This window comes from Raphanus sativus, chromosome 8, assembly GCF_000801105.2.
Source record: "Raphanus sativus cultivar WK10039 chromosome 8, ASM80110v3, whole genome shotgun sequence".
In the NCBI taxonomy this organism is placed as follows: domain Eukaryota; kingdom Viridiplantae; phylum Streptophyta; class Magnoliopsida; order Brassicales; family Brassicaceae; genus Raphanus; species Raphanus sativus.
In genome coordinates this window covers 6,109,096-6,170,043 of record NC_079518.1, presented here as the reverse complement: position 1 = coordinate 6,170,043, position 60,948 = coordinate 6,109,096, and the positions used below count along the sequence as shown (strand labels likewise).

Below are 60,948 nucleotides of genomic sequence, written 5' to 3'. Positions count from 1 at the left end.
AAGTTCAATTGAGTAAATTAGTTCGATTGAATCAATGTAAAGCTTCAAATCTAATTGACGTGATTGAACTTTGAAATGCAATTTTTCTGAGTTAAATTACAGTGAAACGTGTTTTGGAAGTGAGTGCTTATGCATAGGAATAATATGTGATTGGTTTGTGTTCAGATATTGAAGATTGACAAGGATGTGAGCTGTTTGAAGAAGCAAGAGGGACTGTGAACAAGAACGTGGTTTTGAGATTAAAGAATTACAGATTTACAAAGCTTTATAAAAGTTTCAGAGTTGGCTTCTTAACACCATCTTCTCTCTTATCTTCTTTAGACATCTCTGATACTAAAAAATTGTATATATCTCCTAATACTTGTTTATGTACCCTTATAAATGTTAAACCTTATAAATTGTTTTTTATAAATCGTTATAAATTATTTACATACCCTAATAAATTATTATACAAACCATTATAAATTGTTTTATTAACCTTTCTAAATGGTTATAGACTCTTTTAATTGATTTTAAACCTATATACGTCTTATAATACCCCTTATAAATTGATTATATACTTTCATAACGGTTTTATAAACAATTATAAATGGTTTATAAATTGAATGTTATTCTTTCTAGCCAGTTTTACTACACTTCCAAAGTGAGAATTCTCTATTTCACCAAATTTTTCATTCCTAAAATGCAAGCAACATTTTCAACATAATCCAGCTTTGAACATTGGATGATCAGTTTTGGCTTGTCTGATGGCTCTGTTAAAGTATCACGATACCTTGCCGGTAACTTCATGGTTGTGCAAAATTTGTTGCTTTGACTGCAGAACACGACAGAATAAATTTCTTAAGCTAACGAATTTATAATAATTTATAAAACACTTATTTGAACATAAAATTATTGACTAGTTAGAGAAATGACCTGTTGTAATGCAGTTAAGTAACCAATACTACTTTTTTTACTACATTTTGTTTCTTGTAATAGATTATGAACATGCATTGAGACTTTTACAAAATTTTCTCACATGGGATGATACAAAAGTATATGTTTTACAAAGCCTATTTGTGTTCATAGTCTTTTTGGGCGATTTTAGAAAAATCAGCTTATCAGCCATTATAAATCAATTTATAAACTTTTATAAATCACTTCATAAACACTTATCATTCAGTTAACAAAAAATCTCTAAAAATAATTTATAAACATTTACAAATGACTTCTTAAACTTATGAATCATTTACAAATCCTGATAAACGATTTAATAAGCCTTTATAAAAGGTTATAAGACTTCATAAAATAATTACCTTTTGATATTCTAAAAATATTTATAAATTATTTTATAAATCCTTATAAATAACTTTAAATATTCTTATAAATCTAAAGAACACGTGCAAGTTTTGAAAAGAGATGATGATATTTGGCAGATTCTGAGGCACATGCGGACAGCAAGTAAGGCTCCACCGCTTCAGAAATTTTACGTACCCTTATAAATTATTTAATAATCCTTTATAAGGGTGTATAAACTTTATAAATTATGTTTATAAATTATTATACAAAAAACCATTATAAATTGTTTTATAAGGCTTTCTAAATGGTTATAGACTCTTTTAGTTGATTTATAAATCTATAAAACTCTTAAAATACACCTTACAAATTGAATATAAGCTTTCATAAAGTTTTTATAAATCCCAACTAATAGTATACATACCCCTTATATATTATTTATAAATTTTCATAACTTTTTCATAAAAATTTATAAATGGTTTATATATTTTATAACTTGTTTTATATGCCTTTATTAATGGTTTATATACTCTTACATATAATTTTACATACCCTTATAAAGCTTTATAAAGAGATGATGATACGTGGCAGATTCTGAGGCACATGCGGACAGCAGGTAAGGCTCCACCGCTTTAGAAAATTTACATAGCCTTATAAATTGTTTAATAATATTTTATAATGGTGCATAAATTTTATAAATTATTTTTATAAATTATTAATAAATAATTATACAAACCATTATAAATTGTTTTATAAGGCTTTCTAAATGGTTATAGATTCTTTCAGTTGATTTATAAACCAAAATACCCCTTATAAATTTAATATAAGGTTTCATAAAGTTTTTATAAACCCCTATTAATAGTATACATACCCCTTATATATTATTTATAAACTTTCATAACGTTTTTATAAACATTTATAAATGGTTTATAGATTTTATAACTTGTTTTATATGCCTTTATTAAGTGTTTATATACTCTTAAAAATAATTTTACATACCCTTATAAGGTTTTGTAAAGAGATGATGATACATTGATGTGTTGGGGTCACAAAATTTTTATATTTATGAGGAAATCAAAACACTGAGTTAATCACAAGATGTAGCAAAGAATAAACAACGTTTTATAAGTTTCTACAAATCTCTAATTTATAAATTTATAAACCCTTATAAAACTACATTTATAATCTTTTATAAAACACATCAACCTGTCTTTCGAAATTTTAAAACTCAGATTTTCTCCCATAATTACCGCTTTTGTGATTGTTGCTATTACCAGAGATAATCTTTCTAGTGTTGGCATGCTTCTTGCTTTCTCTTGAAACATATCATACAATGTTCTCACCGTAAACTTATCACCATTACCCAACATCCAAAGGTATGGTTCTTCCTTATTTTGAATTACGGCTCTGTTATTGTTTGATCTTCCTCACAACGTAAGCCTGCTATCAGATAAAATTCCATTCGTACAAACCTCATAGGCTGGTCCGAGAAAGTAAACCAGAGATCCTCTCCTTTCGTCAATACTCTTCGCTGCATGAGTAAATAGAACAACTCTTCTCAAAATTGAACCCTACTCCTTCTAACCAGCTTCACAATGCTTCCAATGAGAGAGTTCTCTATCAAATAAAATTCTTATTTTCCTAATATATCTGATACCTTCTCGACATAAACCATCTTTGAATGATGGATTATCACTTTGGGATTATCTGGTGGTTCTCCAGCTTCATAAACCCTCAAAGACAATTTCAAAGTTCAGCAAAACCCGTTGCTATCTAACTACTATATAAGACAACACAGTTCACGCATTTTAAAATTACTCAAAACCCACATTCATAAAGGATTATAATTTTTCAAAACTTAATGTTCACTATCTATACTCTTTCTCTTAAATCTAACTGTAATACAAGAAAACACTTCTCGAGTTCACGCATCTTAAATATACTTGAAACCCACATTTATAAAGGTTTATAATTTTTCAAAAACTCATTGTTCACCATCGATACTCTTTCTCTTAGATTTAACTAGGGAATTGAAAATACTCAACCAATCTTCTTTGATTTTTTATAACAGAAATAACAAAATCAAAAATGACTTGAAACAAACAAAAAGGTATCCAAATTTAAAAACATACGTGAAGAAGAGAATTGTGAAGAGGAGACGGCATTATTGAGATGAGATTTGAGTAGTGTGATTGCTCTTGTCATCTGAGAGAAATTGTATCTTGAATTCGTCGTCATCGGATGCTCTTACCAGAGAGGCATCGTGACTCGTGGGAGAGAAGACCTTTTCTCGTTGTCGTCGTGAGAGTGGCCGTCGTGCGAATCCGTCGTGAGAGTCGTCGTCGTCGTGAGAATCGCCGTCGTGAGAGTCATCGTTCGCCGTCTCGATTTTGTCTTGGAAAAGAAAATTTTATCTCTTTCTAATCCCTTGAGATCTAGGGATATTTAGGTCATTTACTTATTAACTGAAGTGGTATTTATGAAAATGTTCATAGAGTGGTGGTATAGTTGAATAATGATATCATGAAAAGTGTATAAGTAAAATTTCCCCTAATTTTTTTCTCTGCCATATTTAACATATAAAAATAAAAAGAAACATGAAAATGAAAAAGAGAATATATATATACTCTCTATTTAATAGTAATATGATATTTTGTTTAGTGCATAAAGATCAAAACTATTACATCTTTAAGTATTTTGAATATATAATTTTAGAATTATTTAATCAATTATAAAACACTATACAATTTAGTTGTTTGAACAATTTATAATAAAGTTAAAATTAATATTAAAACTTTAATCATCTAACATTTTGAAATAATATAAACTTTTTAAAAATAATATAATGAGAAACTGAAGAAGTACTAAAGAATGGATTAGAAGGCTCATCCAAATAACTCGGATCTGACAAAGCTACAGTTCCCAATAAATATTCTGGATCCCCAAACGCTCTATACTACATTATTTTAATTGGATTTGGATTGATATTTTTCAATTCACTGGTTAACGTAACAGAGTTGTTGTATTTCGTCAAAAAAAAAAAAAACAGAGTTGTTGTAGAGCATCAGAATTCACAAGTTGACAACGTAACACAGTTGTTTTAGAGTAAATGGTACGAAAATCAATATGGATATGGTATAATACTTAAATGCAGGTTTGTTTTCTTAACTTGCAATAAGTCGAGCTACATCGTAGGCTTATCATCAAATACGGTTCATTTTTGTTACTAAGCCAAAGGCTAAACAAGTCCACCAATCCTACCATTCGATGAATGATTGTAAAGTCCAAACTCTGACAACCTGATAATCCCAAGTGTGTGTGTGTAATGATCATGACCAAGGCCAATTAGCATCTCGCCACGCAAAGCGACACCCTCCAAAACAACTGCTACAGCCATCAAATTTGATGGTTTCACCAGAGTTTGATCCATTTAAACCAACACAACGAAGTTCTTCATCGCGTTTGGCTGCATCCTCTTTATAGGATGGGTTTGAGTACCTGGGGTGTTGAATGAAAGGTACATTCTTCCACCAGAGTTTAAGTGCCTAAAACAAAAACAATTGTACGTTAATAATCGAGCCTACAAGTTGATGATACTTAAAAAAAAAGATTTTTGAGTAGATATGGCGTCACTTACATGCCAATAGATCCATATCGCAACCTTATGAGGCATCAACCAGAAGAAGACCGCGGGATCAGAAACCCGTGTTTGGTCTATTCTTTTCGCCTTCAGTGTCGCAGAGAAGTAGTTACCATGATGAGGATGCTGTGATTCAATGGAGACAGATAACTCATCTCCAGGTTCATTTGCTCTGATCTTCCAATTCCCAAGCATATCCTGAAAACAAAGTTAAAAGAATTTGATTGAATTCCACAAAAATCAATCGATAGATGAAGGAACATCATCAGAGAACATACCATGAAAGGACTGACTTGTAATGATTTAGCAACCACGTCAGATTCAGGGTCGAAAACAAATGTCACTCGTTCCCCCCAGGGCGTATTTGTAACCTGTGCAATGCATTTGCTTAAGCGCTTACTTGATCCTTCTAAGTTGTAGCAATAATACAAACTCAATGGGTTCTGTTCATATCCAACGCTTGGAGGTATCGTCAATAGAAAACTGCAACCAAAAAACCAACACCACATACAATGTCTAAAAAAGGATTCGATCTACACTGTCTCATACAACTTAAACAACACATAATCTTAACCCAATTTTGGGGGTTTAACTTAATCTATTTAATTACAGCATCACTGAGATTTGTCGTTTCTGCTAATCATTTTTTTTGTCTCTTTTTCATTAGGTTTTGTAAGAAAAACATGTAAACGTTACGTTTACGTTTCACGAAGTTTCATTTGAGAATCTCCGATCTCGGGCAAACGAGGGGAGAGAAGAGAAAAGCTTACATTGGCCCGGTGGTACGAGCAAGGAGGCGAGCTTCGCCGGCGGAGAGATGATCCGGCGGCGCGTGGAGAGCACTGTCGAGGTCGAAGAGAGCGTAACGGACGGAGTAACGGAAGGAGTGACGGACGGGACGGAGACGGTCGTGCCAGACGGTGCCTTCGTAGTAAGAGACGTTGGAATCGACGGCGGAGCGTCGTGAAGGGATGAGACGGTGGATAAGGAGGCGGAAGGGAAGGAGGAGAGAGAGGAAGAAGGTCGTGGCTGAAGTGTAGAAGATTGAGCAGAGGAGATAGAGCAGTTCCATTAATCTAAGAACCTTCTTCAATCAAGCTTCTCTTCTCTTCTCTTTCTGATCCTTTCAAGATAGGCATTGATGATGATGACGACCCTTCAAAATGCAGATGATTCTTATATTGCGCTTTGGTCCTTACGTATTTTTTATAATTTATTAACAACCACTAAGATATATATATTTATACTTTGACCCATTATTTAGGTTGTTTGTTTATTATTTGATAACCTATCATAGTGTATATAATCTTGATTGCTGCGTGGACGTTACTGAACCACCTATTATATTGCATCTTGATAATTTTATTTAGTTTGGGAAGGTATATCGCGGAAAGTTTTGGGCTCATAAAAATATTCAGAAATATCATAAAAATTACCCAACAACAAAAGCATAATTGTTGGGTAATATAAACTCAAATAGTTTAAAACTTAAAACCCACCAAAAAGTAAGGTTCGGAATAAAGAAATAAGGGATAGCCGACGTAAAGTTCGAATGAAGAAAATGATTGTCTAGCTATCTTAAAGAAATAAAGTCAGAAAGGAAAAATGCTCAACGAGAATAAAGTCCAAAAAAAACATGTCCAACTAGCGTAGCGAGATCCGAAAAGAAAAATATCCAATAGTTTAAGGCCTCAAATTGATTTAAAAAAAAATCAACTTACGTAAGGGTAATGTCTATCCAATAGAAGTTTACCGGAAGTTTCTCAACGACATGAAGAGCTCTCCACCCTTATCCAATAGAAATGTTTTGGCATAAGGTTGTGTGGTTTACTGGCAGGATTCCAAAACATGCCTTCACAGCATGGGTGGCTGCACGGGACAGAATGATCACGAGGAACAGGCTCATTGGTTGGGGATTGACGGTACCTTCCAACTGTATTCTTGGCGCTAAGGCCATGATAAGAGCCGTCAACACTTGTTTTTTGACTGTTCATATAGTAATCAGGTCTGGAATAGACCTTTGGTAGCTGGTCTGTTTTACATTTTTGCAAAACTCATTTATAATCAGGCTGTTTATAATGGGCTTAAATTAATAAAATGAGTACTTTCAAAAGAAAAGGGTAATGCCTAGGTTTCAATGCGAGCAGAGGAGGCTTCCTTTTTTGTTTGTTTGTTAGAGGAGGCTTCTTTGGCTATAAGTTAACTTGCACAGGTCCCTCCTATGCGGACACTAGAATAGATGTCAATGTCATATTGCTTGACCAAGTGAAGGTCTTGTTGATAGGAGGCTTCTTCGGCTATAATGAAACTATGTTATCACTGGGCCGATACATCTGAGGCCCATCCATCACCCAAAATCAAAGAAAGGTCACAAACTTAGTTAATTCATAAATAATGTAGTTCGGTTGGTCCGGGGGTGGTTAAGCGAACCCTTCCTAACTTGACTCCTCTACAAGCTTGTTCATGGAGTTAATATATACTCCACGATTTAGCTACCAGCACGTGTCACTACTTTCGTAAAATCACACGTGTCATCTTACAAATGGTTCCTTACAAAATAAGTGGGCCACAAGAATGTGAGAAGGGGTGCATGGCGAAGAAAACAATGTTACACAAAACATGTGGATTTGATTTGATAGCACAAACAAAATTTGTATTTATTTTTAAGTTTTAACAGAAGAAATCGATTTCACAGTCTCCCTTCGATTTCTCCGCTTCGCCACTCTCTCCGTCCCTGGAAAAAAAGAAGAAGAAATGGCAGCGAGAATCCATGTAGGAGCTGGAGCTGCTACGGCCTTGTCGACCTTTAATTCAAAGAAACTCGTTGCTCCTCCTTCTCGCACCAATCTCCCAGGTTCGATTTTCGAATTTTTGGAATCTGTATTTTCTCTCTTCCGTTCTGATTTGCGAGATCTTAGAGAGAAGTTTCGTTGGTTTTGATGATGCAAACACACAGCGAGGAGCAGCAAGAGATACATTGTGGCGGCTGCTGGATCTGATGGGAGTAAGAAGAGCCTCCTCAGAGTTCGTCACTCTCAGAAACTGATTGCGAATGCTGCTGTTGCGGTAATACTGTTTTGTTTTGTTTTTGTGTCTATGATTATTGTTCATATATGGCTCCTCCTTTGAATCTGCAATGATTTTTCACTGAGTATTTCGTTTTGTTTTGTAGACGAAGGCGGAGACATCCGCGACCACTGGCACTGGGTATGTGTTGATTGAACATATTCTCCGATTAGATCTATCATATTTTTGTTCTTATACTAATGAAAAATGCCTTTGTTTGCATTGCATGTCAATGGGATTCAAATTTAGCTTAGAAATTAGGTAGTCTTTTTTCACCCCCGTGCTATTGGTTTTGTGCAATAGGTTTTGACAAACTCTCTCTTGAAAACGGTACGGTAGGAGTTAAATCTCGTGAGACGCTTGTTTTTGAGATAAGATTATTGTTAGTGACACTACTGCAAAAAGCTTAATGTGTTTGCACTTACTTCTTTGCTTTTTATGTAATATATTTCTCGTTCATGTCTCTGTTTGTGGTTAATCATGCTAGAAGATGATTATGTTGATGGGATCTATCTATACATTAAACCATTTAGTTATACTTCCCACGGACACATCCTAAATTTGTCATAAATCCCCTGAACATTTCAGCTCTGCTTTACTGGAATATTAAATGAAGAAAACATCTCTGTTGACTTCTTACATATGCTGGAATTGATTAGGCTTGCGTTACAAATACAATTTATGCGGATTTCCATCTAATTTATTATTCATCGGTTATGTGCTCTTTTATGCTTATCCTTGCTGTTTCACCTATGTATTTTTCTTTGATATCTATTGTCACAAATAACACCTTCTCCTGCTCTTTATCTGAATATCAATGTTGCAATGCCCATATTATAAGCATCTAACGTTGATGCCTTTTCAGAGTATAACCACTTTTCTATCTTATGAACTTTTCAGACATGAACTTCTGCTTTTCGAGGCTCTTCAGGAAGGTTTGGAAGAAGAGATGGACAGAGATCCACATGTATGTGTTATGGGTGAAGACGTGGGCCATTACGGTGGCTCCTACAAAGTTACCAAAGGCCTTGCTGACAAATTCGGCGACCTCAGGGTTCTCGACACTCCTATTTGTGAAAATGCATTCACTGGTATGGGCATTGGAGCCGCCATGACTGGTCTAAGACCCGTCATCGAAGGTATGAACATGGGTTTCCTCCTCTTGGCCTTCAACCAAATCTCCAACAACTGTGGAATGCTTCACTACACATCTGGTGGCCAGTTCACTATCCCTGTTGTCATCCGTGGTCCCGGTGGAGTGGGACGCCAGCTTGGCGCTGAGCATTCGCAGCGGCTAGAGTCTTACTTCCAGTCCATTCCTGGGATCCAGATGGTTGCTTGCTCGACTCCTTACAACGCCAAAGGCTTGATGAAAGCTGCGATCAGGAGCGAGAACCCTGTGATTCTGTTTGAGCACGTTCTGCTTTACAATCTCAAGGAGAAAATCCCGGACGAAGAGTACATATGTAATCTTGAAGAAGCTGAGATGGTCAGACCTGGAGAGCACATCACCATCCTCACTTACTCGCGGATGAGGTACCATGTGATGCAGGCAGCTAAAACTCTGGTGAACAAAGGGTATGACCCTGAGGTTATCGACATCAGGTCGCTGAAACCGTTTGATCTTCACACGATTGGGAACTCGGTTAAGAAAACGCACCGGGTTTTGATCGTGGAGGAGTGTATGAGAACCGGTGGGATTGGAGCTAGTCTTACTGCTGCAATTAATGAGAACTTTCATGACTATTTAGATGCTCCGGTGATGTGTTTGTCTTCACAGGACGTTCCTACACCGTACGCTGGTACACTGGAGGAGTGGACCGTTGTTCAGCCGGCTCAGATCGTGACTGCCGTTGAGCAGCTTTGCCAGTGAAAATCGTATTTTATCCGGTGAGCCATTATTTACCATTTACCTCTCAATTTACTTTCTCTTTAGCTTAGTTCGCAAGAACTTGTCTGTTTGTTTTTCTTAACGTTTTGTTGTCTCTTTTCTTGTGTTTTGGAATATGGTTTTGAAACTCATACTGTTTCGTTTGTTAATCCAATCTCTCAAATTTTTATTTTTTATTCTATGAATCTTCATTACCTTTAGCTATAAGCACATACACAACTCATTCTGTGTTTTGTAATCTTCTCTTCACACGTCAGTTAATAAACACAACAAGTCTTCGCTTTTGAATCCAAACAACGACTTTTTTACAATATAACCAATCTCTTCCAGTACACCAGTAGCCAATTTACAAAAAGAAAAGAGTCAAACATTGATTGGATGTTTTCATATTACCACTTGGCTGATTTACATTTAGCAGCTCTTTCAGAATTATTCAAGTAAGAACCAAAAGACTTGATGACTTGTTCGTATGTAGGCCTTTTGTAATCAACTGCTTGCTCTATCACTTCTTCCGGGTTCGCCCATTTCCACTCTGCAAACTCTGAATCCGCTTCATTGTTCGCTAGATTGATCTCTCTTTCGTCCTCATCGTTCACCAGTCTCACTAGGAACCTGTGTGGTGTTATCAGAACAATGAGCCATTCATTCTCTCTTCTTTGCAAACACTTTGGCCGTAACTAACTAGATGGTATTGAAGAAGACTCACCATTTCTGCGCCTGACCATGCCATTCACCGCCCCAGAGACGGTTAACCTTTGCTTTTACTGCTGGTGGGAAAGCATATGTCAACCAATTTGGAACCTGTTTGAAGAAGACAGATAGAATCACTGGTAAATGGTTGGATTCATAATCATCTGCATTATGTTTAGTAGGAGAGTAGAGACCTCAGCGATGATTGCAGCTGAAACGACCCCAGTTTCTTCTTGTAACTCTCTCATGGCTGCTGACTTTGGATCCTCTCCATCCTCAATGCCTCCCTGTAACATCCCCCGGTTTAGTTAACTTTAAAAACTTGTAATCATCGAAGGTTTCAAGATCATCGTTAATACAAAGAGAAAACAGTTTGAAAGTGGTGTAAAGTTGATATAGAAACATCTTCTCGAGATTATTTATTCAACAATTTTTCTTGACCATCTATTTCCACTAGACTGATGTTAAACATCAGTAATATGCGTAAGCATACCTGTAGCATCTGCCATGCTCCAGGAACATTCAATCTTGAAGCCACAAATACCTGCGAATCAATAATCACTGCTCATAATAAGAGAATAACTGTGAAACCAGTTGACAATGAGTGCTTGCTTTTCTTTTTTTCTAATTATAGTTTAATTACATACTTAATTTGTAATATAATATTCATATTTTTTTTGTTTGAGAGCTCTTGTGATGGAGTATTATTTACCAGGGGGTAAAACAGTAATTCAACTAGAGAGCTGAATTAGATGGTTGAAATGTTACCAGATTATCAGAATTGATTAGACAAACACCAACATTGGGACGATAACCAGGAGGTAGATTCTCCATTTCTGCTGAAAGCAACAATTACCACTTAAACCGTTATTTAGCTTTAAATTATATGATAGTCTGCATCAATTTTTTCAGCTTTTATAATAGTTGGTTATTTTACTTTTTAGTCTTTATCTTTTCTAGTATTTTGCATATTCATAAACGTTTTTGTTTTACTACAAATAACGAAGGCGTGAAGTATTTTGTTTTTTCTATTAGCAAAATCATATAATTTCGACAGATGTTCCTAAAACAAAACCTAATTACTCTATTGCTCTAACATTCGGATCGAAGAAAAAAAACTTGAAGCAATCGTGTTTAATTTCTTTTAACGTATCAAAGGCCAAAAAAAAAGATGTTTGCACCTCCATACTTTTAATCGATTTTCAAATTCATTTTATTATAGAATATTATAATCCGAGTTAGTCAATTTTTAGGAATTAGAACACTTCTGACCACATAGAACAAATCTAAAACGTACAGACCTCGAAAACAAAAAGAGATATCAAGAATCGAAGTAAGGACTGAACCTGGGGGGTCTTTTTTGGAGCTTTGACTTCTTTAAAGCAGGAGAAAAGTTTTAACCCAAGGAAGCTACAACGAAGAACATGTGTTTGTGTTTATGTGCTTTTTCTTTCAAACAAAAGCCCACTTATATCTTTTTAGATTATATAGACAATTGGATTCGGTCTTAGACGATGGCGTTTTAGTATACCAGCTTCTTCCTTTTCTGTGTTCTTCTGACTATTGAGCCAGGCCCACCGACGACTTTTATGTTTTGACATAAATTCAGTTGCCATGTGTAATAAAACGTATTTTTGTTTTGGTCCTATAAATTGATAAATGTTTAATTGCTATTTTTTGTCAACGTTTCTTTCACGTTTTTGTTTTTGGTTTATGTATACAACCTGGTTGTAGTTTCTAAATTTAGTTGACAATATACTTCAAATATGTTAAATTCTAATGTAAAAATAGTTGACTTTGCTGGGAAAGGAACTCAAAATGTAATATGTGAAAAATGTAATATGTGTATTTGTTTCAGTCAAAAACTGTGATGCATTGACATTTTGTGATAGGGACAGCAAAAACATCAGCAAAAAGTTGGCATGAGAAATCAAATAATCTTTGAAATGATTTGGAAAATAATAAGGTACTGATAATAAAGGCGTAGGCTAACGAGATGATGTGGAAAGCAAGTTAGCACAAAGGAATGTGACAGATTAAGGCGTAAGATAGCAGAGAAAAAGGTTGAGATAGAGTCAATGAGTGGACAGCGAGACGAACGTGCAGTGGTGGGGAGTAGGGTTGGGCAAAAAATCCGAACCCTAAAAACTGAACCGAATCTGATCCGAAAAACTGAACCGAATCCATCCGAAAAAGTAGCACCGAACCCGAACCGAAATTGATTAAATATCCGAACGGGTTCAAAATTTCGGTATTTAAAGAACCAAAACCGAACCCGATCAGAACCGAAGTATTTTGGGTATCCGAATGTATCCGAAATAAATTTATATACTTAAATATATACATTATTTTTATATATAATGTATATTAAAAATATTTAAAATATTAAAATATTAAAAATATATAAGATACCTTTAAGTTTTCCAAAATACTCGAAAAATATATGCAAATAGTCAAAAGTAAATATTTAAAATAGCTAAAGTATACTGAAAACACTAAAAATAGTTAAATATCTATTGATTCTTTATCCAAATATTCAAAGAAAACCAATTTATATGTTAAATTAAGGTATTTTGACATATATGTTATGAAAATTTATATGTAATATATTATCTTTCTTATAGATTTTGAAAATTTAAAGTATATAATGAATTTTGAAAATTTAAAAACATTTTAAATGGGTTATCCGAACCCGAACCGAACCCGCAAAGATCCGAACCGAACCCGAACCAAAATTTAGAAATATCCGAATGGGGCTGAAATCTTTGACCCAGAAAACCCGAAACCCGAATGGACTGAACCGAAACCCGAATGGGTACCCGAACGCCCAGCCCTAGTGGGGAGGCTAGGGAGTTGATTTAATAGTGAATTCATGATTATTGTTAAGTTGTATTTTTGTCATTATTAATTACGACAAATAAGTATAAATTGTCTCTGCACTCAATCACGGATCATAAATAAAGTTTTTTTTTATTAAAAAAATGGTTAAACCCGAATCTATTAAAGACATACCTAATCTTCGGATAGAGGTACAGCCCACGGATAAACTTTTTTCTGGACATTCAAATGAACCGAAAGCAATAGTTCATATCCGTGTGGCCGGTGGAGTTTGAACCCGGGTTCGCCGTATTGGATTTTTAATTCCCTCGAACACCATTAGACCACCACCACCGGTTGATCATAAATAAAAAACCATTTAATTTTTTTGTCTAATTTTTTTTTTTGACAACTAAATTATACTCTTCTGTTTTATAATAAGTGTCATTCTAACATTTTTTTGTTATACAAAATATCATTTTACAATTCTAATGTAAATTATAATTACTTTAAGTTAAAAATTAATTGTAAACTACATTAATTTTATAAATAATTTTATTTATTTCAAATATATTGATCAAAGAATTATAATTAATAACAATATACATATATTTATGTCACTTTGTTAATATACGTGAAAATGTCAAAATAACGGAGGAAGTATACTGGTTGCCACCATTTAATTTTACAATCAAATATTTTTGTATGAGTAAATAAATATAATGATGGATAAACTTGGACAAAGCGTTCAAAAAAAAAATCTTCTATTTCTATGATGATTACGTAATACCAATTCGATTTTCCGAATCTAGGTTGAGTTCGAACTAGTATGGCTGTTATTGAGAAAACCGTACACAAATCACAAATGAGAATGATAGTAGTGACTTAGATGATTAGCAATGGAGAGATAAATAATTTTTTTTTTTTTTTTTGTCATCAAATACACAGACTCATATAGACTCTGCACACCAAACTGGTAGCTCAGCATCCATGTGAACGACGAAAGACGATTGTTGTCTTGCACTGCGTGCTAAACGATCCGCCCTTGAATTCTCCGTTCGTGGTACATGAATGAGCTGTGAGCTATGGAAACTACTTTGTAGACTCTTTATATCCTCCAGATAACTTGCGAACGCTGGCCACTCCTCTGGTTCCGAAACCATCTTCACCAACTGAGAACAATCCGTTGCAAACGTAACTTGAAACTGTCTTAGGTTTTTCATACACTCCATTGCCCAAATTAAAGCCTCCACCTCCGAGTGTAGGGGTGATATACTGGCTCGAACATTTCGCGCGCCCATTAATCCCTCAAAACCTTCTAAGGTGCTATACCAGCCTTGTCCCGAGAAAACGTCTTTGTCCTTCCACGATCCATCTGTAAAACACCATCGCCCTGGAATTGTGTTTTGTCGAATAGCTTGTGGCGGTAGAGTTCTGCTTACGTCGAGTTCTTGTGCCGCTGCCCACATACTAGATTCCGTTTCTGCCAATTTTAAAGTGTCCATTGGATCCACATCCAGATTACTAAACACTTTGTTGTTCCTTGCCTTCCAAATATACCATAAAATCCATGCAAAGTGATGATCATCCATCTTTGGCAGGACTCGCCAGAATAAATGATCCATATTAGTAAACAGTGCTTCTGAAGGGAAGACATGTGGATTTGTTGGTATCTTTGATAATGCCCATACCTGGCGGGCTGGGGGGCACTCAAAGAAAACATGATTTAGAGATTCCTCAGCATGTCCACATCTATCACATCCAATATCCCCTTTCATCCCTCTTGCTTGAAGATTCTTCCTGACCGACATACACCCTGTTACAATCTGCCAGAGAAAATGCTTCATTTTTGGGGGACACTTCACCTGCCAGCACCTAGCTTTCAAGTCATTTACCGTTGGGCCAAATATAATTGGTGGATATCCTTTATCTGGGTAGACTCTTTCCACCTCGTAACCTGATTTAACCGTATATCTTCCATTTTTAGTGAAATGCCAACCATCCTTGTCATCCATATTATTTCTGCTAAGTGGTATGCTTTCAATAATTTTCACATCCTGCGGGTCCACCAAAGCTCGAATGGCCTGGGAGTTCCAAGTCCTAGAACCGGGAATAATAAGAGAATCCACCGTAAGTTCCGGAAACAGATTATTTTGATTTTTATTTGCTGGTCTCGGGCGAGTGGTTGGGAGCCAGGGATCATTCCATACTGAAATAGATGACCCTGTTCCCACCCGTTTAATTAGTCCTTTGCTAACCAGAGATCTAGCTGATATTATACTCCGCCAACCATATGAAGGGGAATAAGAGCGGATCGGTTCCAGGGGTGAAGCGTTCCTGTAATACCGACCCTTAAAAACTCTTGAAAAAAGAGTATTCGGCTTATTTATTAGTCGCCAAAGTTGCTTACCAAGCATTGCCGTATTAAAATTCATAATATCTTTGAAACCCAACCCACCATCTTCTTTAGGAAGACACACTTTGTCCCATGATTTCCAATGTATACCTTTAGTACTTCCTCCAGAACTCCACCAAAATTTTGCTACCGCACTCGTTAGCTTTTTAATAGTTGTCTGTGGTAGTCTATAACAGGACATTACATGATTTGGTAGAGCTGTGACCACTGACTTAATAACAACTTCTTTGCCTCCTTTAGTGAAGTATCTAAAGGCCCACCCATTGATCCTAGTATTTATTCGGTCCTGTACAAAACTAAATACTTGAACCTTAGAGCCTCCTATGTTTTCCGGCAATCCCAAGTAAGTCCCCATACCTCCAATATTTTGTATTCCTAGTATGTCCCGCATTTCCTGTCTCCTTGGTTCCTCAATTTTATGTCCAAATTGAATTGATGATTTTTGAAAATTTATCAATTGACCCGATACTGCCTCATATTCCTTTAAAATCCTGAGAATAGTTTCACATTCATCCTTTTGTGCTTTACAAAAGAAAAGACTGTCGTCCGCAAATAGTAGATGAGATATTGATGGACAAGCTCTCGCTACTTTCATTCCTGTCAGTTGTTTCCCTTGTTCCGCTTTCTTAATATTTGCAATCAGCGCCTCCGTACACAAAATAAACAGATATGGAGATAGTGGATCCCCTTGCCTAAGTCCCCTGTGTGGTATTATAAGTCCCTTTGGTTGCCCATTGAGCAGTACTCGATACTGAACTGAGGATATACAACCCATCATTAGTTTCGTCCAATGTGGGTCAAATCCTAATTTGTTTAGTAATGCTTGGATAAAATCCCACTCCACCCTGTCGTATGCTTTACTCATATCCGTTTTTATCGCCATGTACTTGTTTTGACAAGACTTATTCGTCCTTAAACCATGAAACATCTCTTGTGCAATCAGAATATTATCTGAAATTAACCTCCCTGGGACGAAAGCCGATTGTGTTTCCGATATCAATTTCGGTAGACACACTTTCAACCTCTCACATAACACTTTTGATATAATCTTATAGCCCACATTGCAAAGACTAATAGGCCTCAATTCTGTCATTCTCGTAGGTCTCTCCGTTTTGGGAATCATACAAATGTTAGTAAGATTTAACCTTGGATCCAACTCCCCTGTAGCTAAGAAACTATTCACCAGATCCACTAGATCATCCTTAATGATGTGCCAAGATACTTGAAAAAATAAAGCAGTCATTCCATCAGGTCCTGGTGCCTTTTCTGGATGCATCATAAATAAAGCCTGTTTCACCTCCTCCTCCGTTGCCACCCGTAAGAGACGTTGATTCATCTGGGGAGAGATAGATGGTGTTACCTCCTCTAAGAAATTTTCAAAATCCGAAGGATCAGTTGAAGTAAACAGATTCCCAAAATAGTCCACGGCCACCTTCTCCACCCCATCTACATCCGTAATCCAACTTCCAGTTTCATCATAAAGACCCACAATTCGATTACGAATCCTTCTTTGCCTCGTTAAAGCATGGTAAAAATTGGTATTGAGATCCCCCGATGAATACCACATATTTCGACTCTTCTGATGCCAATACTCCTCTTCATCCTTATATGCATCCTGCAGTTTCTTAGAAATCTCAATAATCTCCTCTTGTGTTCTCAAGTCATCCATTTGTACCTCTTCTAACGCTTTCTGAAGATCAGCAATTTTTTCTTTCCCATATGGTGGATTATTTTTCCTCCAGGCCGCAATCTCATGTCTACAATTACTAATCTTTGATACAATATCCTCCGAAGATCCATTGCTTGAATCTTGCCATCCCGATGCAATTGATTCCAATAACCCTTCTTGTCCTATCCACCGTTTATCAAACCGAAATTGTCCTTTTCTTCTGCGGACTTTATCCTCAATAAAAGCAATTACTGGCCGATGATCCGACCCTACCATCTTTAGGTACTCCGTATAGGATACCGGGAAAAGAGTATGCCACTCCTCATTAGCTAAGGCCCGATCTAACCGGCATCTAATCATAACAGCCCCTTTACCTTTTCCTCGTCTCCCTTGCCACGACATTTTGTTTCCTCTTGCCGGAAACTCTAATAACCCACTGTTCCTTATCATATCATTAAATGGGATAAAAGAATTAGCACTTCGTAAACCCCCCCCCCCTCTTTTTCATGATTTCCAGTTATTTCATTCAAATCCCCAATTATAAACCATGGTTCCGTTCTCGCCAGTCCGTACCTTGTCAAACGCTCCCACACTTGTTCTCTCAATTTCTGTACCGGATCACCGTATACAAAAGTCAAATAAATCTTTTTACCCAGGGTAACACCCTCCACGTCTATCATCCTATTACTCGTATATAATACTTGAATTTGGAACTCATTATTATAAAAAAGCGCTAAGCCACCACTCCTCCCATTCGGATCCACTGTCACTAAATTATCATAGCCAAAATGGGCTTGCAATCCTTGAACAAAATCAGCATCCTTTTTTGTTTCCGAAAGAAATAAAAAATCTGGCTTATATTTATGCCATATTTCAGTAAGATAACTCATCGTCCACTTAGTCCCCACTCCTCGACAATTCCAACTTAATATCTTCATAAATTTTCTTAAAAAAACTCCGATGAGCTAAGAGGTACTGATTCAATGTTATCAAAGTATCTCATCCAACCTAGCAAACATGCTATCCAGTTACCCAAGATCCAATCAAAATTGTCCATTTGACTCCAATAAGTGTGTTTGTAATTCCAAAAGAAGTTATCATCCGTTAAAATAATATTACACCCATTCCACGAACCAAAAGAGAATTCCCAAATCTCCCACAACATATTATAATTTAAACTCAATAAAATCAAGTATACCAAAGCACCGTATACGTCCGATTTTGAACCCAAAAATTCATTTATATAAAGTAAATTATTGGTCTCTGTCTTTCCTTCCTCTGTTATTTCCACTCCATAATCCCATACCAACAAAATCAAAGCATAAACTCCCATCTTTTCCCCTCTCTGCCATAACCCATTATCACCATTAAAAATTGAATCCCATCGTATCCAGGGCCAATCAAACCAATAAGACCTCAACTTTTCAGCAGCCTTGGTGCAACCACAGTTATCAGATAATAAAATCAGTTCACATTCTAAACAGAGTACAATGACACCTGCGATACCAAGCCACAACCCATAACAACACCACAAAACAGCCATTTCATTCCACTGCTGAGATTGAACAAATAAATGGCCAACTAAACAAGGAAAGAAGACAGCAACAAAGACAATAACAGAAACCCCATAAAACCCAAAAGAAATAGAAATGCTCATAAAGCTTATTACTTTAAAACACCCGCAGACAAGATCCCATTCTTGTTGCATCAACTCAATAATAAAATGAATAACTTTATCCATAACACTATGGCTTTTTGTGAACTGCAATCAGGTTTGAAGCAACCTTGATCTCCTGCTGGTACCTTTCATCTCCCGCCTTAGTTCCGGTTCGAACTGGAGCCCTCTTACGAGGGGAAGCCAGTGCCTTGGCACTTCTCATCTTGGAGCTCGCTGCAGTGGTCAATGTAGCCTTGAAGAGCCTCTTCTTTGTCAAGTGTTTCATCTCCTCATCCCCTACTTGCTGTCCTTTTTCGTCCCCCTTCACCGGTGGTGCCTCAGTATCACCCAGCGCCTCATGTTCCTCTATCGCTGAGTTCAGAGCTGCCAGTTCTTCCGCCGTGGGATCTGGAAGATCATCCACGCCTTCTAAGTCATCCCAGTCCATTACTTCATCGTCACCTATCTTCAGATGGCCCTCGACAAGTCCCTGGAGCTGCTTTAATCCGTACTCAGTATCAACTGGATCTGAAACGACCTCAGTGCCCACCGCCTGCGTCTTGGCTAGTTGCTCTTGGAACCCTTGCGATGGAGGTAACTGAACCCCGGGCCCTTCATTCCTGATCTCCCCTTCTTCCTGCGCCTCTTCCTGTGACCAAACTTGCGTTTGTTGTGGAGTAATGTGTCCTGAATTTCCACTCGTTCGTCCTTCTTGATCAGTTGAGCGCATATCCTCACGGCGCACCGAACGTTGTTTGGACTCCTCCCCCTCTCCTCTATTGTTACCCTTAGCAGCAGAGGTTCTCCGGTTTCCTTTTTCGTTTTTTTGCACCCATTTTGAGTTATCCTCAGTCATCTTCCCCTTGCCCTTGCTATAGTAATCCCTTGTGTCCCTCTCTCGGTTTTGTTGAGCTCCGGGCCCATTAAGAACCACCCCCTTGAAACTTCTAGCTCGGTCATCGTACTTATGGCCTTCATGCCAACCCCCGTTACCCACTCCAGCTTCCATCTTCCTCTCGTTATGGTGCTTGAAACCTTTCATCGTTGGGCATATCCCCTCCTGATGACACAGACTCCCACACAACTCACAGTACCCAAACAACTTCTCGTACCTCAGGAGGATAGGCACTTCTTCCCCGTCGTAGAACTCCCCGCCCTTGAAGTCTACGGAGGTCTCAAAACAAAGCTCCTTGAACGCATCCACCACCACCAGTACTCGCATAAGCTCCAAGTCAACCTCAATCACCCTTCCTATCGCATCACCTATACTTTCGAATGCTTCAACCGTCCTAAACTCCTTTGAAACTCCCAAAACCCGAACCCAAAAAGGGATCTCAAATGGGAAATTAAGAGACCTCTTTGGTTGCCATTTTGCCACTGCAATCATCCAGTAGTCGAAATGATACGGCTGGAGCTTTAGCACACCCTCAATGTCTTCTTCCTTCTCGAATTCAAACTGAAACTTGCCATGTCCCAGATCTTTTCCAACCACACGGTCCTCAAGCTTCCAAATCATGGGAAGTTTGGAGAGCAAAGCCTTCATCTCCTGAGCCTGTGGATTCATACACCTCCCCATCAGTAACTTGGAACACGATTTGATCAAGTCGGAGTTATCGAAGTGAGCAACCGTGATTTTTAACCTCTTGCGAGTCCCCTCACCATTCCTTGTTTCACCCAAAGAACCCAGTAATTGACCCTGTGCCATTGAAACCAAAACCACAATCAACTCCTCTCCGCAAGTTTGTTTTGAGAGATAAAAGAATTTGAGACTTATGAATAGAGACCCCATTCCCGTAGTGATTATATAGGTAGCCCGAGTTTCCTTAACTCTCATCCGCAAATTATCTACACCGATAGCAGTATTATCAATGAGGATTCCCTTAAATCCCCAATTGCTGACAAACCGATACTGTCGAATCACCAAGTTTCCAAACCAAAAAGATCCCCTTTCCAACTTTGAGTAATCAAGAATCTCAGAGGAAATACCTTGATATCTCATCGATCTCCAACACGCCTTCGATATCTCCCTGATTTTTCCTTTACTTTGAATCCCTTCAATCCCGTTGAAATCCCTAATAACTCTCCCATTATCTCCTTCTTGATTGCTTTCCTCATCACAACCACCATTATCTCGAGAAACCCCGCCGATTCCTGGATCCCACCATCGCGATTTCATCAACCCTAAATCGCACCTAAATAATTTATTAATATAATCTCAGATGATCACAAAAATGGTCCATTTTCAACATTTAAAAAGTTTTAAAGACTTCTCTCCGATATGTTATCCAAACCATTGCTTCATCTTTTTTTTTTTTTGAAAAAAGGTTACCATTGCTTCATCTTCTGTCTTCATCTTTTAAAGCAACTCCAATAGTAGTATTTTACCATAAAATTCTTAAGTTATATATTTCTATATGTATATATATTAAATATTACTTCCTACGTTTTGAATTACTTGTCTCATTTTCGGTTTTCAATGCAAAAGTTATTGACAATATTTTCTATTATATTTTTCTATTGGTTGATATATGGTTAGGTATATTGGTAATAGTGTTTTTATTTTAAAAATATGTAAAATTAAATATTTTCGTATATAAATCTAGAACGACAAGTAATATGAAACAGAAGGAGTATTTAATTAGAAGTACGCTAAAATTTTACCATAAAATTCTGTCTTCATTCTCACGTTTTTATTTTTGGTTTATAATAACATTTAAATTATAGAAGTAGTTCTATAAATAATTTTTAAATACAAATTATATCAGTTATATAATATTTAGAATTATAACCATCTGCTTCGGCAAACTTCTATATTCTTAGCTGTTCCCATTATGTTAAAATGAATCAGGCATATATGTATACTACACTTTCTATTTATTATTTCCAGTGTTCCCAAAAAAATGATTTTATCTTTTTCTTGGTGAACCGTAAGAGGTTCCTGATTGATTTGTAAACTATAACTAGATCATGACCCGCGCTTCGGAAGCGCGGAATATTTTATGATTTAAAATTTTGTTAACAATGTTACAAATATTTAATATGTAAGAATTTTGTCTATTTAAAAAACTGCGTTTGAATCAACATTTTAAATCTAATTTAGATCGTCGAGCCAGTAAACCTGGTAATCCGATATATAATCATGTTTGAATTGGTTAAAAAGTAATGGGTTAATAAGTTTGATTTGAATCCACTTTGAATATATCATATAATACGACTATTATATAAAATTAATTGGTTAAGGAGTAATGTATTGCATGGTGATCATCGCATGGACTTATTGGATGGTGATTATGAAATCTCAAATTTAACATTACTGCATGTTGGTTATGAAATCAATTGGGAAAGAAAATATTTTTTTTGAATAGAAAGAAAATGGGCCAACTGATAAAATGAATGTATATAAGGTAGCATAGAATAAGGAGATAATTTACTAACATTAATTGTTAGTTAATAGGATCAGAAAATATATCATATCTAATAGTAGATCTATTTTAAAAATCTACCTAGAAAAAATTTTAATGTTTCTGTTTTAATAAGATAGATTGGAATTATAATGGTATTTATCTTCCGAAGAAAATGACTAATTTATCTAACTGGACTTCAAGAGTTTCTGAACCAGAAACTCTACACTAAAGATCTACCATTGTAAAACCAATCGTAACAAACCCATTAAATTGTATGGGCCTACAGGGCCATTTAGAAACCCGTTTCTTTGAATTGCACGCGCTTTAGTACCAACCGTATTAAGTATATGATCGTTCTTACTTTATTGGCTTTATTATTGGTGACTAATATCTAGAATACTAATCTCTCTGTTTCAAAATATTTGTCGTTGTAAAGCAAAATTTTTATTTTAAAATAAGTGTCGTTTTCGGTTTTCAATGCAAAATTTATTGATAATATTATCTATTTTATTTTCTATTAGTTGAAATATGGTTAGGTGTATTGGTAATAGTGTTTTTATTTTGAAAATATGTAAAATTAAATGTTTTCTTAATCCGTGTACATAAACCTAGAACGACAAGTAATATGAAACGGATGGAGCACTGTGCTACTCCTCAAGTGCCCTACATTCACTAATTAGACTTTTACAATATGTTCTAAAACTTGTCGGTATGATTTCCAGGACCAATAGCATCCTAGTTAATTTAACATATTACCAAAAAAAGTAGCATTCTAGTTGAGAACTACCAATTGTATTATGTGTATTTTCACATATTACTGTATACTAAAGGTTAAAACTACGTAAATCATTTTGATTTCTATATATTATATATGTGTGGTCAAGCTGGGCCAATCCTGTTCTTGAAACTGATAACAGCCTAAAAGAAACTTAAAATAAGTATAAAGTGTCGAATGTGGTAGACACTTTTTTATTTTCTTTATCATATGAAATCTTATCGAGCATCTAATCAAACCAATAAGCATTCTTGCTTTTCATTCCTCTCATTAGCTTATCTTATCATTTCACAGCCTCGATCACAATATAAGTAAAAATATTTTGGACCATTGATCCGAAAATCAAAGTCTCATACTCTATTAGATCTGATTTATATACTCGAACAGTTCTTAAAGTTTTATATCTGAAAACCAATATTAAACCAACTTACACCAAACAAATTTTTTGCAAAATGTTTAAAAAATAATTTTAATATATTCTGTTATATATACATATATATATATATATATATGTAAATAGGTTAGTATGGTATTCACTAACTTCAAGTAAAATCACATTTAATAAATATTTTTTAATCGAATAACCTATTTAAAACCTGTTAAACTAAATGAGTTTATACGAAAATGTATTTCTATTAAAAGTCCACTTAAATTCTATTTTAACATTATGTGGTTTGTTAATTGATAAACTTAATATTTGTGTAAAATATTTACAAATTGAATAAATTAATATTTGGTTGAAAAATCTCAATTTGCTGATCTAAGATATAAGTTATGTAGTCGTAGTGTGATAATAATTTTTTTAAAAAATATCACAGTTTATTATAATTAAATATTATATTATAATAGCCAATGAAAATATTATATACTTTCTTTCGTAATATCAGGGGTAAAAATAAAAGTGAAACTACTATAAGTGTTTTGTTTTGTATTTCTTAACAAATATACAATGTTTATAATACAATAATTACATTTTATACTTCTTACCCATATTATTAGGAATAATTAACATATCATTATAGAAAAATATCTCAATAATGTAACTGTATACATAAATATATAATGTGATTAATTTTAGATGTTGTAATATATATTTTAGTGGAACAGTCATGGTCGTATTTTTTCTTTGCTCATATATAATAAGTATGTAAATTTTATTTAGTTTAAATGAGAGTAATGGATCCCTAGAATATAGAAAGTGAGGAGAAATTAATAAACTGAAAATTACCTAATAGTAATAGGTATATTTATATGTGACTAATGGTGATCTGTTACTAAAACAAGAAAAAGATAATTGGACATAATATTTACTAATATTGGTTATGATCCTATTTCAATAGATTAGATATAACTAGTTAGCAATGTTTTGAAAATGAGATTAGACATTTACTCGCCTATGTTACATGGAATCATATGAAAGAGAAGCAAGAGTTTTTAAAAAATTAGAAAATAGATACCAGTTAGAAGAGTATATCTATATATGTATATAAGAAATTTTTATAAAATTAACTAAAGAATATATAATTCAAGTTAAAGAGCATTCATTCGTTTATAATAATTTTAAATGATTTCATATTATAATTGTGAAATAAATAAATTAAGTTTATAAAAATTAATATCCAATTAATTATTTTTAATATTTCATAAATTAGTGACAAAATATTTTTAAATATATATGTTATATCTCTAACAAAACAAATCAGTGCATAAAGATAATTTATAGGATTATAGTTTTAGTATTGACAAAAAAGGATTATAGTTTTAGTATATTTTCATATTCCCATTCTCTCTATTTTAGTATAATTAAATTTTAGATTTGAATAAAAAATGATTTTATATTTTATTTATTTATGATATTTTTAATAAATGAAAGTATGATTTCAAAATGGAGTCGTAAGCTTTCGTGCAACCTAAATTTGGCATAGTAACTAGATCAATGGTTGGATCATTCCAATCGATTCAACCATATTTTAAATTTGATTAAATATAAATTATAAATTAGATATAAAATATATAAATTATATACTTATTTTTTATAAAAATTTATATCATTGTTCGAATCCAAAATAATATAAAAAATAAAAACTTCAAAATAGTATAAATATAATAAAACTAATTTATTTAGATAGATATTAAATAAAATTTTGATTTTTAAAAAAATATTTAAAATTTGATATTAAAAATTGGGTTTTGATATTGAATTGAGTAAATTGTTTTCAGTGAATTTGACCAATTTTGTCGATTTGTCTCAAATCCGTTTTTTTACATGACCTAGAACCAATTAAGATATTGTATTATTATAAAGCTAAAGATGTTTTCTATATGGTACCTCTAAAACATATAAAATAATGAGACTAGAAACACATACAGCTCCATCAATGGTATCTGATGGAGTACCTGGAGAGGACTTTAATAATATAAAAATAAAAAAGTAATGAAAACAAAAGAGAGAACTAAATTTAATGCTTAATAAAGATATTTTCACTGATAATTTAGAAACTCTTTACCCACTTAACTTTTTCACTGGATAACTATTTTTACTAAATAAAAATATTTACTTTTGTTGACAAAAAAAATATTTACTTTTAAATTTCCAAGAACCTTTAGGTTCTACCGATGTGTATGCTCTGCTTGTAGTTAAAGCCGGCTCTGTATATAGATAACCTAGCCGATATGACCTTTATCGTTAACACAAGTAGAAATTATTTCAATACCCACCACCACTGTAAATGTATATGTATTGTAATACGTAAGGTATATACTTCAAACGTCAAATGTTTAGCACACTGTAATGTAACTTAATTGTTTCACTTTCTTGTGTTAAGTTTAAAGTTGCTAAAGAAGCGAATGAGATTAAAGAAGGAAATAAAGAGCCAAACAAAAAAAGAAACATGTCTTTACGAAACACTACACACACATGCACATGCTATACACCCTCTGTCATCTCCTCCCAGCTTAGCCTTTCACCTATTGTATCTAGACATTTCAATTAAAAAATTCCTTATCTTTGCTACCTCCTTTTTGCTAACAGTTTTGTACTTTCACTAAAGTATGATCTCAATGGTAAACTTCCGCACTAAGTTATTATTATTATTTAAATGATTGTGCAATTCATTCAACCCAAAGCATATATTACATCAAGTGTACCTTTTACTTTTTTTAGAATAGTTTTGAAGAACAGAAAAAATGAAAAAAAATAATATAAGTGATATATCTCTTATTCTAACTTGAAGGCCTTCATCGAGTGTGTAGTCGCTCATTGTTCTAATAAAAAGCATTCTGTTTAGAAATATAAGTCCGATATAAGCTGAACAAGTATATAAACATATATATATATATATATATATATATATATAAGAAGTATAAATATGTATGTATATCTATCAAGTTGAATGGTTGTGGTCTTTATCAAACTTGATTCGAACATGGGAAAGACCGAAAGAGAGAATATGACGGATTGACCAATTGGTCTTCAGTCTTTACATTTTGTAGATTCATTGCTGGAAATTAATAAAGCAATGGAAGATACACAAGCATATGCTTTCTTCTCTTTTTTTTTTATAACAGCGCATATGCATATACTGCTTTCATACAAAAGCATATGCATATATTGGTCATTGCATGACTTTGGCATTGTTATTTTTTTCAACGTCGCTGTGATAGCAGTAGAAACTAAAATTTCTTTGTTTTCTTATTTTAATTATTTTCCGGAGTGTATAAATGAAGAAACAACAATTAGTAAATAAAAATAATTCGATAACAAATTAATGTTAAACGTAAACGTATGTGATCTACACTTGCTTTCTAGTTAAAAAAAAAGAGCGTAGCAAAATATAATATTATCTTGATTTTTTTCTTCAAAAAGCCATTCTATTATATAATATTATCTTGATTTACATAATTGATTTATGCATTTTCTTAGGTTTAAGCACTTGCGCATATAAGCATGGTTTGGCTGTCTCAATTAAACAACAGAGAATTTTTATACGTTTTGGTTTCCAGAGAGATCTGATGTTACAGTTTTTTATATGAAAGATCAGATAAATGGAAAAGGGCCGCCAGAGATTGATTCCTAACCATATTACTTAACTCGAAAGATTGAATGAGTGGACTGTTAGTGACATTATTATCAATTATTTTGTTGAGTAATCAAGCATGTGCCCTATCTTTGCTGTCTCAGCGAAGGACCAATCCTTTTTGCATCCCTCTCTATCTCTTTACCGTGAATTTTCGGTTAGGCTGATTTTATAACTGTCATAAGTCATAACCACCAACTTCACTAATTCAATTAGTCATCCATCACATCTATCCCTCATAAATAGCAATGTTCTTGGTCTTTTCCCCAATAAAATAGTAGTAATCTCTAACTTTATTTTCTCACCAAAGTATTGTATAAAATTTGGAAGATAATGGTAAGGAAACCTTTTTGCCAAAATTAAGAAAACCCTATGCGTGTAAAATTTGTAAGAGAAATTGATGATTTTTCTTCTCAATTTAGAGAATCACATCAATATAAGATATCAACTAAAAAGTTATACATGGTACTTTTTATGTTAACAAGAACACATAAGAAAACAAAACCCAAAAAATAGAATAATTATCTAATTTTATTTTGTAAATAAATAAAGAATATGGAGTTCATAATACATAATAATCTTAGTTGACAAAAAAAAGTCCTGTATTATAAATTATAAGATGGATTAGCCGTAGCTAGCCTCGGATAATGGTTAACTATTGCACTCATTTTTAACAAAGCGTATATTTTTACTGTTCATAGAAAATACAAAATAAAGTATAAGAATCCTAACTCAAAAGTACATACAGATTTAGTTGAATTCATGTATAAATATTCAACTAACTACAAGATCTATCTACATTTTAGAACCAGGAAATCCAATACTGGTGGTAAAACCTGATCGGATCGGCGGAATCAAAGATGTCATAAAGCGCACCACATCATCAGCTTATTTGACCTATTACAAAACAAGTATATATAAATATTTACATCTTGTATATATATAAAGTTAATGTATTTTTTGTGTATATATGTAAGGTGTAACAAATAAACAAGGTTAGTGGAATTCATCTTCCAAAAGTTACTAGATTCCTGGGGTTACATAAAGATAAAATTGGATCACTTTGTTGCATCATTCCATAAAGCTACTTTAGAGTACATGTTTTTCCCGATCTTTAATCCATTTAATAAATATTTAAATTTCAGTAGTTGATCAAAATCGTGTAGTCGTTCCAAAAGAAAAGCAACAACCCAAACTTAAAAAAATATCCTGTCACATGTTACTTTCAATCGGCAACTATATGAACAAGAAGAAGTTGGATTACAAATTTACAATCGTCAACTGATCTGATGCAAAGTTGAAGTTATTGTTGTCAACGTTTTAATATTAAACTGAAAGATATACTGCATTATTCCACACAACTAAATCAATATTAGAAGATAATTCATATATTTCTAATTCTATCATTCAAATAAGAGCATTTGAGAACATGGTGAATAGTTACATTTGACTCGACAAAAGATGATTGTAACACTTTATTGGATGAAATTTCAAATTTATTGATTTATCAAAAATGCTATTTACAAATTATCATCGCTATGAAACTAACTCTAAAGTGCGATATAAGTAACCTTAATAACTAAATTGTAATTTGGAGCTATCTATCTAACAAACAGGCACATTTGTGCTCTGACTTGAGCGATAGGATTCTTCTCTTCACATCCTTGTCGATGAGTCTTCGCAGTTGATCTGCAGATGTCCAGTTTTATGTAGTAAACTGAAATCTAAAACAAAAGCTTAGCTAAATGGCGTCTAGTCTCTTTTTTTCCCATTCTCTGCAAGCGATTCAATGTTCATTGCCAGTCCAGATTGATAATATTACCCTCAAGCTGTCGAGTAAAGTCCTCCCAAACTGTGTAGGAGACAAGCAAAGAAAAAATAATCTCTTGTCTCGTCTCCTCCTTCTCTGCAAAGCTCACATCCATATACTATTCCCCATCGCCTTAAGTAACCTGTTCTTTATAGATGATTTTAGCACTTTAACGTATGGTAGACAGTTTACTTGCACTATTTTCATGATTAGCATTTTTATACTGTACTAAAACATTCAAACAATCTTATATTGATTAGGTATAATATTTTTAGTGGAACTCCAAGTATTACGTATGTCAAAATTTGAAATCCAGCATGAGGATGATACTGTCATTTCATGCGAAATACAACAGGACCAATAGAATAAAATTAATATTTATATTGTATTTCACTAAATTCAATAAGTACAATGACACAATTTACAAAAAAAAATGGAGTAAAATACAAACTGATGTTATCAGAGCATCTTTATACCAGCACCCTGTTAGAGGTGCTTTTTTTTCTTTTTTTTAATCTGATTAAAAAAAAAAAAATCAATCGCGAAACATCATATATCAGTAGAGTCCGCAAACAGTTGAAACAACAAAAATGGAATGCTTAATTTAACAGCGAGAGGCGTCGTTGCTTGGTGTTTTGGTGGACTCCTAAGGGCTAAGCACACCATTTTTTCTCCCGATAAAGCTGCTCTGATCAGTATCCCAGTTCTCAGTTCCCATCGTGATGATAGGAATTATACTCTTTTATTTCCATTTTCTCGTTCAACCAACTCCCAAATATGGGATCCTTTCATTTATATTGCCAAAGGCAAAAACATTTGTTAAGATTAAAAACCCATTATAGTGGGCAATTCAATCTTTCCCACATTTGCTTTTGTCTGAAGAAAGTGTCTACTTTAGGCCACTTTTTCAAATTTATTTTTATTTTTGGACTGACATAGTTGGCAATGTGTTGGAAAGAGACAATCTAAGATGTCATTTTCTTGCTTAGGTCCAACAAATTTTGATGAAACCCATGTTGCCTAACGAAAAATGCTTTTGATAAACACACTATTTTTACAGTAGACTTCCATAGAGTAAACATATTGTCAAGCCTACTCCCGTTACTACAATATCTAATAAAACTTAAAATAACGAATTGGTTATTGTCACAATGAATCAGTATATTCACTTTTTATTTGAGAAGACCCTATGTCTGACAAATATATAAAATTAGGCAGGCAAAGTAAAGTATACTTATCTCTACATTATACCATGTTATTATTTTCCCAACTTGGTCCCATCTCAGTTCTTCTCTCTATATCTATCCCCACATTTCATTGCATTGATTCTCTTACAAAACACCATCTCTCAGTCGTTATTTCTCTCTCCCCTCTATGTCTAAAATGTTTAGCAGAGTTGCAATGACCAACTATGTTGTTGTTCTTATTTTTTCCTTAACATTCTTAGGTATTGTCTTTGTATATATATGGCTTATTTCTGTCTAACAAATAAAAAAAAATCAGTATCTTGATTTAACTTGACATTACATACACATTCTGATTCCTGTTCCATTTTTTCACAGAACATGGATTATTGTTTCAAAGGGTGACCTCTCTTGGCATAAACTACGGTCAAGTCGGTGACAACCTTCCTCCACCAGACAAAGTTATACAACTCTTGGGCTCACTCCATATCAACAAGACAAGAATATACGACACAAACCCTAAAGTCTTAACCTCATTCGCCAATTCCAACATTGAGATCTTCGTCACCGTCGAAAATCAAATTCTTCCCAGCTTAGTCGACCCTCAACAAGCTCTCCAATGGGTCACGTCCCGTATCAAACCCTACTTTCCGGCCACCAAGATCGGCGGCATTGCTGTCGGCAACGAACTATACACCGATGACGACTCGAGCCTCATAGAGTTTGTTACATACATCATTACACTCATTAACATTTTCAGATTCTTGACGTACTCACCTTGTTATGGCTATGCAGATATCTTGTGCCTGCAATGATGAGCATTCATGCTGCTCTCGTCCAAACCGGTCTAGACAAGTACATTCAGGTCTCGACTCCGAACTCACTATCAGTGCTTCAAGAATCTTACCCTCCCTCCGCCGGATGTTTCAGACCGCAAGTCGCCGGCGTAATGACGCAGCTTCTAAGTTTCTTGCATAGCACGAAATCCCCTTTTTGGATCAACGCTTACCCTTACTTCGCTTACAAGGATTCCCCAACAAAGATCCCACTAGATTACGTACTCTTCAACCCTAACCCTGGAATGGTTGACCCCTACACCAAGTATCATTACGACAACATGCTCTATGCTCAAGTAGACGCTGTGATCTTCGCCATGGCAAGGCTTGGCTTTGAAGATATAGAGGTTGGGGTCTCAGAGACTGGTTGGCCATCTAAAGGCGATGGAGATGAGGTTGGAGCCACCGTGGCCAACGCAGCAGTTTATAACAAGAATCTTCTAAAGAGACAACTTCAGAGTGAAGGAACGCCATTGAGAAAAAACATGAGACTTGATGTTTATCTCTTTGCTCTATTTAATGAAGACCTTAAACCAGGACCAACCTCTGAGAGAAACTATGGATTGTATCAGCCTGATGAGACCATGGCTTACAATGTAGGTTTATTATCATCATCACAATCATCTACTTCTTCAACTAATTCTATTGTTTCCCTCACTTCTTCTGCCGCTACGGTATGGATCAACACTTGACTATAGTTATGTCTCTAGCTACTAGATCCCTATTAATATTTATTGTTTATTTTGTCTTTAAGTATCACACTAAATCCTCTAAAAAGTTATTGATCGAAAAAGACTACAAATTCCAATTGTGACGTGCAGTTTAAAAAAGAAGAGTAATGTGACGTTTTTCTCTTATCATTGTGACGATTAACACTTGGAAAGTTTGGCTTCTCTAGAATTTATTTTGACAAACAAGCTTTTAGAAATTAATAATGATAAAGTTTCATTTTAGCGATATGATTGGTACTTACTATTGTTTTAAATCATGTGATATTTATGATTATCTTCACCATTTGGTTTCTTACCCACATTGATAAAATTAATATTTGTGGTTTTCATTATTACTAATCCATTGTAATTTATTTAAACAGGATATAAAGAGGGGACATCAACGGTTAATATATTTTATATGCGTTTACTTGATGGCCATTCATATGCTAATTAGAAGACGGGACTAGAAGCAGAAACAAATTACCGAGAGAAACTCTACGTGTATATAGAGAGGGTCCACTAATGCGGTTCTATTTTCAACTAGAAGAATTATATTATTTCAAGTGTCTCAGATGAATCTTTAAAGAAACAAAACAATCAAAAATGTGTTCCGACTGATTAATTAAGTATCTTGAGAAGGGGATGCAGTACTGCAAAGCAAATCCAGTGCATAAAGAGAAAGTGACCCTTCATAACCATTCGAATTATGTCCATATAAAATAAGAAAGTCTAACGTGACCATCAAATGTATTGTTTAACATACTCGTACAAATAAAAAGAGGATACCATGTATTTATATTCACTTACTTCTGAAAACTAGAAAAAAGTAAAATATAGAAATGTTACAAAATTAAAATAGTAAGGATACTAAAGTGTTAATAAATTAATAGTTGAAGGATTTACTGTGAATAATTTTTGGAAAAATTCAAGTCCATACACAGCGATTTCATGCTTGACTATTTATAGACACTTTGATATAAACTTGTGTCATATATATGAGGGTTGTTCAGAAAATAAAACGAAGCTAATATGAGTTTGAAATTAATTTTCAAGGTGAAAACACTATTTCTTAGAACATAAATTTTCCGGAATAATTCCAAAAGACTACACACAGGTATATGAAAAAAACTATAACATTATTTTACCCAAATACACACTCTAGTGTCATTGCGGTTATGTGAACCAATATTTTATAAATCTAATTGTTATTACTAAATCACTCAACATACATTACCATTTATTGTAAGGCACTACAAATATTACTTTATAGTACAGTTATAATACCATATGTTTTTCATCAAATATATATTTTATTGGTTGGTTATACTGAAAGAGGTAAATGTTCTTTATCTTTTGGACGTGGAATCCATCACCCTTAGCTTTACGATTCCTTCCTTTTCATCTCGGTATCTCACCGTCAGTATATCTTTAGTATATTAGTATCTGATATTGCATCCAAAGTACACATGCATGCATTATATATATATATATGTATATACGTTTCCATGACATTAGTTGAGACATGTAAGACGTAACATGAAATATGTGAAAAGTTTACATATTGTGTTTGGAATCATCAGTTCACCATTTGGATACCTATTTTTACTGGTTGTAAAAGAGGAATGCTTGCTCTTCCTAACGGGATGAACCTCAAAAGTTGCTTTATTTAAGAAACATATTAAATAGATATGGACGGTCCCAACTTTATTCCATGGCCACGTTCAGGGGCGGAGGCACTAAGTATTTTGTGGGGTCAAGTAACCCCAGTAAAATTGGGGGAAAAAATTTTTAGTGTACTTTTTACAAAATTACTATAATATTTAGTTAAAATTTAATATTTGACCCCACTAATTTAGTTGTCAGAGCATTTTTTCGACAGTAGTCACTCGCCGTCCCTTTTCGACTTGGAGTCATTTTAGTTAGCACCATGTAACTCAGGTTAGTTTTTTTTTTTTTTGACTTGTAACTCAGGTTAGTTAGCAATGTTATATGTAAGAAAAACCTATAACATTGGTTGGCAACAATGTTAGTTAGAAATGTATAGTCATTTTAGTTGGCAACATAATTAGTTAGCAATTTTATAGCTTAAAAAGATATTAATTGGAGTCATTTTAGTTTGCACCATGTAACTCAGGTTTTCTACTTTATTCAAATGATAATTTGACTTATGTTTTTTTGTCACTGAATTTGACTTATGTTAAGCCATACAAAGGAATTGTGTAATAATTGTTAACTAGCTAGACACTTTTTTGATCCATCTTGTAAATGAGAGAGAGATCATCTTATTCGGTAACGTACTTAAATTATTAAAATCCGCTAGTCAGAAATAAAAGATCATATATGTTACAAGAGAATTTTTTTTTTGTTAATTTTTCTACTACTTAAAATAAAGTCACGCCGGATATGCGCATTTTTAGTTATATCCCGTTCACAATTAAAAAAAAAAAATCAAAAGTGAAATGGGAGAACTTTTATAGATGCGCACACATGGTTGAATGAACGTCAGAGAGACAAGTTAAGCTCACATTAGGTATACAAAGATGAAAATCAAACTCCATGTTGGCACATGGATACCTTTGGTTCATATATGATACCAATCATCGTATCCTTTATTTCTTTTATCATATATTTATAATGCAACTGAATAAAAACGTTAGTAGTTTATGAATATGTATGTAGCACTGAATCTCTTATACAAGCCGAATCTAATATATGGGGTTATACTTGAAGCCCGTACTAATTTTCTAGTCTGGCAATATATTGTTTTTCTCCTTTGTCGGGCTTAGTATTTCACCAGACGATAAAAAATGTGACGATTGTCTCTCCTTTTTAGGGGCTCAAGGGATGAGGCGAAAATTGTTGATTATTATTATTTCCTTTTGTTAGATATTATCCTAATAGTTAATAGGATAAGAAAAAAATCAAATTTATTTTAACTCACGCATGGTACAAAGGCCATTATGTATTCGAGGATATAAAATTTGCAACATTCTGATCTCGAATGTACAAAAGCCATTTATGTATTTAAGTTCTAACATATATCAAAACTAACTCATTTGAATTTATTGGATTTGTTATCTATAGATTATCTAAAAAATATTCCCTAATTTGCTGATAAGTTTTAAACTTGGCGGTCAACATATGAATTAAAATCAACTCACTAATTTGGGAAGGTAGAAATGTTGAGTTAGTATGTGAGACTGGGAGGCCAGTTGCATCTCTGATAAGTGATAACAACATTATAAATAATATTATTGTAAGCATGTCCAAGCGAATCAACAGCAACCTCATGAAAAAAAATCGTCGGAATCATCCATGATATACGAAGGATTTTCTCTAAGTTTGCATCTATCTCCATCTTTCATATCTCTAGATTGGTGAATTTTCGATCGGATTCTCTAGCTAAAGCGACCTTTCGGTAAATTTGGTGAAAACAATGATGTCGAAGAGTCATGCAAATTAAGCTTGTTTTTCTAGTCCGGCAATACTTTTATCTCCTTTTAAATTTAACATACTATTTTATGATATATTAACTACTTCTATATGATGCAGATCCGGACCTGAGAATCTAGGAGCCCTAAACAAAATAAAATAAATTATGTAATATTATCCAAATTTTTATATTTAATTAAAAAATTAGTTACTTCCTTTAACCAGTTACAAATTTTGTAATTTGAAAACAAAAAATTGTTTAAATATTTACTATAGTTTTGTTAATATCAAAATCTCTTGCATTTTGATATTTTATTTATTATTACATTAAAATATAGAAGATCTTTTTTAGAAAAAGACCCCACAGAATGGGGGTCCCACACAAATCTTTCACATGTGTTGGGTCAAGCTCGGCTCTGATATGAAGTGAATATGAACATACATGTAACATCCCGAGTTGTGATATGTGAAAAGGCTTAAGAGAATTGATTTGGCTATCTATGTCACCAAAGTTGACTTACCTTTTCCGTCACACATCCGTTTAGAAATCCAGAGTTAAGCGTGCTTGGGCTGGAGTAGTGAAAGGATGGATGACCTATCGGAAAGTGATTCGCGATATCATGTAAGTGAGGCCAAAACAGAGGGAAATGTCGGGTGGTGATTGCAGGGTCACTAAACAATGATTTCGAGCCTTAGAAAAATTAACGACTGACCGTCGGATGGAATGGAGCCTACTGGCCGAGAGAGCGGACGTGGATGGCCCATTAGCCGTGGGCGATCGGGGTGTTACAACACATATTTCTATATTACATAGATTTGTGCCTCTTAGAAAGATCTATTCGTTTTTTTCTAAAAACACACAATTGCTTAATCAGTTGGCTAATTGACACTATCAATAAAATTAGGCTGCCAAGAAACAATTTATTTAATAAAAATACAATGATATATAATTTTTAGTGTCTATTAAACAGTCGTTAGAGTTGTAATATTGTATATATATATTCTCACAGTTGACCAATCTGACAGCTATTTCAGACGTGGGTGCATGTGATTTGATACTAAAGAGTCTGAACTTCGATCATATACACCTCACTATTTTGTTTAATTCTATATTTTCAAAAGGAAAAAAAAAGAAATCAAATCAATAAACTTCCTTTCAAGATTTACATGAATGTAGAGGCCAAAAACCGTTCACTAGTCAAGATTGTAACTATTGCAATAGAACCAAAACTGAAACCAAGTAATTTAAAAAGACCACAACACAGTTCTAATAACAAACAACAAAAGAATTTCGAAACAGGCACAAACCAAAGAAAGGTAATAAAATAATCATATGTTGGATTGATTCTAAACAGAAAGCTGGGACGATGGTCTCTTACCATCATCTGCGTATCCCAAAGAAGGTGGCCGAACCGGTATAGGACTCTCAACGTCACTAGCCGAACTCTGCTGGACCAAAACCGGATAAACATCGGTAGAAACCGAAAGCCGAGAAGGCGAACCGGGAGACGAAGGAGAGGTAGGAGAGATAGGAAACTCAGAAGCAGGAGAAAACGAAGCCATGGAGAGCGTTCTAGTGATGGAAGGATTCACCTCAGCCACTTCTTCGATACCTTCGTCGATATAAACCACATCCTGCATCGTCAACTGATGATACTCGACGATCTCTCTCAAGAACCTGTTCTCCCTCGCGTAGATAGAGTTCTCGTGCGCTAATCTTGCTTTCTCCGCAAGCAACGTCTCGAGCTGAAGCCTGATTAGGTCATCGTCCGCTGGATTGTTGTTACCTTTGTCCCGGTTATCTCTTAACCGTTTGTTCTCTTCCTCGAGCTGAGAACATCTTTGTTTGGCGAAAGCTAGGTCAGCTTTAACCGTTTTTAATTCGCGTAAGAGGAGCTTGGCCTTGGCTGCTGTAGCCATGGCCACGTCACGTGATGCTTTGAGCTGAGACTCGTGTGGGCTTGGCTGCGTTAACGGTTGCCACGGACCGTTCTCCGATGCATCAGCTAGATCTGATGTTCCTTTCTTCCTCATCTGAGACGCGACCATCGTACGGCCTTTCTCGAAACTGTCTCCTATGTGATTCATCGTCGTGGTCGTGATCTTCTCTATGCTTTTGCGTATCGTAGGGTTGTTATTATTATTATTATACGAGGGTCCTGAAACGACGACGTTTTGTTGTTTTTGTTGTTGTTGGTGTTGGTGGTGGTATTCTTCTTCGTCCTCCTCGAGGATTGATTTGGCTTTCTGAGCGAGGATACCCCAGAAGCCGCGGCTCTCGTTCCTCGCCGCTGCATCGTCGTGAGAATTGATTGCTTGAGCGGCAAGGGAGGGATGAGAGGAGAAAGATTGAGAAGATCTGAAGGAGGATCCTCCGTTGGAGTGACCTTTGAGATCACCGTGATCGTGATCGTGATCAGGTGTTTGATTGTAGATGTCGTCGTTGAATGTGGAAGCTCTCGTGATCCCTTGTCTCCTCCGATACGCCATTTCTTTTTGTGTTTGTTTCTTTCTTCTCTCTCTCTCTTTTATGTCTTTGTTACAGTTACAACCTTTGATCCTCTGGCATTACGTAATTCACGTTCTTAGATATATATATATATTTGGGAAAATTTTCTTTTAAATCCTGAACTTTCAAATTTGGTTCAAAAAAGACATGAACTATTGTTTGGACCATTTAAGGCACAAACTTATTTTGACAAACCGTTTAAAGCCTAGAATTAATTTGACTAAGCCATATTCAATATGTCGTTATCTCGGCTAACGACACGATTAAACGGGGTTAACTTCCGTTTACTGTTCCCGTTAAACCTAAGCTACGTCGTTTTGAAATTAGAAAAACCCCTAAATTTCTATCTTCTCAAAATTGCAATCCCTAATTTCCCAAAACAAAAACCCAATCACTTCTGAGTTTCTGCCTCAAGAGCCCTTGCTTCACGACCAGCTGCTCTTGCTTCACGAGCCTCTGCTCCACGAGCCTCTGCTCCACTTCTGTCACTCATTGATTCAGCATCTTTCTTCTTTCTTCGTCGATAAGGTAATTTATCCTTTGGGATCCCTTTGTCTCTCATCATTCTCGCCGAAATTGAATCAAGAGTTTGTATTTTTGATTGGGTTTTTGATTTGGGAAACTAGACATTGCGATTTTGAGAAGATGAAAATTTAGAGGTTTTTCTAATTTCAAAACGAAGTAACTTAGGTTTAACGGGAACAGTAAACGGAAGTTAACCCCGTTTAATCGTGTCGTTAGCCGAGATAACGACGTATTGAATATGGCTTAGTCAAATTAATTTGAAGCTTTAAATGGTTTGTCAAAATAAGTTTGTGCCTTAAATGGTTCAAGCAATACTTCAGGCTTTTTTTGAACCAAATTTGAAAGTTCAGGATTTAAAAGACAATTTTCCCATATATATTTTATGGATTAGTCAAAACTAGAGAACCACCATAGAACGTGGCTTGGTTTCTATGTGTAAACTGGGTCTATTAGTGGGCTGTTTAATAGGGTAAAATAATGTTGGGGGCCTTTGGTTCACGAAGGAACATACGATTCAAAAGATGCTAAAACAAAGCCCACATGCGAAACGAACGGAACAAAGTTGTACAATTTCTACTCTATAAATTGGGTCAACGTTGCTTTCTTGGAAGAGAAATAATATCTCACGTCTTCTATGCATCTAAAACTTGCAGTCTCTCCAATTTATCAACGGCCTTTCTACATTATCAGCTCGGCAGCCTTGAAGATGAGATACATATTATGCTATTAGGAAACATGTCTTCAGCTGATAAAAAAAAAGATTTTTGGTTTTAAATGTTGCATCTATGAAAGTTTAAAGATGATTTTTAGCAGGACCGTTATATAAGTTATGATATAAAACTTTAAATTTTAGACAAAATACTAAATTTTAACTGATAATTTCAAAAAAAGATGTTAGAGACATATATAACTAAAACTATAAATTTTAAAACTAATTCAATACATGTTAAATATATAATTAAAATTTTTGAACAGGTTCATAAATAATTTGAGCCGGCTCTTATTTTTAGTCAACAAATATGTATTCCTCTAAAACAGTTAGGAAAGCAAATAACCATGTAATGGAATGGATAAATGCAGCTATAACGGACATTGCCGGCAATGGGCATATAAAGATCAAACATCCTCCTGTTCTTTTTTTTTTGTCATTTGAAAATTATCATTAACAACTGAAACCACTATACACATGAGTTCGAAAGTCAAATGATATATAATATCATCGAATGCAAGAGCCAGAAACATCTCAGAGCCATCTATCTTATTAAAACAAGAACATTACAACTTTTTCTAGGTGGATTTTCAAAGATGGACCTCATATATTTAAATTAAATATTTCATTCTTTATATATAATACGTATCATACTCTAACTTTGCATTGATGTATTTCCTTAAATACAGTTCTTCTTTTTGTCCATATTCCATATATGATTTTTACATTTATTACATGTCGATTTAAATAAGATATATACTAAGAATACTAAAAATATTAATCATTCTATAATTACCCTATACAATTCATTTTAAATTGATCAGTATACTTTCATTGGCCATATTAATTTTATTAGTACGAATAACATTAGGTAGATAAGTCGTAGACACATACATAAAGATATGACTATTCTTATAACTATGTTGGGCCTAATCTACTTTCTAAAACAAATAACACATAGCTTCATATATTGTATAGAATATAGTAATATTGTATATATTTATACAGTAATACTAAAAACAAACCAAACTGAAATATAATATATATCAAAATGCTTTGAACCATTACACACAAAATATATTAGACCTCAGAGATCAAATTCATTTTGAAATTACGTAATAATTATTTTAAAAAATTAAATTTCGTAATGTACAAAAAAACATAAGTTTTATATAAAATTTTGTGTTACAATAAAAAGACACAACTCGCGATTGCAAAATGTTATTTTTACATACGAAAGACAGTTTTGATATTGTTCTTTAAACACAAAATTGAATATACAAACTCGATACTACATAAAACTAAATAATATAGAATACATTCTAAAAATAAAACCCGTGCGGGTGTGCATATGTTTGTATAATATATAAATATATTATGTTATACATATTTTCATATAAATAACATCCCAATGTAATTTATATGATAAATGTTGAAAATACAAACTATGTAGCACTATATATTTAAAATAATATAGAAAAAATTACTTTACGTTATCATAAATTTTTTAAAAATCAAATTTAGTAATTAAACACATTGCTTATTTAAACACATTAGTACACATTGTTATTTATCAAAATTTTATATTAATACACATTGCGATCATGTATAACATTTAGTAAAAACAAAGATAAAAAAAATTGACTCCCGCTCGATCGAGCGGGTGATGATCTAGTACATTGTAAACTAAAACCATTACTAAAGGAAATAAGATATATATAAGACATAGACCTATTAACATGTGTATAGGTCTAAACCTTCACCTAAGATCAAATCTGCCATTGAAGTACCCACAAAAGATAAAGCTCTTAGACAAAAAAAAAGATGAAACAATCTTTCGGACCCCCAAGTTCTAGTGGCTAATATATACTTTAAGATAGTTCAGCCTTCAAACTAATTACGAAAAATATATATTATGGGTGGGCGAGCTATTTTCTTACAAGTACTATCGTATTCGTATAGCTGTTCACTCAAGCTCCATAAATCTTGGGAAGCCACCTTCTAGTGAATGATATAAATGCAATCAACATCGGGAATGTAAACGCTCATGTGGAATCAAGTTGGATGGTTTGTGATATAGAAGGAAGCTTTGTAACAGCGGGATCTTCTTACTTAACCAAAAGTGTCAATCTTTTCGAAGAAGAAGTTTACAACTTATATACGCTCTACAAATACTATGAAGTCGAGACATCAATTGGGTTATCATGAAAGTAGAACAACTTGTGAAACTAACTAATGGTCGGATTAAAGACGTAATAATGACGAACTTGTTCTCTGATATACACCGCTGAATCAAATGCAATTACTTAAACAATTTAATAACTGATGCAAAAAAAAAAACAATTTAATAACTATATTTAAATAAGTACTTTTATTTTATGTTGTGTATATAACATTTTCAATACATAGTTTCTTCTAACATTTTCGTATTCTTTTTCTTACCCTTCTAATAATTCCGTGCAGTTTATATTAGGGATAGCTTGTTTTTCTTAGTCAGAAATTTAAGTGGGAAAAGTGCCTTTTAAACTTCGTGAAGTGAGATTACTTTAGTTAAGTCTGTATTCATAGCTTAACTTATAATTGGTTACACAATCAAGATATGACTTGGAACCCACAAAAAGACTGATTATGTGGGAGAAGTTTTAACTCAAAAGCTCTCAACTTTCTATGCAAAGTGTGAAAAGGTTTCAATAAAAAGGAAGAACACTAGTAGGCAGAAATGTCAAAAAGCTTCACTCTTCCCTTTCCCATGAGTTGAAAAGAAAATAAAGTGGTTAGACATTGGGTGGCTAGCTTATACTATAGTATTTGGATTTTAAACTTTTCGTATAAAATCATTTTTGATCAGTTTTTAATATATTTTTCTATGACTATTTTAAAAGTAGTCACATTTTAAAAAATACACAAAAGTCAAAAATATATATTTTTAACTATAATAGTCAAAAGATGTTTCCTACTATTTTAATTAATACTGTAATCGGATATTTAATAGTCTACGAATGTAAAGGATCAATTCAAATCTCAAGACTCAAGCAGTACATATTTCCATTGTTGTTAACTTTGACCGTTGTAGATATCTCTCTAATAGCTTCCTATTGTAGATTATTACTTAGAAATGTGTGATCTAACGTTATAAAACTGTAAGAACAGATATTCTTTGTTATTCACTATCGGGCAAGCTTGGTGTACACCTGCCACATCAGTTGTGCAGTTATTTCATCTATATAAACATTTTCGCGCATATTATTATATATGGAATGTTCCTCTTTCGAATTCTTATATTCTTTAACATAAACCTTTTCCGCAGTAGTTATTTTCTAGATCTTTCTTTTTACTAAATTATTTGCTATGTCTACTGAAGTCTGAAGACGTGCATCTGCAGACAAAAGGGCCCAACATGAGCTGGCTTTGGACCCATAGATGCATTAATAAGAACAGCTGCAGTCAATAACATCTTGCTTTTTTCATTTAATGAAAATATTTCATTCACATGATATATTTGGGGGGATTTTTTTTGTTTATAAACACTTCGAAGAAGATGAGAATTCAGTCTCATGGAATATTTGATTTGTTGTTAGAAAAGGAATATTGTGATTTATGCGTCGCATTAGTATGCATCATCTGCCATTCCTATAAAATGATACGTTCAGTGACTCAGAATCAGAGGTAAATAGGTAATTGTGTCTATCGTTTTCATGCAGTCAGCGGATTCTTATTATTAACTGGAGCCTGGAGGGTATATATATGCAAAGGCGTATTAATGTTAAAAGAATAAAACAATGATTTGTTTTTGTCAACGTTCTTCCGATATCTAACTCAAAACTAATTGACCATAACTAAGTTATTCAATATTCTTGGTTTTGGACCGCATTACTCTCACAATTGGAATATAATTTTCAAGTTGCCGGTGGATAATGGGCGAGACAAAACGACTCTGTTTCTACCATAGTAATGTATTAATTTCAAGTTTTAGTGCACTCACTCTTGTTCAAAAAAAAGTGCACTCACTTCAGAGAGAAAAAATGGGAGGTGTTGTGAACAGCCGTCGTTTAGGTCAGAAGAAGAATAGAGAAGAAAACGTATTGAGGCAAATACCCGTTTAGGGTTTCTTATTAATGATGTGATAATAATTTACAAACCCTTAGACCCATATTTATACAGTCTCAAAAAACCCGATCGGACTACGTCCGACCCACGAGTGCTGGGTATTTTACTGGTACAATAGAGATTTAAGACACACAGATGCAACAAACACCACATTGACGAAAAAGCTCTACAAAACTCCTTATCCCGTCTATCTTCTGGGGGGAACCTCCATTGCTTCTTAGCATTGGCAAACACGGAGCAGATTCAAGCAATGCTTGAACTTCTCCGTTGTAACAGGCTTGGTCAACATGTCAGCTGGATTCTCCGACGTATGCACCTTCTCCAATAAGACTTCTCCAGAAGTTGCTAACTCCCTTATCTTGTGTAACCTTATACGTATGCTTGGCTAAGAATCAAGTGTATCATGGAAGGACGAAGCACATACGTATAAGGGATTTTACTGGGCATTTTACTGGTACAATAGAGATTTAAGACACACAGATGCAACAGGAGGAGACACGGCGAGACGCATCCGACTTCAACTCAGTTTATAAAGTTCTTGGACAAATAGGTTTGTAACAAAATCTCTTCGGTTTGACCAAGTTAATTATGCAAGTTTGGTTTCGTTTGCGAGAGTGAACACTCTGCTATTCATTTTATTTCGAAAAATAGGCTTTCAATACATCAATACATCTTAGATCAATGACACAGTTATTGAAAAAAAAATTACATTCTATAAAAAAAAGGATTTGGTGTCTAAACGACTTTACGACAGGAACTGTACACTTCTGTTATTATTATTATGGGTAAAATTGTACACTTCTGTTATGTTTAGTACAGTTCAAAAGCTGTAAGAATCCGAGCACCTGTCTCTCCTTTTTCTATGTGGTCACTAGGGACACTTAACTTCCCCCAATTATTTCAGCTCAAAACAACATAGAAAAAGGAGAGACAGGTGCTCGACAAATTCAACTAAATAAGCTGTAAGAATCCGAGCAACTCTTTTAATAAAATTTTAATCACTTACTAAATCTTTAAAAGAACTCGACAAATTCAACTAAATATGTTCACACACATTAATCGTCATTGTCTTACTACCAGGCTAGCAGCACCCCCTCGTATTAATGTTTTTAAAATAATGTATGCAGTTCCTTTTGGCTCTATATAAAGATTTTTCCTCACTTATAAAATTTTATAGCATCATTTTGATTGAATATAATAATGTACATATAATATTTGCTAGAGGACTTGATGGCTAATCAAAAGTAATATGGGCATTTCTTGTTGGCTCCATATAAACAAATTTAAAACTGATTAAACCAAACAAAAACAAATGACTACGTTATAGTTTTACAGATCGATAAAACACAATTTGCAAATCAGTAAATTGTATGCCCATCTTTTGTTAAATAATAAGAATTTTTAATTATTATTTGTGTGTGTGACATAAATAGTTAATTTGTTACCACATAGTTAATTGGTTATATACCTAAGCCTTGTTTTTTTTTTTTGAGGAAATATACTTAAGCCTTGTTTGTCACTTCATAAAACTATTTGCTTTGGCGTCATCATTAGTTCATCTCTATTTGTAAAACATGTTTAAAAGCATCTCTATCTCCACTGCAAAATTTACTACCAAATAGAATGTAGAATGCAGTCATGAATAAATAAAAAATGCATTACTTCAAATATAGAGTAATGCCTTTTTTGTTTGTTCATGAGTACATTCACACTCCATTTTGCAGTAAATTTTGTAGTGGAGTTGGAGATGCTCTAACACAAAGCTCAATTGCTGAAACCATGTTTAAGCCGAGAAATTCACGAAAATAGAAAAGCAAAGAGAAATATCCTAATTAAATTGCATGAGGACACAGTGAGGACATACATATATTGGAAAACTTTTACTGTTTGTTTTTGTTGAAATAAATATTGAATATTTGCACTCAATACCTATAACTTTTACCATATTTGCATTCTCTATCTTATTTGCCACCAAGTTTTTTCCTTTCTTCATCCCTCTTTCCCTACAATATTTAAGTATTTTCCTAATTACTATATATTCTTCTTATGTTTTCAGCCAATTCACCCATAAATATTTAGGCATACAACCTCATTTGTTATATTTGAACACTAGATTAGAAAAATTGAAGAACAGAGAATTAAACGTCAAACGAACCATAAAGAGAAAAACACACCAATTGTTATTTCCAAGAAAGCAAACAAATAAGAAGAAAGGATACAAAAGGTAGGTTGGGTCAAACTCTAACAAAAGCCTAATGCTTTTGTGCCTAACGAAAAAACATACCAAAAATAAATAAAAAAGCTACTCTAAAACACTATCCATTTCCTTCTTTTGCAATTATGATTTTTATCATACAAGCATCATGAGTTCATGACTAATCTCATACATTAGACCTATGGGTGAGAAGAGGTTGTTTCTCAAAGAGACCGAGCCTATAATCACCAAGTTTTGACTTGTATGCTGAAGATTTGTATTGAGACCAAGTAAATTCTTTGTAAAGCCAATCCTCTTGCTTAGGGACAAGGCATGGCAATGGAGCAATCTTCTGGCTCAACGGGGGTCCTCCAAAATATATCATAGAGACTCTCGATCTCCTTGTATCAGCTAAGACTCTGTGTTTTACACTCTTGAACCTCCCGTTTGTCATAACCTGCAATCACCGGGTATTTTAAAATATGCCATTTCAAATTTAACAAAAATACCATATACTTTACACCAAAAAAAATACCATATACCATGTTTGTGTATTCTTTTATACTAATTTTGACTCTTACCAACTCTTTCAAAGTCTAAAAGAATACACAAACATGGTATATGGTATTTTTGTTTGTTTTGAAATGGCACTTGTAAAGGAGTATATTGCATATATTACCTATCATGAACATAGTAATTGTCACGTGAGTGAGGCTCAGCGTATGCATAGATTTTCTAGTCGTACACCCAAGAAAAAGGAATTCGATTTTCATATTTTTTTTTTAAAAACAATTTAAAAAAGGAGACGAGAAGAAATCGCATGTGAGAATTTTTGTCTACCCATCACACCGATCTCAATCACTCCCCTCCCATCCCAATTCCGGCACAAAAAAAAAACAGGTTATATAAGAAAATACAATTATAAGAAATACACTTAATTTAACAAAAATATTTGCATCTTAAGGTAAAACTGAAAACATCCTACCAAAAAAAAGGTAAAACTGAAAACACTTATATGAGTTTTTAGTCAAGAAAAAAAAACACTTATATGAGTTTTGAATTTTGACCAGGCAGTTAAACTGCAGGAATGTCTCAGACACAACACAGCCATCAAATCTTAAATACAAAAAGATTCCCTATAAAATCCACACTAATTTATCCTTTTTATAAAAATTGAAAAGAGAAAAAAAAAAGTAAAAAGGTACCTGAAGAGCATCTCCAACATTGATGAAGAGAGAAGACTGATCAGGAGGGACAGCGACCCAACTTCCATCTTTCATACAGATTTGAAGACCCGCTGTGTTATTGGACCGTAGCACTGAGATGATTTGTGGGTCTGTGTGTTCCCCAAACCCTACTTTCACCATCTTCTCCGCCTCTTCCTCCGCCGTCGGATAATGGTTCATTCTCAAGCAAGAGTCACTCTTCTCATCTCTCACCATCTTACTCAGTGTGTCCCTTGTCTCTATCCCTAATCCCTCCGCTACCATCTCCAACACTTTGCACGTCACTTCCTTCACCTCTTTCATGTACTCCTCCACCGCTTCTCTGTATTTGTTTCATTCACAATGGTTAAGAGTAGTATTAAAAGATAAGAATAACAGAGTGTTCTGTTTCTTCTCCTAAGCTAGAATATGTGACATATTTTCTTTTTTTATATGCGACTTATTTTTCATAATATTTTGTAAGGCAATTATTTTAACGAACATGAATGTAAGGTTTATGAGATTATTTTACCGGAAAATTTGTGGGGTTTGACGGAAAATAGCGGAGGTTTTGGGGGAAGTGAGCTGAGGGTTAGCATTGAGGAGGATATACTCTATCCATCCTACGTCCCCGTTTGGTCCAATCCGTTTACTACCATAACCGTACGGTTCAGGCGGACCGGCCTGGTTTTTAAGAGACTGTGGCAAGGCGAAGAAGCCGACAGCCTCCTGCTCTAACCGGGTCATGAGGTGTGGTCGGACTCCGTGGTTTACAACCTTGAAGAAACCAAACTCTTCACAGGCTTTCACGATTAGAGTTTTGGCTTCTGGGTCGGTTAGGTCCACGACGGGGACCAGAACCGGTTTGTATGTTGGGATTACAGATAAGTGGTTATCTAAAGCAACGTGCTGTGATAAAACCACCATGTTTGGTTTAGTGTAGGTAAGTTTCTTGAAGATTGCAAAATATTTTAAAGGAGAAAGAAAAATGTTGAAGAAAGGAGGAGTTGTTAATGATTTAGGAACTCTCGAGGAAGCTATTTTGCTGTCATTTATAGGAAGTGGCTTGTGGGGGACGGGAGTATATTATATATATATATTAGAAATTTATATTATTTAAATGTTACTAGTAAATTACGATTTCTTTTTCCTCTATTATTTTAAAATTTTGCATGTCCAGTCTATTCTTCTATCTCCAGCACACATGGAAATACAGCGTGGAATTTTTTGTTTTTATTTTCTAATTGGGTTTACAAAATCGAAGTTGGCATAGTGAGAAAATGGTATTGGTATGGTCCTGTAGTCCTGTTTTATGTTTTCTTTTTCCATTTTACTTTGTCTAATCACGCGTATGGAATGTTGACAAATAAAGAAAAGAATCACGGGTCGTGTTTTTCTTAATTAGTTATTGACTCAAAAAGTATAAAAGTAATGGTTATGTAAGAAAAAGCTGTTTTTTTTAATGGAAGTAGATATAAATTCCTAGAGCGAACAATGTAGAGTTTCCAGTTTTATGTTGAGGAAAATACTGTGACCAAACACAGAAAAAATAGCGTGACCGGAATCATTTAAGAACAATATATATATATTTATTTTTTTGTTATACAAAAAATTCATTTTATAATTTCAATGCAAATTATATTTATTTTCAACTGAAAATTAATTGTCAATTGCATTGATTTTATAAATAATTTTATTTATCTCAAATACTCTCGGTCAAAAAAATGTACTCCCTCTGTTTCTCAATAAGTGTCGTTTTGACATTTTTCACACAGATTAAGAAAGTTGTTGAAATATATGTAAGTTGTAATTAATTGTACCTCTTTGACCAATTGTATTTGAGATAAATAAAATTATTTATAAAATCAATGCAGTTTGTAATTAATTTTCAGCTAAAAATTAGTATAATTTGCATTGGAATTGTAAAGTGACACTCTTTGTGTAACAAGAAAATGAGTTCAGAGTGACACTTATTATGAAACAGAGGGAGTAATTAATAACAACTTACATATATTTCATCACTTTTTAATCTGTTTGAAAAACGTCTGACATTTATATAGACACGAAATGAGTACTAGTTAAGATAAAACCTGAAATTAAAATATTTTCAAACAACAATTTGTTAGATATTAGTGAAGATAAATAGTAGCTTTTGGGTTTATCTATATTTTTAAATAGGAAACGTTATCATCGAAATATTAGTACAGTATTAACATTTTTGAGCCTTATATATACGTGTGTGTGTTTTTAACATAACAAAGTTGAAAGTGGGGCAGTCGTCAACATATTTTGGGTGGCCAATCTTTGCCGAAGGCCAAGGTTTCTTCGACGTGCAGTAATTAGCTTGTTTACTCGGTTTCAACTTTCGATACGTTTTTTTCTTTACAGAGGGTAATGTCATTGCTCACGTTTAGAATGCCTCTGAAAGTGAAAGGTATTATTATCGCTCTTTTTAGAAATATTGACACAACATAAAATCAGTCGTATATTTCCTTCTTTTTATGATAAGTGTTTTAAAGGTTTTTGCATGGAAATTGAAAAAGTATTAAATTTTTGTCTTATCCGTATTTAATATAGTTCTTTGTTTGATTTTATTAGTTAACTAAATTAAAATAAGGGTAAATTTTGCTTTTCTAAAAATATGCATTGAAAATATAAAATGACAGTTAATAATGAAACAAAAATTTAAAATTACGCAATAATTTTATTTTCATTTCTTTAGAATGTAATAATTTTATTTTCGTTGCTTTAAAAAATTATCCACATCTTGAATAGTAACAAGTAGGACTGTAGAAATGATTTAAAGTCATTAACTGGTGTGTTACCTATGTTTTTATCTAAGAATATAGATATACTCCCATCGTTTTATTAGAATACACTTTACAGTTATGAACATATAATAAGAATTTTTTTTTCTAAATAAAATATCATTAATTATTCAGTCAATTAAAAATTAACCAACAACAAAATATAATGTATAATGCAAATGTTCATATAACATAAAGAATTTTACAATGGAATCTAATTTAAACAAAAAAAAATCTCAAATACGTCTTGTACTCCTTCCATTTTTAAATAGATGACATTTTAAGACATAAATTAACCTTTAATTCTTTACATTATAAAAAAAACATTATTAACCATTCACATAACCACAAACTAACCAATAGTAAAATAGACTGTAAAATATTATTAGTCATATATCACAATCATTAGTTAATTTATATTGAAAATTATAAACATCATCTATTTTTTTTAACTCTAAAAGGTTGAGTATTTGAAAATGAAGTGAATATTAAAAATGAATTGTTTAGATGTTATCAGAGACTATCAAAATGTGACTTAGAAGATGTTTCATCCGGCAGAAGAAACATCTGCTGCAGAAAAAAAAGTGACAATATTATGTTTTTTACATACATTTTTTTTTCATCAATTATATTTTTTATGCCATCATACTTTAGTATTTCCTCTGTTCGTAAATATAAGATGTTTAGAATATTTTTTTTGTTCCAATCTGTAAAAAGTGACAATAGTATTTCTCTTATTTCTAGGTAACTTTAACTTTATCAAAAACTATGTAACCAATCAAATTTAATAGTTCTATTTTGTAATTGATCAAATAGTTTTTAAATTATAATTTAATAAATCTTTTTTGATAAAATTTAATTTTCTTAATAAATGTGTTTTATCTACAACATCTTATATTTAGGAACGGATGTAGTGGAGATAGTAGTAGTTTTTACATGAGGGCTACAATATTAGGTGATACTTTGTTTTTTTTTTTTTTTTTGCATCAGTGATCCTTTGATTATCGTTCAGAAATTGCAATTATTTAATAACAAATGATTAAACTTCATTAGTGTATCTAGTATACTAATGTAATGATATGAATTTTCAAAAAAGTCAGTTAGATCTCTCGGGCCCCTATATGTATGTAGAGACATAATTGATATTCTGTAATAACTTATAGCTATTATTGATTTTAGCTTTTGATAGGCACACAGTGACCCTATTTAAAAAAAAATTTGTCACGAAAGACCCTATTAAAGTTAAATTATATTTTTGGGTCAAAAGCTAAGGTTTTTAGATTTTGGATAAGATATTGCTACAGTTAGATAAATGAATATAGTGTATATCTCTTTACCTTCTGAATGTAAATTTTAACTTCCAAAATACATTCAGAATACAACCTACTGCTTAAATTTTTCATGTTTTAAAGAGTACTAAATTTAATCCATACTTTAAAAACACGAAACTATTATAATTACAATTTTATATTTTTAAATTTATCATTTTGAAATAATATAAATATTGAATTTTCAAATTTAAGATATGTTAACAATTTCACTTTTGTATAATTGTATTATATATTTTACTAATTTTAATATGTTCTGGAAATATATTATGTATTATTTGTTTAAATTTTAACGAACGCAATTTGATTTTTTTTAAAGATAATATATGTTAAGTTAACAATGTAATATGATTTATCATATGTAATTCCATAAAACATTGTTTTATTTTAATATAACAAATCAGATGATATAGAGTATATAAATATCATCAAATTTTTATTTTCGTCATTGAATAAAAACTGAATTAATTAATAATGATTTTGATTAATAATATTTGTTTACTGATTACAAAATTATTGAATTATTTTATAGAAAAGATTGAAAATTTGTAGTAAGATTTTGTATGATTTTCTTCAACAGATTCTTTCTGTTAAAATTTAAAAATATATTTATTTAAAATGGAAATATATTTTAGTTAAATTATTGAAAATATTTTTAATATTATCTTGTAAAAAATAAACACATTTTCTGAAGTTAATATTTTAATACTTTATGAAATTAGTCTAGTTTAAAAATTACACATGAAAACGTTATGTAATTTTGTTTAGATAAGATATATAGATGTAAAAACTAAAAAGATAACCATCCTCTACGCGCAAATTGATTATGAGATCTAAAATATAGGGAAGTAGTAGGAGTAAGTAGAGATGGTGAACTTGAAGAGCAAGGCCTACCTATCACGGAGACTCAAAGCCACTTTTCGTACACGTTTATTTATTTTTATTTAATTTGTCATAGAAAGAATTAAATAATTACATAAATATCAGCCCCCTCAAAAATGAGTATAGTATAGTACATAAAGAAAACATCCTTATCCATATCCTGTTCAATTCCACGTTCTCATAGCATCACAAATAATTGGTGCATCTTTCACAATCATTAGGTATAACTAGTTTTGTATCAGTCTCCGTTCTACGAAATCCACAAAAAGAATCAACTAAAATCCTACCTCCTAACTTAACTACAATATCGACTAGATATACGTAATGGACGTTATTAAGTGAAATAACTGAATGTTTGTAATACAAGAAAAGCAGTAATAAAGCAAACACCAGCTTGGAAGAAAATTAATTACGTTATATCTTAATAGGGAGCCTACTAATCGGAGGGAAATGACTTTGTAAACAATTAAAGACATACTAGGGAGGTCTGGGTTAGAAGTAAGGTCTATGGAGGCCTGAAAGATGAAGCTCTCTTATAGAATTACTTCTCCACATAATGGAGGATTACTGTGATGAATCTGATGATATGTCAACACATTGATATGGACTTTCTTTTATTACATCTGAAAAAGTGATGTCAAATCATTTGGTGGAATTTAAGGTTATTTATGAGGGCATTTATTATTTGTTATCATGTTTATGTATCTGTTTAAAAGGGAATCTATTTGTTGCTGAAGAGAAATAATCGTGCAAAATTACGTCGGCTGTGATGACAAAGCTGAAAGCAGTGCCGCTACAACACGTTCAATTTCTCTTAATGCCTTGAGCTTATTTAAAATTTTGTGCATTTACTATACATGTAAACTTTTACGGAAAATTGTTTTTTGGTCAAAAATGATAACTGTATTATATTAGGATAATTACTATTTTGTATCATTTTTTCTTCTAATGCCTTTTAGTATTTTCGAAAATAAAAAAATAAATAGTTTTACAAATAAACTAGAAATTAGAAAGTAGTAAACATTAATGAAATACCTATATCAATTTAATGATATTTTCAGTTTTTAAAATGTTTAAATTATTATTTTATATTCTGTTATACAAAAAGTAGAGTTAACATTCTACGAAGTAGAAAATGATTTTTTTCATAGGATCTACTATGTTTACTTTCTCTGTTTTTTAAAGATACATATTCTAAACTTTTCACATATATTAAGAAATCACAATAAAAATGCATTGTTTCTTGTGAATAACAATTTTCCATAATCTTTAACCAATAAAAATCCAATAAACACAATTAATTTTCTTGAAGTTAACAAATTTTCATTAAATAATACATTGAAAAAGTAAAAAATGTATATTTTTAAAACAATTTTTTTTCTAGAACATGGATCTTTAAAAAACAGTGGGAGTACAATATGTGTTCTACGTAAATAATAGTAATCTAAAAACGTTTAGAAAACACATCTCGCACTTAATCTATTGTTCTGAAATCTGTAGAAATCAAAATCTACATATTACTATAAATCTAAAACCTATAGAGATCGGATTTTACACATTTACTGTAAATCTAAAACTAGTAGAAATCGATTTCAAATATGTTTGATATATTCTACATATATCAAATCCCTATGAGTATGATTGGAGATTGCTGTGGTTGCTGTCTACAGCACTATTTTAACTCACCGCAATAAATGTAGAACAATCAAATTTTAAAGACAATTTTATCTCCACAGCTAATCTGTAGAATCACGGCTGTGCATGTGCTTTAGAGAGTCAAGTTTCTACAGCCCAATTTTAAGGGCTTTCTAAGATAAAATATAGTTATTTTAGTTTATTAAAGTATTAACTTGTAAACAATAAAACCCTAGTTCTAAATATATATATACATGCTGCCGTATAATGAATTTTTTTTTGTTCAGTAAAATTATTATTATTATAAAAAATTTAGTTCATTTTATAAGTCAATCAAGATTTAGAAAAGAAAAACTACAACTACAATCTCACAGCCAAAAATCTACATCAATATAATCTACAGTTACAGCAAAAAATCTACAGCAATTTTTCTACAGCATAAAAATGAAAGCTACATCCTTTACCAATCGGACCCATAGTAGAATACAGATTCTACGGATAAAGATAACCAATTCCGAAAAATATGGAAAGAGAATATTTGGATATACTCAGTTTTTTATTGTTATTAATTTATTTTTTTTAAAAGAGAAACATGATTAAAAATATTGATTTAGAAAAAAAGGAAAAACGGGATTAAAAAAACTATTTAGAAGAAAAAAATTGATTTAGAAAAAAAAAGGAAAACACGATTATTCTTTTTTTAAAAGAAGAAAAACATGATTTAACGAAACTGGATTTTTCATATTTTTTTAAAAAATATTTTAGTTAAAAATTATATTTTAATATTTAAATTTTTTTTTTTGTTAATTGTAATTTCGAACTTCTAAAATTAAGGGCAGTATTCTCATTTTGAAAATATTTAGCCAAATAAAACATAGATTATATAAAATTTGTCTAATAAGACATAGTTATCATTTTTTTACCTTAAAAAACTATTTTTACAAATTTTTTTATAAGGCCTTATATACAACTAGAGTCCTATGCTCCAGACCAGCCATATAACAAAAGAGTAAAAATTAAAGTTGGCTAAATAATTGAAGCCTAATCACATATCATTATGATGAGGATGACCTCTAATCAATTATGTCAATCTTAGATTTGGCAAATAAGATAATTGTCCTGAGGAAGAAGATATACAAATCTTTTAGAAACTCTTTTCTGCTTTTGACATATTTAAAAGTAAAAATATGATTAAAACAATCTCATTTTTAGTTTTAAGCAAAAAAAAAAATCTCATTTTAGGCACAACGAGTGTGATATTTTATCCACTTTTAGTTGCCGCCATTTGCATATTTATCGATGTGATATGTATTGGTGATAAATTGGGTAATATCTGATCCATTACTTTAGTCATTTATAAATAAATTTTATTCCTATATGATTTTATGCCACTAACACTAAATACACATTTAAATAATTCATCGAACGTATTTTAATAAGTCAAATGGTAGACTAATATGTGGACCATTAACGATTTCCACGCATATATGTAGTGTCGGTCCGGACTTACATGACGTTTAAAACACTTTAAAAATTATACTCTAGTTTTAATTAAATTTTTGTACTGCATTTTAAGTATGTGAACAAAATAATGTAATATATTATTAAATATTAACTTCCTATCAAATAAAATAAAATAAAAAATACAAACATTTTTTGAGACAATAAAAATACAAACATAAAAATCATATTATTCTTGAAAATACTGATTGATTACTAATCACTGTTTTTGTGGCATTTTCTATAAAAAAAACATAAACCGTCTAAATATAATATGACAATACATACATTCATCAATTTCCCTTTATGAAATGTCTCATGGGATATTAGAACCTAATTTATGATAATTTGTTTATTTAGATTTCATAAATTTCGAAGAATAATAAAAACTTACAAGAAAGAATAAATAGAGAAAAAGAAATATGGAATATTGAGAGTCTAATTAATTATGAAGATTGAATAAGAATAAAATGTAATATATAAGCTACTGATAATTTAATTCCATTGTTACAGTATTTTTTGTTTTCACATCTATTTTATCCAAAAAAAAGAAACAAAAGTAAATACCTAATTTAAAATATTAAATATCTAGGAACATGATGAAAATTTCCCATTGAACTGAAAAATTGTCAAGCTGGAAGAATACATTCTCCGATTTCCCTATCATTTTAATTTATGATTCTAAAAATGTATCGTCTGATTCATTACCTAATTAATAAGATATTTTTACACGGATACTTTCACAAGGATATGTATTATATTAGTTATTGTGTTTCGATTGGATTTTCTATATCACCTTAAATTTGAGTAATAATTGTGTTTGAAAGAAAAAATTAATCCTCGACTAATTTTGATTTTTTATTAGACATTAAACCTAACCCGGATTTACAATGAACGCCTACAGAGTGTTAGAGTATATGACTGAACTAATTCTCTATCCGAGATTCGTGTAGACATATCAGAATTTTCTTTTTGATCGAACAAAACGGAAGATGGTGAGAATCATATGAAATAAATAAGAGAATATTAAAAAGATTTTGATTTGCAAAAAAAAAAATACTAAAAAGATTTTTGAAAGATATTGGCACTCTTTGAATAATCAAAGATCCTATAGGTCACTGAGAGTTGTAGGTTAGTGGCATATGATAAAGTTTAAATTGATTTCGACTTATTATCCTCCTTTGATCTTTGTGATTGTCTTTTTTTTTCATCTTGTCGGCATCACATTTCTTTATATGCGTAAAAGACTTAAAAGTTAATTAAATGAAAACTGAAAAGAAAACAACTACTCTCTACGTTTTATTTTAATTGTAGTTCTAGATTTATATACATAGATTAAGAAAACATATGATTTGTATATTTTCAAGATAAAAACACAATTACGTATATATCTATCCATATTTCAACCAACAGAAAAATAAAATGGATTATTTTTCTAATAAATTTTGTATTGAAACTTTAAAACGGTACTTATTTTGAAAGAAAAATTTTCTCTATAATGACATTTATATCGAAATGGAAGGAGTATTATGATTTATGTGTAATGAAGAATATGCCATTTATGCAAATCCTATAATGCATTGGTCGGTTCCAAAAATCCAGCCGATGACGTAATTGCACATCTAACTAACACATGTTTATAAAAGTATTTTGAATTATTTTTTTTTTTGCTAATTAAGTATTTTGAATTATTCGTTTTCCTAAGACGTATTCTGTTTCTTTTTTTTTTGTAAAAAACGTATTCAGTTTCTTGATGATATATTGTAGGTACGTAATGGACTAGCAACTTTAGTCAACGTGAACGTGACGCAATCCACTTCTTTTTTTTTGCTAAAATGACGCAATCCACTTAATCAGACAACTACAGTATTGCTTTGTAACATTCGATTTAAAATTTTTAATTAATAGACGATAAATTTCACGGATGATTGGTTAAAGGAATGAATAATCCGGTGAGCCCAACATATAGATAAATAATGACTATATATACTCACTGGTTATTAGTGTCTATTCACTGAACATGAATTGTGAGCATGACAGCTTCTTAGGATATGACTGTTTTTTCCATTATCACATGCAAACATATCTTTTGCGGTTGTTAATAGTTGGTTGTTTTGAAATGACCAAAAAAAAACATTACAAATTGTTTTAAACAGTTTCAAACCGCTTAAATTCAAAATTTGGATCTAGTTAGCATTTGTAGTTACTAATGATTGCGGAAAGACAATTTAAAAAAAAAAATATAAAGATATTCAATATTTTTTTAACTTGAAATAATAGAAATACCAAAATATATATATTATATTTTAGTTTATATTATATAACTTTAAAATAAAATATTTTCTATAATTTTATAAAAAATCAATACTACAATTTTATATATATAATTTTTATATTTATTTTAATATTATGATTTTTACTATTTTATAATTTTATAAAATGTAAATAATGTTGATTTATTATTTAACAGCTGCTACATCTATCTTATTAAAACAGAAACATTACAACTTTCTCTAGGTGGATTTTTAAGTTAAACATCACATTATTATTTATACTTTAACCTTTCATTTAAATATTTCCTTAAATAACTAAATATCAACCAACTATGTGGCATCTTACACTCGATGTATAATAATTTAACTCTATTGACACTATACATTATATTATACATCTATTCGTAAACAAAAAAAAATCCATTCTCTCTATTATTATACATCGAATGGAATACAACTTTAAAATATATTCGTAAACAACTATTATTGTACATTATATTATACTTCTAGACATTATGTTATACATCTATTCGTAAATAACTATAATTTTTTTGCATACATTATATATTATATTATAATTCTGGACATTATATTATACATTTGTTCGTAAACAACTATTATTTTTATACATTATATTATACTTCTAGACATTATGTTATACATCTATTCGTAAACAACTATAATTTTTTTGCATACATTATACATTATATTATAATTCTGGACATTATATTATACATTTGTTCGTAAACAACTATGATTTTTTTCTATATTATATTATACTTCTGTACATTATATTATACATCTAACATAAACAACTATATTTACAACTATAATTCATAAACAACTATATTATACATCTTCTTTAGTCGACTGCGAGTCATTAACAAGTCTTTAACCAGTTATTGATTAACTTTAAATTTTAAATTGCTGGATACATATATCAGAATATATATTTCTTGATACTCAAATAATATAAGTATAACATAGAACATTCTATAATTTAAAGGGACAGATTTACTTTAGATATGCAATAACTAGAATATATTTCCTTATATATATAGCAAAGAAAAGGAAAATAAAATATAACATCTTTAATTTTTTCTTGGACAATTGCTATTACGGCTTATTAATTACATATCAAAACATAGATATTTACAATAAAATTTTACTTTATGGGCCATAATATTTATATTGTGAATAAGTATAAAACAGAAACATTGTAAGCATTTAACTTTATAAAAAACACATTAGTCATTTTCGTATTGAACTTTTTGCATATACATTCAAAATACTTATAAAAAAAATTGAAACTATTTTTTTGGATTAGTACAATTTCATTTAAATTATTTAACCAAATATAAAACATTTATATATCAGTACGGTTAATCTTTGTTAGTTTTTTCTCATAAATATTTTTGTTTATCTATTGTATAAATTATAATTATTTTATTAATATCATAATGAAGACTTCAGTTATGTTAGTCTAAATTGTATTGGTTAATATTAGATTATTCTTTTCACCCTACATCTATACTACGAAACTGAGAAACTCACAATTATATTAAGCTACACAATATAGAATTGGACAAACTCAAAATGATTTAAAACTACAATATAGAATTAGACAAATTCCAAATTATATTAACTACTATAGAATATATGTTATATGTTAAGACAAAAATGGAATCCGCGCGGTCGCGCGGGTCATGATCTAGTTTAGTAATTTATCAGTCATAAGTATCCTTTAAACACATCAATATCTAACCGCAGTATCAATCGTACCAATCTCTTAAAAACCATCTGCATCCGCGAACATTTGCTCAAGTAATGCTATAATAATTTCAGAAATTGCTCAAATAATGCTATAATCTTTTCAGAAATCTCATTCTTGTCAGTCTTTTAAGAAATTGCTCAAGTAATGCTATAATCTGTTATAACAACTAGAGAGTTGAGATGTAGACAGCTTCAACATGATCAGCTACCTTAGTAGAAAGGAAAGGTTTTAATGGTCTGTGATACTCATGCGAGAGAGTAATCTAATAATGGAGTACAAACTGAATTGGTTACTCGTGAATTCGTGGGCACAACAATGTCAAAGCTGAAAGGAAGGCTGGTGATTTCAGCATGGCAAAGCACAATCTACACTTGACCGATGAGAAGAGCCATCGTTTGCACCGCCAAAACATTAAATGGCTGGACTCTTTAATCTAAGATTTTGACGACAGTTTGGTGAGAAACAGAAGACCCAGCTACAAGTCTACCAATGTGTCGATGACCGTATCCTCATCCAGTCATCCATGCATTAATTATGATTCTCGTAGATTAATCATTTTCACTAACTTTGCATCACTGGTTTTACTGACACTAGAAATCTCGTGCTTCAGTGCTTAACGTTACAATTTTTTGGGGGTTTCTTAATATTTTTTGGGCTTTCAAATTTTGGTTTTGTAACCTATAAAATTCTATAATTCCTGATTGAGTTTGTAACACTTCTTTATTATATTATATATAATAATGTTCAATAAAGGAATTTTCAAAAGGAGTTTTGGAACTTAAATTAGGATTTTTTTTGTCATAGAATAATGTGTTTGTTGCTCAAAGAAAAGAATTACTGTGTTTTGTTAAATAAGCAGAATAAAGCAAGCATTCGTGTAGATACAATTACATTTTTCTAGTTTAAATGATCGGTCCGTTTGTCGGTCGGATCTTGTCAACGAGTAGTCCATAAACTGTTGACTGGGTTACAACTGTTAAATCGTTTATCTGTAAAGGGACACAAGTCGCATAACTGTTAACTCATTTTGATGGTCCTCACTCCTTAAGTGTCCCGTATTTCTGGAACTTGCCATTTGTCGACTGAAACGTGGAGGAAAGTACTTAGACCAATGACAATCTTTGCTAGTTTTTGACCATCAGATATTAGGACTCAATCATCCATTAGATATTAGGACTCAATTCGTCTTTTAATCCTTTTTAAAGGTATAATTTCCAAGGACTAGAATTATTGATCTTTTAATCCTTTTTAAAGGTATAATTTCCAAGGACTAGAATTTTGGTTTACAACTTTATTATACCAAGGATCAGAGATGGATGTGGCCAGAAAACAATCTCTTACTTTTAACCAAGAAAACATTATGTAATATCTCTCCATTTTATTGAGAATGTTAATCTTATCATGGCTCAAATTTACGCAGAAACGCCTTTACATATTTGCATATTTCTAATGTTGTGAAAGTAGAAAGATATGATACCGTTGCAATTGTAGAGCGGACTGGTGGATGCAAGTGCATAAATATGCAAACTGTATTATTTTCACCTTTTAAAAGTAGCAATAAGTAAACAATTCAATGGACCGCTACTTATGTGGGGCGAGTATAAATATGTACATCTAAATTATAATAGTAAGAAAAGGGTTTTGGTAGAACTGGGTCAAACTGGAAGAGGCACAGCCGCACAGGCACCTAATTAAGTTGCACTACACGTAGATCCGTAGATAATGTGGAATTGAGACGGGTCGGATTTCGACTAAAGCAATTATCCCACTAAAACTAAATGATTAACCCAAAAATGCATATAGATTTTATACACATTCAACCGATCAAAGTATATATATTCAGAAAACACAAACCAATCCTAAAACAATATGTACAATAGAATAATATTCTTTCATCATGGTTTTAGGATTTATGCAACTGCGTGCTATTTCGATCATGATTAAGTGCCACCGTAGACGTTTTAAATGGCAAGATGCATGGGTTGGATTTCGCACAATAAGTTTGAACTTCAGTCTGACAGTTGTTTTGGTTATACAAAAAAGCATAAAAAATCATAAAGATTATAGTTTTCGGCAATTTTTAATAATTTCAGTTTATATATTTGTAAAAGAGATAAGTCATCCATCATTTTATTACTCCCGTTTAAAC

The 60,948-nt window shown here is 32.4% G+C and overlaps 6 protein-coding genes across 6 annotated transcripts; 2 read left to right on the top strand and 4 right to left on the bottom strand.

The window, feature by feature from the left end:
- Nucleotides 1-4,373: 4,373 nt before the first annotated feature.
- On the bottom strand, nt 4,374-6,071 carry LOC108828935 (uncharacterized). Its single transcript, XM_018602585.2, has 4 exons — nt 5,686-6,071; nt 5,194-5,398; nt 4,913-5,113; nt 4,374-4,820 (listed from the first exon to the last, which is right to left on the bottom strand). Exons 1-4 carry the CDS (start codon nt 5,985-5,987, stop codon nt 4,605-4,607), a joined length of 924 nt encoding a protein of 307 aa, XP_018458087.1. The 5' UTR covers nt 5,988-6,071; the 3' UTR covers nt 4,374-4,604.
- Nucleotides 6,072-7,543: 1,472 nt separating this feature from the next.
- Nucleotides 7,544-10,048, top strand: LOC108828936 (pyruvate dehydrogenase E1 component subunit beta-2, chloroplastic). The gene is made up of 4 exons (XM_018602586.2): nt 7,544-7,769; nt 7,872-7,981; nt 8,088-8,122; nt 8,882-10,048. Exons 1-4 carry the CDS (start codon nt 7,670-7,672, stop codon nt 9,852-9,854), a joined length of 1,218 nt encoding a protein of 405 aa, XP_018458088.1. The 5' UTR covers nt 7,544-7,669; the 3' UTR covers nt 9,855-10,048.
- Nucleotides 10,049-10,080: 32 nt separating this feature from the next.
- Nucleotides 10,081-12,025, bottom strand: LOC108828937 (nudix hydrolase 25-like). The gene is made up of 6 exons (XM_018602587.2): nt 11,909-12,025; nt 11,331-11,398; nt 11,056-11,106; nt 10,757-10,849; nt 10,579-10,673; nt 10,081-10,484 (listed from the first exon to the last, which is right to left on the bottom strand). Exons 2-6 carry the CDS (start codon nt 11,394-11,396, stop codon nt 10,262-10,264), a joined length of 528 nt encoding a protein of 175 aa, XP_018458089.1. The 5' UTR covers nt 11,397-11,398; nt 11,909-12,025; the 3' UTR covers nt 10,081-10,261.
- Nucleotides 12,026-30,456: 18,431 nt separating this feature from the next.
- On the top strand, nt 30,457-32,715 carry LOC108821036 (glucan endo-1,3-beta-glucosidase 11). Its single transcript, XM_018594083.2, has 4 exons — nt 30,457-30,633; nt 30,749-31,091; nt 31,166-31,880; nt 32,300-32,715. The coding sequence occupies exons 1-4, from the start codon at nt 30,561-30,563 to the stop codon at nt 32,384-32,386; spliced, it is 1,218 nt and encodes a 405-aa protein (XP_018449585.1). The 5' UTR covers nt 30,457-30,560; the 3' UTR covers nt 32,387-32,715.
- A 3,761-nt stretch (nt 32,716-36,476) lies between these two features.
- LOC108821285 (uncharacterized) lies at nt 36,477-37,911 on the bottom strand. The gene has a single exon (XM_018594334.2). The coding sequence runs from the start codon at nt 37,839-37,841 to the stop codon at nt 36,699-36,701; it is 1,143 nt and encodes a 380-aa protein (XP_018449836.2). The 5' UTR covers nt 37,842-37,911; the 3' UTR covers nt 36,477-36,698.
- Nucleotides 37,912-45,360: 7,449 nt separating this feature from the next.
- On the bottom strand, nt 45,361-47,646 carry LOC108819131 (gibberellin 2-beta-dioxygenase 2). The gene is made up of 3 exons (XM_018592122.2): nt 47,133-47,646; nt 46,601-46,943; nt 45,361-45,852 (listed from the first exon to the last, which is right to left on the bottom strand). The coding sequence occupies exons 1-3, from the start codon at nt 47,525-47,527 to the stop codon at nt 45,583-45,585; spliced, it is 1,008 nt and encodes a 335-aa protein (XP_018447624.2). The 5' UTR covers nt 47,528-47,646; the 3' UTR covers nt 45,361-45,582.
- Nucleotides 47,647-60,948: the final 13,302 nt, after the last annotated feature.

Coding starts and splice junctions, on each gene's coding strand:
- LOC108828935 (XM_018602585.2), bottom strand. CDS start 5,987: ATGGAACTGCTCTATCTCCTCTGCTCAATCTTCTACACTTCAGCCACG. Junction 5,399..5,685: donor GCTCGTACCACCGGGCCAAT/GTAAGCTTTTCT, acceptor TTTTGGTTGCAG/TTTTCTATTGACGATACCTC. Junction 4,821..4,912: donor CGATATGGATCTATTGGCAT/GTAAGTGACGCC, acceptor TTTTTGTTTTAG/GCACTTAAACTCTGGTGGAA.
- LOC108828936 (XM_018602586.2), top strand. CDS start 7,670: ATGGCAGCGAGAATCCATGTAGGAGCTGGAGCTGCTACGGCCTTGTCG. Junction 7,770..7,871: donor TTCTCGCACCAATCTCCCAG/GTTCGATTTTCG, acceptor GCAAACACACAG/CGAGGAGCAGCAAGAGATAC. Junction 7,982..8,087: donor TTGCGAATGCTGCTGTTGCG/GTAATACTGTTT, acceptor TTTGTTTTGTAG/ACGAAGGCGGAGACATCCGC.
- LOC108828937 (XM_018602587.2), bottom strand. CDS start 11,396: ATGGAGAATCTACCTCCTGGTTATCGTCCCAATGTTGGTGTTTGTCTA. Junction 10,674..10,756: donor CAGCTGCAATCATCGCTGAG/GTCTCTACTCTC, acceptor TTCTTCAAACAG/GTTCCAAATTGGTTGACATA. Junction 10,485..10,578: donor CATGGTCAGGCGCAGAAATG/GTGAGTCTTCTT, acceptor AACACCACACAG/GTTCCTAGTGAGACTGGTGA.
- LOC108821036 (XM_018594083.2), top strand. CDS start 30,561: ATGTCTAAAATGTTTAGCAGAGTTGCAATGACCAACTATGTTGTTGTT. Junction 30,634..30,748: donor TTTTTCCTTAACATTCTTAG/GTATTGTCTTTG, acceptor ATTTTTTCACAG/AACATGGATTATTGTTTCAA. Junction 31,881..32,299: donor TCACTTCTTCTGCCGCTACG/GTATGGATCAAC, acceptor TTATTTAAACAG/GATATAAAGAGGGGACATCA.
- LOC108821285 (XM_018594334.2), bottom strand. CDS start 37,841: ATGGCGTATCGGAGGAGACAAGGGATCACGAGAGCTTCCACATTCAAC.
- LOC108819131 (XM_018592122.2), bottom strand. CDS start 47,527: ATGGTGGTTTTATCACAGCACGTTGCTTTAGATAACCACTTATCTGTA. Junction 46,944..47,132: donor CAAACCCCACAAATTTTCCG/GTAAAATAATCT, acceptor AAACAAATACAG/AGAAGCGGTGGAGGAGTACA. Junction 45,853..46,600: donor ATGTTGGAGATGCTCTTCAG/GTACCTTTTTAC, acceptor CGGTGATTGCAG/GTTATGACAAACGGGAGGTT.